The sequence below is a fragment of the Carettochelys insculpta genome, chromosome 30, assembly GCF_033958435.1.
Source record: "Carettochelys insculpta isolate YL-2023 chromosome 30, ASM3395843v1, whole genome shotgun sequence".
In the NCBI taxonomy this organism is placed as follows: Eukaryota; Metazoa; Chordata; order Testudines; family Carettochelyidae; genus Carettochelys; species Carettochelys insculpta.
Genome location: NC_134166.1, coordinates 14,305,344 through 14,371,701, shown reverse-complemented (window position 1 = coordinate 14,371,701; position 66,358 = coordinate 14,305,344). Strand labels below are relative to the sequence as shown.

The following is a 66,358-nucleotide window of genomic DNA, read 5'->3' as shown; positions in this document are numbered from 1 at the left end:
CTCCAGGCTCCTGTCTGCAGTGTGAAGTTTGCTCCGGAACAGGAAACAACTGCACAGGCAGGATGCGGCCCTGCGCCACCGGGCCCGACACCTGCGGCATCTTCCTTACCGAAGTCACACTGAGTAGGTGGGAGAGACCCTTGCCAGCAGGGTGGGGGGGAAACTGGATGTGTCCTCCCACCCTGCAGGGGGGCACCCCATGGAATAACACTGAGCCCCTGGATGGGACAGGCGGGGGGGAGGGAGGAGTGGGCCTCGCCCCTTACTCAGACTTTGGCCCCGCTCCCACGCAGTGTTGGCCCCGCCCCTCATTCCTGGTTTGGCCCCGCCCCTCACTCAGTTTGGCCCTGCCCCCACACCAAATTTGGCCCCACTCCTCACGCAGCGCTGAGTCAAAGTCCACTCGAGGCTCTGGCTAGCGTCCATAGCTGGAAACCTCTTGCTGGGAATCGGTTTCTGGGCCAGGTCAGCCATTCCTAGCAAAGGGCATCAGCTGCCCTCAGACCCCAGAGGCTGGGGAGCTCAGCTGGGCTATGGGGGACCCAAGTTCAAAGCCCCACAGTGTCCAACTCAGCCTGGAGGCTTTGGCCCAGTTCTCTCCCCTGCTACAGCTGCGCTAGGCAGAATCCCCAGTTGAAGTCGTTCAGTCTTGTATGAAACAGTTCTGCATTGCCTGGACGCCAATTCTCCTGCAGCAACAGGGAGCAACAGCAACACCCTTGGCTTGTGGGTATATGGGGGGCACCCCCACATCTCCTCTCGGGTTGGGGCCTCAGAGTGTCCCAGGGAACAGCCCCAACAGTTGATGTCAGTAAGGAAGGCCACATCTGGGAATCCAGCTGCAGTTAAAGGGTGAGCTGGGCACATGGCACGGAGATTTCAGCTGCTGTGCCCATACCACCTGGCGGAAGCTTTGGCAATGAAAGGACTTTATGGGCAGGGGATTCAGCCCCCGCCTCACCTGAGGGTCCGGCAGGAGCTGCAGGATCTAAATGCTGGGGATAGGGCCAGAAATCCCTTTCTGTAGCCCTGCAGGACATTGGGTTAGTCATGCCCCTGCTCTGTGCCTCAGTTTCCCCACGGGTAGCAGAAGGCGAGAGGCCCAGGGCTGTTGCCGTGAAGAGGGCATCAGAGGAGTGGGAGCAGAAGGGGAGGAGATCTCAGACATTTCCTCCTGTGCAGTGGGAATGAAGACACTGAGCGTTGTCAAGGGCTGCGTGACCTCCAGCCAGTGTGGCACCGGCCCCGTCTCCATGAATTTTGGGAACGAAATTTCATTGATGACAGTCATCGCCTGCTGCGTGGGGGACGCCTGCAGAACAGTCAATGCTACACGTAACTGTCCCCTTCCGCACCTCTCCGCCCCCTTCCTCCTGCACCTCCGGCTGCCTGGAACCTACCCGTGTTAACGTCCTGAGCCTGGGCCTCCTGCCCTGCAGGGGGCGCCCCACGGAATAACACTGAGCCCCTGGGAATTGTCCTCCTGCCCAGCGGGGGGCACCCCATGGAATAACACTGAGCCCCTGGGAATTGTCCTCCCACCCTGCAGGGGGCACCCCATGGAATAACACTGAGCCCCTGGGACTTGTCCTCTTGCCCTGCAGGGGGCACCCCATGGAATAACACTGAGCCCCTGGGAATTGTCCTCCTGCCCAGCGGGGGGCACCCCATGGAATAACACTGAGCCACTGGGAATTGTCCTCCCACCCTGCAGGGGGCACCCCATGGAATAACACTGAGCCCCTGGGAATTGTCCTCCCACCCTGCAGGGGGCACCCCATGGAATAACACTAAGCCCCGCCCCCAGGTTCCCTGCTGCACATCTGTCCCCTGCCCCTGCTGCCCCCGGTGGCCTTGGAGCTGCAGCGCCTCCTACAGGAGCACCCAGAGCTGAGCTGTGTGGCTCCCCAGCCCCGACACCTCCTGGGGCACCTCCCCCAGCTGACTGCGCTTGCTCTGCTTCTTCCCAGTGCCCGCGCCTGACACCAAACCCAATGGCCGGTGGTGTCTGGGCTGCTACGAGCTGACCACCGAGACATGCCGTGAAGAGCCCATTGAGTGCACTGGCACCGAGACCCAATGCATTGATGCTGCTGGGACCATCGCAACTAGTAACTGCAGTTCATTGATTCTGGGGTGGTTTATCCACTGCCTAAGGCAAAAGCCAGGTGATGGCGGGGGAGGAAGCGGTAGCAGGTTGTGAAGGGGTTCAGAGGTCCCCAAGCTCTGCACCCCGTCCGCTGGCAGGAGTGACTCTCGCTCAGCAGGAGAACAGCGGGTTTATTAGCCAACAGGACACAGCGTCGTACAGAGGAGTCAGTACAGCTGGCAGAGACAGCCAGGCCAATCTACGCTGGGGAGCGGAGGCCCCGAGGGGCCCCCAGAGCCGGGGCCTCGCCCCCTCCTTCCTCTCTCTCTCCCAGCCCAGACTCACTGCTTCCAACTCCCAGTTCCAACTCAAACCCCTCAGGCTCCACCTGCCCCTTTGTCTGCAGCCCAGAGGTGTCACCTGGTTACCTTCAGTAGGAGCCCCGCACCCTCTGTGAGACACACATTTCCCCCACTACATCACATAGGTAAAGGCATCAGCAACAGACCAGGACACCTGGGTTCCATTCCCAGTGCTGGCCTCTGGTGAGACCCTTGCCCAGCATCTTCCCCTCCCTGGGCTTCTGGTTCTCCTTCCCCCAGTGTCTGCCTACGGTTCAGTCTCCAACCTCTTCGGGGTGGGGACCGGTTTAATATTGTGGAGCCCCTGTAAAGTCGGGCACTGCACAGACCCCTAGTGAAGCTAAGGGACCCATGCTGTGCCGTGCACAAAAAAACCAAACAAACACACACAAAAATAGGGAGCTATAGCTACAGAAAGCCTGCAGTAGCTGTTGGCATAGTGGGGAGATGGAAAACCTGAGGCCCCAAGATGTGCAGTGACTTGCCCAAGGTCACATAGGAAGGCTGTGGTGGGGCTCGGAACTGATCCTAGTTTTGCAAAGTCCCATCATGGTGCTTTAACTTGTCATGAAGCTACCCTGCTTGGAGACCCCACTCTTGCCACCAAACACTGACTTACTGCTTTGTAGAGGAACAGTGGAGCTACCACAAGCCTGCTCCAACCCCAGTGTTGTCAGTGGATTCTAGACTGGGGTTGCAAGTGACGTGCTCAAGTGCACACAGTAAGTCTGCCGGGGCCGGGGGGCAGCCAGGGCCAGCCAGGCTTGGGTGTGGGGGCAGACTAAAGGGGAAGCTGGAGCCTTTCAGGGAGTTTGGAGGGGCCTGGAGGAGTGGGGGACTGTTGTGTCCTGCTTGAGGCATGCAGCTGCTCCCCTGACAATGCCCTGCTTCCCATCCCCCCTGCAGATGGCTCCCCACAAGAGATGATCATGAAGGGCTGCGTTTCCGCCTCCATATGCGCCAACTTAAAAGCAGGTCTGTCAACCTTCGCAGGGATTGTTTGGAATATGACGACAGACAAATGCACAGCGGCCTCTGGCATGGGCGATGTGCATCCGCGAGGAGCCGAATTCCTCCTCCCAGCCCTCACTGGCTTCCTCCTGCTCCTGAACCTTCTCCCTTGATCTCCCAACCCCCATGCAACAGCCCAGCCACGCACAGCTGCACCTTCTGCTGACTGCTCCCCAGGGGTGGGGTTCTCCTCCCCCGGCTGGAATCACAGCCCCTTAATATCGCTGCTCGGAATAAAACAAATGGGAGAACAAACTCCTTGGAGGCGTATTTATTTATTTGAGTGGGGGAAAGACTTAATTTAGGAGCAGGTTGGACGAATGTCGTCAGAGAGGGTCTGCTGGAGCCTGCCGTGAGCGAAGGAGGTTGGAGCTGGTGACCTCTCGCAGTCTATGATGTTTTGGTTCTCATGAGTTGGGCCATTCAGAAGCTGGTGAAAAATATCAGAGCGGTGACAGCCAGTTCAGTGCTTTCTCGCCAACTTCTGGGGCACGGCCCAGTACACAGCAATCGAGGACTGATGTTTTGGGATATCCCAGGGAAGGGGTAGCATCACCAGCCATCTAGCTAACAACCAATGAGGGCCCTGTCCTCCAGGAACGTTAACAAGTTCTTTTTTGAACCTCCTTACATATCTGCCCATCCCCGTCTTCTCTGGCAAGGAGTTCCATGCATTGGTGGGGGGAAAGTATTCAACCTTCTGTCTCCCCAGGAGCGAGCTCTGGCTTTGGTACTGCAGGATGGGTGAAATAACGCTTTCTCCCCGCCACTGCATGATTCCCTAGTCCTTTGTCACATCCCCTGACCCCTCTCTTCCGGAAGACCCCCCCCCCCCGCAGCCCCCCAGGAATCGCGCTTCTAAACGGCGTTGTGGAATCTGGAAGAAGGGTCTTCCGGAATCCAAATCATGTGACCGTATGCTAATGAGGCATGAGGAATTTGCATCTGTGCCTCATTAGCATATTTTGGGCTGTGTATTACCATGCCACTTTCAAAGAAAGCGGCCTGTGTAGAAACGGCCTGGAGGTTTTTATGTCCTGGTGTGACAAGGTCCTGGCTGGGATGACTTAGTTGGGGTTGACCTTGCTTTAGGCAGGGGGGCTGGACTCAATGACCACGTGGGGTCCCATCCAGGGCCGGCATTCAATGGTTCTATGGAACTGGCACTTTGACCATCCCACCCAGTGGAACTGAAATCCCGAAATCAATGTGCAATTCCCAGTCTCTGGTCTGTTTTATTGAGCATGACAATACAAAGGGGCAGTGAATCCATCTGGGAGGGAGGGTGGCTGCAGAGTGCGGCTGACACAGGCCGCAGGGGTCACTCTGAGTGTGGTGTGGCCGTTGCACTGGGGGATCAGGAGTGAAGCGTCAGCAGACGCCCAAGGAGGGCAGGAAAGAGGAGCCCAGCTGGTCGCAGCGTTATGCTGGCCCCAGCAGAGGCTGGTGTGCATTTGGCATTGGGCAGGTCTCCTATGATCTCCATGAATTTCCCCAATTCTCCTGTGATGTGGGCACAGGTCAACTCGGTAGCGCAGCCCTTCATGAAGGTCGGGGTGGAAGTTCCAGCTCCATGGGGAAGGGGGAAAAAGTGATCATTAGGAGGGGTGCAACAGCCAGCCTCCCTCCTCACAGCTCTGCCTCTGTGAGCCCTATGCACCCCCCGCCTACTCCAGCCTCCATCTCCCCTCCGGGTTTGCTCCGCCAGCCTGTCTAGCCTGGCCTGGCCGCCCCCTTACACGCATGTGCACAGTGGGTCCTTGAACAAGTCTCTGGCAGCTCTTCTCTAGAGGCCCCTGATGACAGCCAGATTAGGGCAGACCTGTATTACCCCCACCACTCATCTGGCAGAGCAACAGCTCAGTGTTGGTGCAAGCGGTGGGATCTCAAAGAAGGGTGGCTATGTCATCAGTTAAAGCACCGTGATGGGACTTCACTAAAGTAGGTTCAATTCCCAGCTCTGCCACAGACTGCCTGTGGGTCCTTGGGCTAATCATGGCACCACCCCATGCCCCAGTTTCCCTCCTTCTTAACTGGGGAGAATGAACCCCACTATGCCTACGGGGGCTGCAGGCTCTTTGGAGCTAGCAACAATATCACCTTATAAGTCTTCAGCACTTAGCTCAGCACAGCACAGGTTCCTTATCTTCACTGGAGGGCTGGGCAGAGCCCAGCATAGCAGGGGCACCCCATGCTGAGCCAGTCCCTACAGCCAGGAGGCACCAGGAAGGGCAGACACTGGCCCAAGGTCACACCAGAGGCCAGTGCTGGGGAGAGAACTCAGGAGTGCTGAGCTGCAGACGATTCCTTTCCCTGGCAGGCCCCACCCGCCATCTCGCATCTGCCTCACCAGGGAGAAAACAGCAAAGGAAATTAGCCCCGAATAAGTGAACAGAAGTTACTCATTTTTCTGGGCCCAGGGATATGGATACACTGCGTCTCGACACCGCTGCAATTGATGGTCTCTTCCCGGCATTGCTCAGGGGACTGGGAGTAGCAGGCTGGGCACCGCCAGCCATTGGGTTTGGTGTCAGGCGCAGGCACTGGGAAGGAGCAGAGCAAACGCAGTCAGCTGAGGGCGGGGGAGCCTCAGGAGGTGTCAGGGGCGGGGGAGTTCAGTCCCAGGTGCCCCTTGTAGGGGGCGCTGCAGCTCGGGGGATGAGGGAGGCAGCAGGGAGCCCTGGCTCCCTCCTCTGGGGGGGATCGGCTGGGTTCCGAGCTGGTGGAAGCCTAGACCCCCAGCTGCTAACCTCCCCCTGCCCAGGGGCTCAGCGTATGCCAGGGGGCACCCCCGTCAGGGTGGGAAAACCAGCCTCAGGAAGCTGATAGGGATGGTGGAGGAGATAGGGTGCTGCACCTTTCGCCACGTCTGGCTTGCAGTCATCCACCTGGCAGCAGGCAATGCTCATCCTTATTGTCTTTCCCTTCCCAAAATTCACAGAGATGGGCCCAGCTCTGCACTGGCTGGAGGTCACACAGTCTCTGACATCGGTCCGGGATTTCTGTCCCCCTGTGCAGGAGGAGAAGCCTGCGGTTTAATCCCCTTCCTCAACCCCAGGGGAGAAACTGAGGCAGAAGGCAGGGAAAATGAGTCACCGGAGGTCCCTGCAAAGCAATTTCTGCCCCTACCTCTAGCATTTCAATCCTCCAACTCCCCAACTCGGCTACCACTAAGTCCCAGGGTCCCCAAATCCCCTGCCCATAAAGTTCTTCAGTTCCCAAAGTTTCCACTGGCAGGAATATGCAGGACAACAGCTCAGCTGTGGGGGCAGTGGTGGGATCTCAAAGAAGGGTGGCTACATAATGAAATCCCCACGCCAGCAGCTCATCCCTTAACTGCAGCTGGATTCTCAGTAGGGGGTTCTCCTGTTGTTATCACCAGCAGGGCCTGACCATGGGGCACCCACCGGATCAGGCCCTGCAGAAAGCCCAGCCTGGGAGGAGATGCAGGTGTGGGGGTGACCCTTATGCCCAGGAGCCGAGTGGGCCAGACAATTCCCATTGGTGGGGGACAGTCAGTGCCCAGGAAATGGGTGGCTCCTGCAGGGGAGACAGGAGGATCCACTGGCTGGGAATTAGGGCAGAACCAACTCTGGATGAGGGGTGGGGCTTAGGCTACACCCTTCGCCTCGCCATTTCCTATTGTCTGGCTTAGACAGCTCCTGCTCCAGGTGCCGGGTTGGATGGATGCCATCCTCAGGTACATCCCGGTTTCCATGCACCGCACAGGAGCCTGGGCCAGGGCCAGAGCCTGGGTGGTTGCCCAGGTGTTTGGCCTCACAGTGCTGAGCAGAAGGCCCCCCTGGTGGAGCTAGCCCAGATCCCAAACCTGGCGTTCTCCCCCTTTAACCGCTGCTCAGAGCTGTCCATCCCACCACCTCCCTGGAGCAGGGACTGGGAGGGGACCCAGGTGTCCGAGTGGTTCCCAGCCCGGGCTGGTGCAGGATTGTCTCACCCACCCAACATGGATTCTATGGAGGCGAGAATGCATGAGTCTTTGCTGGCTGGGCAGGTCTGCGGGTCACTGTCACATTCGTCTCCGGAGCAAATCTTACACCTCAGACAGGCCCCTGCAGAGGGAGGGAGAAGAGGAGTTGTCTGGATTGGTCCCTCCCTGGGCTCTGCGGGGAGCACCAGGCACAGCACCCTGAGGTCCCTCCTGCAGCGCACAGCACCAGCTGGGTCCCTGGCCCCGGCGGGCTGCAGGTGTTTTGTTCTGCTCTGGGCTGGTAGCTCCCTGGGGCGGCTGCAGATCTTGTGCCCCCCCAGTGGTTTCTCCCACCATGTGAACCCCCAAAGAGCTCCCCTGGGGGTGTGAGCTGGTGTCACGCTCCAGTGTGGTGCCCCAAGGGGCCAAGTCACACTTGCTTCTGATTGCAATGCAGCTGCGCCCCCCAGACACCAGCTGGGCCCTGCCCCACTGACTGCAGTGCAGCTGTGACCCACAGACACCGGCTGGGCTCTGCCCCACTGACTGCAGTGCAGCTGTGACCCACAGACACCGGCTGGGCCCTGCCCCACTGACTGCAGTGCCACTGTGCCCCACAGACACCGGCTGGGCTCTGCCCCACTGACTGCAGCACAGCTGCGCCCCACAGACACCGGCTCGGAAGCACTTAGAACTGCTCTTCACATTGCCTGGAGCTCTGCTGCCCGTCACTCAGAGGACAAGCCCTGTAGAAATGGCCTCTGGGCAGTTGGATGCCCCCAGCTGCCCCTGTTATTCTGGGGCAACTTTTCAGTGAGGATCCGTTTCCCCCAGCCAGCAGCTCTGAGCTGTTGGTCTATGGGAGAAGTTAGGAAATCCACCCCTGTAAGAGCCCAGCCCCACTCACCCATAGCAAGGAGAGCAGCCAGGACGCAGACAGCGAGGGAGCTCTTCATGGCAATAGGTAAGCAATAGATCGGGGCTGGAGTATGTGGTGCAGGCAAATCTCTGGGCAGGGGCTTTATCACGGGCTGAAATGAGATCAGAAGAAAGCCTGCACGTGGATGAACCAGTCGCCAGGGTAGGATGGAACCACCAACCCTCTAACCCCAGTCCTGAAGCTCCTGCACTCCTGACCCCTTCACAGCTGGTTGTTTGTAGCACTCACCCGGAGACAAATCTGGAATAGTTCTGCTGGAAGTGCCTCAAAAAATGCCTTTGGGTCTGAGAATCCAGCAAAAGTACACGGGAGAAACAAAAATAAGAGAGAGAGAAAACAGGCTGCTCTGTGCGGCCGAGAGAGGCACCTCCCCTGATTTGACTCTACTCCAGGCTCTAGACAAAGATTGGGTCTTAGCGACTGGAGAAGTGGCAAGGCAGCAGAAAAGGACCTGGGGATTACAGAGGATGAGCAGCTGCATAAGAGTCAACAAGAAGGCACATTGGGGTACATTAGGAGGGGCATTGCCAGCAGATCTAGAGAAGTGGTTATTCCCCTCTATTGGGCAATGGTGAGGCCACATTTGGAATATTGCATCCAGTTCTGGGCGCTCCACTATAGAAAGGACGGGGACACGTTGGAGCGGGTCCAGCGGAGAGCAACAAAAATGATTAAGGGGCACATGACCTGTGAGGAGAGGCTGAGGGATTTGGGCTAATTTAGTTTGCAGAAGAGAAGCCTGAGGGTGATTTAATAGCAGCCTTCAGCTCCCTGAAGGGAAGCTCTAAAGCGGATGGAGAGAGGCTGTTCTCAGTGGTGACAGGCAGCAGAACGAGGAGCAATGGGCTGAAGTTAGCGGAGGAGAGAAGTAGGTTGGATATTAGGAAAAAATATTTCCCCAGGAGGGCGGTGAAGCACTGGAATGTGTTGCCTGGAGAGGTGGTGGAATCTCCATCCCTGGAGGCTTTTAAGTCCCAGCTTGACAAAGCCCTGGCTGGGATGATTTAGGTGAGGTTGATCCTGCTTTAGGCAGGGGGCTGGACTCGATGACCTCCTGGGGACCCTTCCAGCCTTAGGGTTCTATGATTCTAATTGGGGGTTGGAGACAGGACCCCTGGGTTCCCTCTCTGTCATTTTCAGGGGCGTGGGGTTTAGTGGGTTAGTGTGGGGGGCAGGATCCAGGCCTCCGGGGTTCTCTTCTTGCACTGGGAGGCGAGTGGGGACCAGAGACCAGGGGATGTCACTTACCCGGCCTCCTTAGGACTTCAGCCCGAGTCCCGTTTCCAGGCGTGGTGCGGATGGATAGTTCATCCAGGAAGTCAGGAGGTGCCACAGCCTTGTTCCTCCTTTTATAGAGGGGCCCTGGGAGGGGCACTGATGTAATTTGCTTTTATGTACTTCAGCCCACACGTCCCTCGGCCCTCCCCAGCTCCCCACCGCTGACACAATTTGGACACACGAGCGTGTTGACAAATGTGCCACCCTGCTTGCAGCGAGATGAAAACCACAGGGCTGAGCGGAACTGTCGCTCCTTTCGATCTTGGGGGTTGGAGCAATCTCAGGGAGTGGCCCCCTGATGGAGGGGCAGACGGACCCCTGGGTCCCATTCCTGGCTTGGTCAGGGCATGAGAGCAAGGATGGGAATCTTGGCTCTCCTTCCCTCCCTGGGGTGTGAGGGGTGGGGTGGCAGGACTCCTGGGTTCTTTGCATGGGGGAGCAGGCTGGAAGTGGGGCAGTCACAATTCCTGGATTCCCTGGAAAGCAAACAGAGTCCAGTAGTTGAAATGGGGCTCTAGGACTCCTGGGTTCTATCCCCAGCGCTGAGAGGGAAGAGGGGTGGGTTGGCGGGATGCTCTGCAAGCCATGGCTGTAGGGCTAGGGAATTGTCCCCCTCTCCCAGCATGATGCCCACAGAGCTGCCTCTGGGTATGAGCCCAGCTTGGCCCCGCTCAGGGTCTAAGCCAGCTCCTACAACCAGTGCCCCAGCAAATGGCTCTGGTTTGAAAGTGGAGTGGAGTGGAGTGGAGGGGGTGGGGAGCTGTGTCTACGCTTCAGAGGGGCACTCCAAGCTGCTGGGTCTCTCTCTGGCATGGGGAGAGGAGTGCAGGCCAAAGGTTGAGGCAGAGGACCCCCAAGGAGCTCTCCTTCCTGCTGCCCGGGCGGCTCACTCCAGGGCTTCAGCCATCGGCTAACAACCGGTGGCTCAAGGCAGGGGTGGGGCAAGGCTGGACACGCACCAGTTGCAGCACTGTGTGCTCGGGGCTGTGCGGGAGGCTCTTCCCTGTCCTGCTCCGGGATCGAGGCACACGGCAATTAATGTGGGACCGGCCTGGATCTGCAAAGCCCCTGCTCCCAGGCCGGAGACGGGAGTCTCGGTGGATGTTCTGCCGTGTGGGCAGACAAGATTCCCTGCCTGCAAAGACAGGGCGGTGCGGGGGCGGATGGAGCTGCAGCAGTGGTAGGACCCTGCTAGGAAGCAGAGAGAGAAGGAGCTTCTTGGGCCCAGAGTCCCCCGGAGGGGCAGGCCCTGGGGGGTCAGAGCAGGGGCGCAGGCTGCTGAGCTCCAGGAGGGCACATGGTCCTCAGGGCAGAAAGACCTGCCTTGCATAACTGAGCACTTCTCTTAAAGGAAGCAGGCTGGGAGGGGCCCCAAATGGTGGTTAAACTACACAGAGCCTCAGAGGTGGAAACTACAGCCCCGTAGCAAAACACATATGGGCCCAGAGCTAGGGACACAACCAGGAGTCCTGGCTCCCAGCCGCCACTCACACTCTAACCACTACACCCCACTCCGCTCCTGCATCGAGGCAGGGAACCCAGGAGTCCTGGATCCCAGCGCCACCGCCACCGCCCCCCCAGCCACTAGACTGCACTCCCCTCCTGCATCAAGGAGGGAACCCAGGTGTCCTGGCTCTAAGCCCCGCCCCTCCCCCAACTCCTATCCACTACACTCTGCTCCCCACCTAAACTACAGACACTTTCCTCCCAGCATCCAGAAATCACAGCTGGATCCGTCAGACCCAGAACCAGAATGTGCTCGAAGCAGATCTAGAGCTGCAGAATAGCATACACAGAAAAGGCCCAGAGACACATGGGATCCGCTCTGTGGCTTTATCTGTTTTGCTGCGCGGCTTTCCTGACTCTGCAGCCGGCCTGGTTGACCAATTTCTGGGGCCAGACTGGGTTGTTGTTGCTGCTGTTGGCAGGCTGGGAAATCGATGATGCAATTGTGCATTAGTCTTGTTGCAGCCTTCAAATCTGCCACCAACTTGCCCGGCTGTTGTTCCCCGGCCAGCTGCGCAAGCAGAGAGCAGCAGGCCACACCAGGCCTGGAAAGCCCCATGCCCTGGCTCTGCAACGAAGAACCAGATCCATGGTCTAAACTACTGCTGCTATTGTTTGCAGCTTCCTGCCTTTCCTGCACTTGACTCCCACGTGTGCAACAAGGAAGTAACCCCCAAGGTCACTAAACTTTGGGCAGTCGCTCTGCTGCCCATGGCTCTCTCTACTCCACAAAGGGCTTCATCACTCCATCCACTGCCCATCAAGGAGGGCACCAGGCCCTCACATTTTTGTGGAAATATGTTTTTGAATATGAATTTGCATGACCTGCATATGCTTTATGCCAAATGTGGCACGTGATGTGTCCTTGAAAAGCTTGTAATTGGCTGGATGTATCTATTTCATTTGTGGGCATATATTATTCTTGTATGAGAGGTTAGAAATATGACATAAAGCCAGTCATATATCCAGATGTGCTGGAGAAGGCCATTAGCTGAAGTCTAGGAACTTAATGGCCCAGTGCTCAAAGTAACGATCCATGACTAGCCTTGGTTACCCTGCCTATGTACATGAATGCATGCTGACAGGAGAATGGGGGCTGTGAAAACTGGCAGAGGAAATTGGAAGCCCCTGTGGACTGCTCTTGGACTTGATTTGAACTTTGGGCTGCTGGTCATGTGCAGAACACCTCCCACCACTGCTCAACCAATGCTCAGTCAAACCTTGGCCCATAAATTTCAGGTCTGGTTCATATCCTCTTTTGTCTTATCTTGAGATTCACTCTAGGTGGGCCAGGAGTTCATCCCCCATGATGCTCTGCCCCAGTCCCTGATAATGGGGGGGCAGAGGCTGATCTGGATCTCAGCTGAGCAAGGCCAAGAACATCAAATGGATCCAGTGTGATTCACATCTCCAGCATGTGAGCAGGGGGCTCCAGAGTTCCCTGCTGGTCCAACCTTAGCTGCGGCTGAACCGTGAGTAGCTCCATGGGTGAGAAAGGAGTAACTGTGCCCGATCTCGCATTGGCTGGAGGACACCCAGGTCACTTGGAGATGCCGCGGGCATGTGTCCAGCCCTGCTCACCCCCGCCTGGTGTCACCAATTGTTAGCAGGTGCCCAAGCTGCTGGATTGGGCAGAGGGGGAAGCAGAAGGCAGAGCTTCTCCTTGGGAAGAACGCACCATGTTGCTCTCTGGGGTCCTCTGCCCCAGCCATTGGCCCGCACTTGCCTCCCCGCACCAGGGCGAGACCCTGCAGCTCAGAGTCCCCGTTTGAAGTGTAGACACAGTGCCCACCTCCTCCCATCCACTCCACTTTCAAACTAGTCAACTGCAGTGACACCGGGCAACGAATGTGGAAGCCAGCTGATGCCCTGGGCTCAGTGTGCTCAGGCACAGCAGGATTGTGGTCACCATGCTGAGGTGGGGTGGGGTGAGATACCCACCAAACCCTGAGCCCTTTTTTGTGTGGAACCCAGGAATCCTGGCTTCCACTCCCATCCCACCAAGTCAACACACCCCAGCACCAGGGGTAAAAACCACCAATCCTGATTCTTTGCGAGTCCTGCTCTAACCACTGGGCCCCACTCCCCATCTAGATCACAAACCCTTTTCCTTCCAACCCCCAGCAATCTCAGCTGGAGCTGTCAGAAGCAGAATCCGCTTAGGCTCAGAGCAATTCTTGAGCCAGAGAATAGCCTGGGCAGGAAAGCCCAGGAGATGGGTGCAGCCTGTTCCATGGCCTTGTTTATTTCATTTTATGGCTCTCTCTGCTGTCAAAACAAAAAAGCAGTCCAGTAGCACTTTAAAGACTAACAAAAAGTGCTAGTGGGCTGCTTTTTTGTTTTGATAGTATATAGACGAACACAGCGATCTCTCTGTTACTATTCTCCCTGCTGCGTGGTAGGAGCAGTTGGCCAGTTTCTGGGGCCAGGCCGGGTTGTTGCTGGTATTAGATGACAGGAAAATTGATGATGCAATTAAGGATTACTCTTGGTGCAACCTTGTGAATCTGCCACCAACGGGCCCGGTTCTGTCCCCAGGACAGCTGCAGAAACAAAGAGCAGCAGGCTGCTCCCTGTTGTCGCAAGCCCCACGCCAGCCCCTCCGGTCAAAACAGAAAGAGTTCTGTTCCCCCAGTGTGTCTCTTGGGCTGCACTGTTCTCTTTGCCCCTCTGTGTGTAAGCTGCTTTGCCATGTGGGGGTCAGTCCATTGTCCAGTGTTCTCTCTACTCCACAAAGGCATTTTATTACTCCTTCCCCTGAGCCTTAAGGAATGAGGCTGGGCCAGCCCGTCGCCCTTACAGGTTGGGGATTAATTAAGAAAACAGGCAAGTGGTAACCGCTGTTCATTTATTCTGGGGTTTCCCTCTTGTAACAAGTTCAGAACCAGGAGCGATCAATCTTTCCAGGCTTAGTTCATAGCAAAGCTGCTTCTGAGTTGGTGAGCTGGAGGGAAGACGAAGAGAGAAGAACCCCAGGGCTCTCTTGCCCATGCGGAGGGAACGCCCGGGTGAACGCACGTCTACAAATGAGCCTGTCACATAGGCAGGTCCTCTGTTGGTGTCCTTTTTAGGAAGTTAACCCTTGCTTGTCTGCTGAATTGCACGTTTCCAGCCAGCTTCCACACATGGACTGGCACCTGATAAGGCCCTTTGTCTGTCAGGTTTGACTTCACCTGACTTGTATCGGAGGGGTAGCCGTGTTAGTCTGGATCTGTAACAGCAACGAAGGGTCCTGTGGCACCTTATAGACTAACAGAAAAGTTTTGAGCATGAGCTTTTGTCAGCAAAGACTCTCTTCATCAGATGCTGGACCCTTCACCTGACTTGGGACCCTTCACAACAGGTTGCCAAGCCTGTTAGAAACAAATGTCTCAAATACCAGTGCAGAGCCAATACTTATAACCAGGCTTCCTCCTGCTTTATTTCCACCCATGGGCGGAATAAATTTTATTATGTGCACCCAGGCATGTGGAGATGTACACCACCAGTAGTAACACATGCTGCCAGCTTAATCTCTCCTGGGCAGCTGCCCAAGTGCTTAGCTCACCGGGAACCCTGCTTATAACGTCACATAGAAAAATGATCCGTCCCTATGAGCAGTACAAACAGCATCAGCGAATTGTCAGCTTTCCATAGACACCTCCCGTGGCCCACTTGGCACGAGATTTGGTGCACACCTAGAACAGCGATTACAACAAGGATTTGCATGTTCCTCTCCAAACCCAGTAACATCATGGCAGGGGCAGAGCACGGGGGTTGTCCCAGGTCCCCCACCCCCATAGGGATGGTGCTGTGGATGCAGGGCGAGGGCAGGATGGCTGGCTGCCAGAGGTGACCCCACTTTACGTGCTGCTGCATTGCTAGATGACTGGTAGGGCTAAGAGAGGCCTGAAGGAGACCATCCAGGAGAAGGGGGAGACCATCCAGGGTGAGGGAGGCTGCGGGGAGGGGAGCAGGTAGGGAGCAGAGGCAGTGAACGCCCTGGGTGGGGCTCTAGGAGCGGAGGAGAGATGGGGAGGCCATCGTATCCCAAACCAGCCTCAGTGTGGAGTTATTCCCTGACACCCGTCACCCATGTTTCCATCCCACACAGGTGGCGCAGCCGTCTCCTCCTCCCTGAAGGGCTGCGCTAACGAGGTCGCCTGTGCGCAGGGAAAAGCAGTTTTGAGCCCCCGGGCAGGGGTGAGTGGAACGGTGACTCTGAAATGCAAAGCGCCGGGTACAGCTCCAGGACCTGCCGGGCTCCTTGGCCCAGCCCTGGCCGGGCTCCTCTTGCTGAAGTTCTCCTTCTGATTTCGCATCCCACCCAATGGCCAGGCCGCACTCAAGGACACCCTGGCCCTGGTACCTGCCCCTCTCGGCAGCCGCTGTCCCCTCCGGGGGCTCCTGGCTGCATTCATGTCCCCTTCATAGTGTTGCGCTAAAACGAACCAAACTCGTCAGAGAGGTTTACTTCATTTCGATGGGCAGAATTGTAACAGAAGCGGGTGGGACATTCCTACATCTTAGAGCGACCCCAACTGGTGGAATCTGGGTGACAGTTCTCAGTTATGAATCTTTTTCTATCTAGGCCTGGCCAAATTTCAGGTTTTTACATCAATGGAGAATAGTCACATTTCCTTTAAGATTTTTTCCTGATTTGATCCTTTTAAATTTTCACGCTTGTGGGAAATGACAGTGGACAATCATGACAGCTATTGATAGAGATATGCATGTTACTAATAAATGTGTTGTTGTTCCTTATTCCCCTGAGAAAGGTCCTGCGTAATTCTTTAAATATGACAATTTTAAAGATTGTTTTCTGTTTTGACCCGTTTAAATTTTCACAGCAGCAGGAAATAACAGAGGGCAATCATGATATAATGAGTCAATGCTGAGCTTCAACAATTAACGGCTTTTTAATCATTACCGCATAAATTGTTGACGTCACCTGTCAGAATATGCAATGCCAAGAGTAAAGCTCTAGAAAATTCTCAACAAGCATTTTTCTTACTGTGCCAACCAGAAAATGTTGTTATTTAAATATCTGTTTGTTGGTTTGGGTGTGTGTCTGGGTATACCAAAGCTGATCAATTGCAGCTGATGATTAATTGCTGATCAATTGCAGCTTTCTTTGCCCAGGAAAGCTTATGCTCCAAAATATCTGTTAGTCTATAAGGTGCCACAGGACGTCTTGTTCTCGAAGATACAGACTAACACGGCTCCCTCTCTGATAACTGACTGACGAACATCTTATCCCTCCAACCCTACATAGATCCATCACAACCTACATCTGCCTCTTCTGCTTCTGTCTGTGCTCCTGCGGTGAGGTGAACATAAATAACGTGCTGCTCTGGAATCTGTTGGCTAAGGTCAGCGAGGGAGGTTTAAGAACAGAGCTGCGAATAAAGCCTTGAGTTTGGGAGGTGCAGGTTAGAATTCCCAACCTGGGAAATAGTCTCAGACTGTCCGCCACCAGCTCCCATCAAAATGGCACCCCAGCTGGAAGTGGCTCCAAATTTCCAGTCAAAAACTTTTGCTGTTGAAAATGGGATGAAAATTTGACTTCCCTTTTATTTATTTATTTAAAATATTTTTACCCCGCCTCTCGGTTTCAATTGTTCGAGGTGGCGTACAAATTTTTTTAAAAATATAAACATATATAAAAAGTTTTAAAAGTACAGAACTCCCAAAGGATGTAAAACCCACTAAAACCTCTCAGAAGCAGGAGCCCACACACAAACTCAAACACACATAAACCCTTTACACTGAGCAACAGTATTTTTCAAAAGCCAAACAAAATAGAGGCTGGAGTGAGCGTTTGAGATAAGGAGGGGCACGGAAGCACATGACCTATGAGGAGGGGCTGAGAGATTTGGGCTTGTTTAGTTTGCAGAAGAGAAGACTGAGGGGTGATTTAATAGCAGCCTTCAACTTGCTGAAGGGGAGCTCTAAAGAGGAGGGTGAGAAACTGTTCTCAGTGGTGTCAGACGGCAGAACAAGGAGCGATGGTCTGAAGTTGCAGAGGGAGAGGGGTAGGTTAGATATTTGGAAAAACTATTTCCCCGGGAGGGTGGTGAAGCTCTGGAATGCGTTGCCCGGAGAGGTGGTGGAATCTCCATCCCCAACAGTTTTTAAGTCCCAGCTCAACAGGGTCCTGGCTGGGATGACTTAGTTGGGGATGATCCTGCTTGAGGCAGGGGGCTGGACTTGATGACCTCCTGAGGTCCCTTCCAGCGCTAGAATGCTATGGGGAGGGGGCAGAGGGTTTGGTGAAGGGGGGATTGATTCAGGGGTGGGAGCTCAGGGCAGGGAGGGAAGAGGGCGCTTGGGGCAGGGAGGGAAGTGGGGGCTCGGGGCGGGGAGGGGAGTGGGTGCTGGGGGTGGGGAGGGAAATAGGTGCTGGGGGCAGGGAGGGAAGTGGGCGCTGGGGTGGGGAGGGGAGTGGGCGCTGGGAGTGGGGAGGGAAGTGGGCGCTCGGGGCAGGGAGGGAAGTCAGGGCTCGGGGCGGGGAGGGAAGTTGGCGCTGGGGCGGGGAGGGAAGTGGGTGCTGGGGACAGGGAGGGAAGTCGGGGCTCGGGGTGGGGAGGGGAGTGGGCACTGGGGCGGGGAGGGAAGTGGGCGCTGGGGGTGGGGAGGGGAGTGGGCACTGGGGCGGGGAGGGAAGTGGGCGCTGGGGGCAGGGAGGGAAGTGGGCGCTGGGGGTGGGGAGGGGAGTGGGCACTGGGGCAGGGAGGGAAGTGGGCGCTGGGGCAGGGGATGGGGTGCAAGGTGAAGGCAGGTGAGTGGCCCAGGGCTCAGTGCAGGGGGCTCAGGCCAGGCCTCTGGTGCCCTGTGATGGTGAGGGTGGTGTGGCTCCGGCTGCGGCTCCTGCCATGGGTCAGGGCTCTGCTCCTCCGACTGTGGCATCTCCTGGGGCGGGGGGGGGGCGGGAATCCAGGGCTGCCTGCTTGCTGGGTGGGGCTCGGGCTCTGCAGGCTGGCCCCAGCCTCCAGCTGATGTGGGAGTGGGGAGGTCCTTGCCTGGGGCACCATCCTGCATCCTGGTGCGGGCGCTGTGCTCCACAGGGAGAGCCAGCCTCCAGGTGCCCCCTGCTCTCCAGCTGCAGGTCTTCAGGAGCTAGTGTTGTAGGGGGCTACTTCCAGCCTCCAGGGCCCCCCAACCCTGCAGCCTGTTTGGGGGGATGCTCTGGGGACTGACCAGGCTCTGGGGGCTGCCCCCAGCCTCCAGCACAGCACCCCCCCTGCGGCCTGCAGGCTGCTGAGGTGGGGGCGAGGCTCTGGATCCGGGGCGGGCAATGATTTTTGAGGGGGGCCAGTCCAAGACATCAGTCAAGGGGTGCACTATTCTGTGGGGGGGTTGGGTCTGGGATGAGTCTGGGTGGAGAAGGGAACTCGGGCTGGGGGCTGGGGTGCAGGAGAGGGTCTGAGAGGGAGTTTGGGGCTGTGAGCTGGGGCTGGGGGTGGGGGGCAGGCTCTGGGAGTGGGAGGCGGGGCAGGCAAGGATCCTGGCTGGGGGGGTGTAGGAGTGGGTGCAGGGTCAGGGGGTGACTGCGGAAGGGGAGGGGAGGCTGCATTTCTATGGGGCTGGGCTCTATGCAGGTCCATGCACCTTGTATGATCAGCTGAGCCGATTAAAAAATTCAAGCCCCACTTGGGCCAGGCCCCAGCTCCTGCTGAGGGCCCCACAAACCTGCCCCCAGGTCCTGCCCCAAACCCCACTGCAGCTGGATCTCGTTTCCCTGGGCGTCGGTGCCAGCCTGCTGCACTGCCAAGGGGGCACACCCCACAGCTGTCCAGGCAGCAGCACTCTGACCACAGCGAGTGCCCCTGAAGGGTTAACGCGAGTCTGCCTCCCCCACTGCCAGGGCTGCTTGCCCAACCGGGGGCGTGACCCAGGCCAGTTCTGGGAATAACGCCGGCAGGGCTGAGAACTGAACCTGGCACATCCGGAGCCAGATGCAGCACACCTAGGGCCAGAGGTGGGGGGAGAGCGACCCCCAAGCCCCCTTGCAGGAGCCAGCCTCCCAAGGGCCCAGCGCCCCCTTTGGCCTGTGCCTGGGATATGCGGGCACCGTGCAAACCAGCCTCCAAGGGGGTGGGCGGAGTGAGCGCCCCCCAGGGGCTGACAGAGGCTCACCCCACTGGGCCTTGTGGGGTCGATGTGAAATCCCCCCACACCCCCAGGGTTGCCCCCTTAAAACCAAATCGCCTTCCGCTGCCGTAGGATACAGAACGTTTCCCTCCTCACAACCTCCACCCAGCCAACAACCTTTCAAGGACTCCCTGGCACCCCCCCTCACCATTCCTCCCATGCCAGGGGACCCCATCCTGCCACTGCCAGGGCCTCTGTCTGCCCCCCCCAACCCCAGTGCAGGAGCTCTGTGGCCCTTCCATTCCCTCTGTGCACCCTTGTCCAGGGGCTCTGTGTTCCCCTTCCCTGCTACCCTGTGCTGGGGGCTCTAGGGCTGCCACCTCTGAGATACAGAAATCCAGGACACACAGCATGAATCTGGCTGCGTCTGCAGATCACCCTCACAGCATCCCGAGGGCACAGCACAGACAAGGAGCTGAATTTCTCGTTCATTTCTTGTGTGAGGTTATAACTGACACGCCCTGCTGTGGACACCCATTGGCTACGTCTCCACCAGCACACAACATCAAAGTAAGAACATCGCAATAGGCTCCTTCAATGCTTATCGTCTACACGTCCTCCAGGGCTGGTGCCATCGACGTTCAGCATCGAAGCAGCAACGGGAAACGTCGAAAGGAGCTGCCCAGAAGGAAATGCGGAGCATCCACACACACAAGCGCTCCCTGTCGAAATAAGGGGCCAGCAAAGCCTGTAGACAGGGTCACAGGCTGGACTAGCCCTTCTGGGACAAGAGCAAGCCGTTCCCTTAAAAGGCCCCTTAAAAGTTCCCTTAAAAGGCCCCTCCCAGACACACTCGGCCTGCACAGCATGAGGTCCACAGAGCCAACAGCCGGTTGCAGACCCCATGCACGCAGCATGGCCCCCCAGCTGCAGCAGCAGCAGCCAAAAGCCCTGGGCTAAAGGCTGCTGCACACGGCGACCATAGAGCCCTGCAGGGGCTGGACAGAGCGTCTCTCAACCCCTCAGCTGATGGCTGCCATGGAGGACTCCGCTATTTCGATGTAGCAAGACGTGGATCGTCTACACACACCCTACTTCGACGTTGAACATTGAACCAGGGCACTGTTCCCATCTCCAGACAGGAATAGCAATTTCGCTGTCTCACTGCCTAACGTCGATTTCAACGTCAAAATAGCGCATGGCGTGTGTAGATGCGATGCGTGCTATTTCGACGTTGTGCCGGCTACTTCAAAATAGCCAGCTAGTGCAGATGCACCCATTGTGTGGTAAGCAGAGGGTTGCAGTCAGCCTGCAGACGTATGAGATGGGTCAGGAGTTAGAAGAGATAGTTATGGATTGGGGCTCTAAGGAAGAACAGCTGAAATGGGACGCAGAGGCTGAGTGCTGCCAGATTGGAGGCTTACAGCCCATGGGAGGGTTTGCTCAGGGGTGTGAGCACTGGCCTTTTAAACCCAAGGTTGTAAATTCAACTCCTGAGGAGGCCATTTAGGGACCTGGGGCAAATTGATTTAAAAAAGAGGGCTGGTTCGTGGTCCTGCCAAGATGGCAGGGGACTGGACTCGATGATCTTCCAAGGTGTTTTCCAGCTCTCTGAGATGCATATCTCCCTATAACATTATGATGTTACTTTAGGACTTGGCACTAAGCAAAGCTAACAGAAGTGAGCAAAGATAGCCCTAAGATGACGGGGAAATCAGCACCAAGGAGTAAGCGCATGAAAAATTAGTCGGAAGATTAATTTTAAAGCATAAAAATGTTGCCAAAAGGCACCTGTCCCCAGCATGGGCCTGAGCAGCGAAAGCCGGCTGTTCCTCAGTGCTCACGAGAAGACCGCCCACCCAGCCTACAGAAATTGGGTCCCAGCGTCCCTGGTAAGCTGAGCACTGGGCAACCGTCCAGGAGAGATTCAGGTTCTGCCCAGCGGATTAGCAGAGCCCACGCAGCCAGCAGTGTGGGTTTGTATGGGTGGTGCACGTCCGCACATGCCTTGGTGCACCTAATAAAATTTACTCTGCATCTGGACGGCAAAAAAGAAAGGGACAGTTGGTGCCAGCCATTTCTTGGGGCCACCAGACCAGCCAGGAGGAAAGGGACTGACACTTGTATGGGGCGGCACAGCACGTAGGGGAAGACAGACTCACTTTAGAAAAATAGGGGTGTCTAGACTGGGGAAAGTGGAACCAACCCTCTCCTGATGATCAATCCACAAGAGACCCCCCCCGCCTCCTTCCCTGACCCTGCCTCTGTCACCAGTGTAACTCTCCTGGTCACTGGAGCCTTGGGCTGCACAGCGGCTGTGCTGCAGTAATCCCCAATTCGTACCGTAACTGTCTTAACACTCGTAACACCGGCTGGAGGTGGCCCTTGTGAGTCGCCGTGTGGGTCCTGCCCCCGGCCTTTAGGTGCCTCTACATCATCTAACTCCAAAGCAAGAGGCAGAGGCGACTTTTGCTCAGCATCACCCAAACCTGTAACCGCCAGAGCTGACCCAGCCGGGGTGTAACACCACCTTCTGAAATTCACCATCAATAATATGAACAGCTGCAGCAGCTCCCTCGGGGAAGGAGCTGGCCAGGGCAGACCTGGTGAGCCGGCACTCCTATGCTCTGTGTTCCTCCCTCCCACCTCCTGCAGTGTCCCCCCAGCCAACTCCACTGTAACTGCCTCCAGGGGAGGGCTGTCCTTCACCCTGCAGAGCAAATAACTGCGGCAAACCAGGGCCTGAGCCCCGCATTCCACCGCATGTACCAGGTGTCCAAGGCCCATCAAACCCAGGGCTCAGGGGGTGCTAGCATGTGGATAGTCCAGCCCCTCAACAAGCGACAAACACTGCATCTGGCCTGTGCATTCCTGGGGCCTCCATGTTGGTATTCTGAGGACTTTAGCTCCGAACCTTCCAGTTCCAGTTTGGGGCCAGATGATTCTAATTGCAACACTCCCTAAGCCTCTGTTGATAACTTCCAACCTCCAGCCAGAAAGTTTGCTGCGTCAGAGCCCTGTGGCCCAGATCCCAGTCCTGCTCCATCACCGGCGCCATGAAGACACTTCTCCTTTTCTGCCTCTTCTCGGCCCTGCTAGAAACAGGTGAGAATGCAGTCCTGGAGGTCTGTGAACCTCTGCCCAGTGCCAGCAGACAAAGACGCACCCAGTAGGAGTTGTGGTGGAGGAGAAGAGCTCTCCCTCCCAGGGTGAAATATGCCCCAGCTCTGACATCTCGTCTCTGGCCGCCCACCACCTGTCCCGCTTGTGGAGATTCCTCCCATGGCTCTTTCCTGGGGAGACAGGGCCCCCCAGATCCCACCAAGCTCTATGCGAGGGAAGCTGCCTCACTTGGTTTTGCAATAGAGGGAAGGACAACACCAGCCCAAAACCAAGGAATTCAGGGCCAGATCCCAGCTGGGGTCAATGGGCGTAGCTCCATTGAGTCAGTGGGGCCAGATCCCAGCTGAGGTCTATGGCAGGGTTCCCACCAAGGTTTTCCATCCATGAGTGGAATACATCTTGTGTTGTGCATCAAGGCCTGTGCAGCTGTGCACCCCCAAAAGAGACACAGGCTGCTGTCTGTGGGAAGCTGTGGGTGCTCTGCTTATCAGCTGGGTGGTATTTGGGTCTCTCCTAGATGACTGCCCAAGTGCTCAGCTTACAGGGAACATTGGCCAATGGGCCGCAGCTCCACTGGAGTCACTGGCGCAGGTCCCAGCTGGGGTCAATGGATCAGAGCTCCATTAGGGTCACTGGGGCAGGTCCCAGCTGGGCTCGATGACCTGTCGCTCCAGTGGGGCACAGGGGAATGGTGGGTCTGGCCTGAGGGCTGAGCACACCCAAATCACATTGCCTTTGCTTCTCTAGGGAGCTGCCTGTCATGTGAGGTTTGCTTTGGCGTCCACAGCATCTGTACGGGCGACCTCCATGTCTGCAGTGAGCAAATGGATTCCTGCGGGATCATTATATCAGAAACAGTTATAGGTAGGTGCAGGAAACCTTGAAGCAGCACAGACCACAGTCAGTATCAGGAGGGGGCAGGGTCTGGCGGGTTAGAGCTGGGGGGAGTTGGGAGCCAGGACTCCTGGGTTCTATCTGCAGCTCTGGAAGGGGGTCTTGTGGATTGCAGGGAAAGGATGGGAGCCAGGACTCCTGAGCTCTCTCCCAGGCATGGGAGGGGAGAGACATCCAGACAGTTAGGTTGCAGGGATGGAAGCAGCTGTGGGTGTCGGTTGAGCTGGTTCTATATTGACCTTGGGTGAATCATTCCTCCCATACATCATGCCTCAGTTTCCCCCATTAGCTTGATTATAATCCCACATGTGAGGACCTGTGATGGGGATCCGGAGACAGGAATACCAGCAACTAAAGCCTCATCTCCTTTTCTTCCCATGCAGGGGAGCTGAAGACCCCAAACATTATCAAAGCCTGTGTGTCCTCCCGCCAGTGTAACCTTGAGCCTCTTTTCATTACTTTGGGGAATGGGATATCTGTGAGCACGAATATCGCCTGCTGTGAGGGAAAGTCCTGTGAAAACCCATCCGTTAAAGGTAACTTGTTTATATCCCCACCTTTGCCTCACCCCTGCAGGGGTTTCTGTGGGAAGATGGATGGATCATGAAAGAAACTTTGTTCCCCCTGTCCTGCAGGGGGTGCCCCATTGGATAACGATGAGCCGCTGCATATAGTCCTCCTGTCCTGCAGGGTGTGCCCCATTGGATAACACTAAGCCCCTGCATATAGTCCTCCTGTCCTGCAGGGGGTGCCCCATTGGATAACACTGAGCCGCTGTGTATAGTCCTGCTGTCCTGCAGGGGGTGCCCCATTGGATAACGATGAGCCGCTGCATATAGTCCTCCTGTCCTGCAGGGTGTGCCCCATTGGATAACACTGAGCTGCTGTGTATAGTCCTGCTGTCCTGCAGGGGGTGCCCCATTGGATAACACTGAGCCTCTGTGTATAGTCCTCCTGTCCTGCAGGGGGTGCCCCATTGGATAACACTAAGCCCCTGCATATAGTCCTCCTGTCCTGCAGGGGGTGCCCCATTGGATAACACTGAGCCGCTGTGTATAGTCCTGCTGTCCTGCAGGGGGTGCCCCATTGGATAACACTGAGCCCCTGCATATAGTCCTCCTGTCCTGCAGGGGGTGCCCCATTGGATAACACTGAGCCCCTGCATATAGTCCTCCTGTCCTGCAGGGGGTGCCCCATTGGATAACACTGAGCCCCTGCATATAGTCCTCCTGTGCTGCAGGGGTGCCCCATTGAACAACACTGAGCCCCTGTATATAATCCTCCTGTGCTGCAGGGGGTGCCCCATTGGATAACACTGAGCCCCTGCATATAGTCCTCCTGTGCTGCAGGGGGTGCTCCATTGGATAACACTGGGCCCCTGTATATAGTCCTCCTGTGCTGCAGGGGGTGCCCCATTGGATAACACTGGGCCCCTGGGAATAGAAACATAGAAGTGGAAGACAAATGTTACAACTGTTGCAGATGATGCTGAGCTGGAAGGAGTTGCAACTACTTTGGAGAATAGAGTCATAAGTGAAAAGTGATCTGGACAAGCTAGAGAAATGGTACAGATATAGATATAGAGACCTCATAGAGCTGGAAGGGACCTTAGGAGGTCATTAAGCCCAGTCCCCTACCTTCTTGGTAGAACCAAGCACCATCCAAGACAGCTGTTTTTTGTTAAATTTATTTATCCCAGAACCATAAATGATCCTCTCAAGGATTAAACTTACAATCTTGTGTTTAGCAGTCCAAGGCTCAAACCACTGAGCTCCTTCTCCCCACTGAGTGGGCCAGGATGGTGTTCAATAAGGACAAATGATAAGTACCCTACTTACTGAGGAACAGTAACAGAGAGGGAGCTGTGCTAGTCTATATACTATCAAAACAAAAAGCAGTCAAGTAGCACTTTAAAGACTAGCAAAATAATTTATTAGGTGAGCTTTCGTGGGACAGACCCACTTCAAGTGGGTCTGTCCCACGAAAGCTCACCTAATAAATTATTTTGCTAGTCTTTAAAGTGCTACTTGACTGCTTTTTTTTATTGCTGTGGAACAGTTTCCCACATTCAGAATGCGAGGGGACTCCCTAGGAAGGAGCCCTGCAGAAAAGTATCTAGGGGGTCAGAGTGGACCACAAGCTAAATACAAGTCAACAGTGTGACTGTTGCAAAAAAAGCAAACCCCATTCTGGGACGCGTTACCAGGAATGTCATGAGCAAGACACACAAAGTCATTCTTCCTCTCTACTCTGCATTGATCAGGCCTCAGCTGGAGTAGTGTGTCTGCCTGTATTCCTAGAAAGATGTAGAGAGGGTCCAGAGAGGAGCAACAAGAAAGATGAAAGGTCAAGAGAACATGAGCTCTGAGGAACGACTGGCAGAACTGGGCATGTTTAGGCTGGAAAAGAGGAAACTGAGAGGCGACATGATCACTGCTTTCAAGTACCTCAAAGAGGGTTACAAGGAGGAGGGAGAAAAGTTGTTCTCCTTGGCCTCTGAGGACAGGACAAGGAGCAATGGGCTTAAACTGAAGCCAGGGAGGTTTAAGTTGGACATTAGGAAGACGTTCCCAACTGTCAGGATGGTTAAGCACTGGAATAAATTGCCTGGGGAGGTTGTGGAATCTCCATCACTGGAGATATTTAAGAGCAGGTTAGACAGACACCTCTCAGGGATGATCTAGGTGGTACCAGGCCCTGCCATGAGGGCAGAGGACCGGAGTTGATGGCCTCTCAAGGGCCCTTCCCGTTCCAATGTTCTATGATTCTCTGACAAGCCTGGAGAGGTCATCAGATCCAGTCCCCTGCACTCGTAGCAGGACTGAGCACCATCTGGATAGTCCTCCTGCCCTGCAGGGGGTGCCCCATTGACTAACCCTGAGCCCCTGCACGGGCGGAGGGTGGCAGGCAGGTCTCTTGGTTTCCACCGTGGGTGAACCCAGTTGATCCGACTCAGGGTAGGATCCAGGGCTCCCTGCTGCAAACCTCTCCCTTAGCCAAGCTACACCACCTCCTACAGGGGCACCCAGGGCCGAGTAGTGCAGCCCCCAGCAGTTCCCCGTGCCCCGACATTCTCTGGGGTGCATCCCCCAGCTGACTGCATTTTCTCCGCTTCTTCCCAGTGCCCCTGGCTAACACCACTCTGAACAGCTGGCGCTGCCCAGCCTGCTACTCCGTGTTCTCCCATCACTGCAAGGAAGAGGTCATTGACTGCATGGGCACCCAGAACCAGTGCCTCCACATCAGCGGCACCATGAAAAGCGGTAATTGCCACCCGGCTGGTTCTCCATTCTGATTGCCCCTCCAGGAAGGAGCTGCGCATGTCAGGGTGCCCCCGAGGTGGGGAAGAATTGGGCAGAGGCTCGGTACACCTGGGGTATGTCCCCAGGATTTCTGCTCAGTGTACCTCTGCTTCCCTTTGGGGTTTTGTTGTAGACATCCTGAGGACTTGGAGACAGGTCTGAAAAAGCCTATGGAAAGAAGGGAAAAAACTGGGGCTATGCAACCCTGGCTGGGATCTGCCCATTGACTCCAATGGAATTACAGCCCATTGACCCCATCTGGGATCTGGCTCAATGATTCCAATGGAGATATGACCCATTGACCCCAGCTGGCATCTGCCCCATTGACTCCAAGGGAGTTACGGCCCACTGACCTCATCTGGGATCTGGCCCATTGACTTAATGGGAGTTATGGTCCATTGACCCCAGATGGGATCTGGCCCAATGACTTCAATGGAGATATGACCCACTGACCCCAGTGGGATCTTCCCCCATTGACTTCAGTGGAGTTATGGCCCATTGACCCCAGCTGGGATCTGGCCCCATTCACCGAGGTGACATGATAGAACATATGAAATAATGGCTGGTCCTGTGGCACCTTATAGACTAATAGAAAAGTTTTGAGCATGAGCTTTCGTGAGCACAGACTCACTTCATCAGATGCTCATCAGAAGAGAGTCTTTGCTCACGAAAGCTCATGCTCAAAACTTTTCTGTTAGTCTGTAAGGTGCCACAGGACCCTTCATTGTTGTTACAGATCCAGACTAACACGGTTACCACTCTGATACTTGAAATAATGACTGTGATACAGACGCTTAGAGCAACAAATAAAGGGACATTCGATAGATAAATAGATAGATAGATAGATAGATTCGGTGTATGGGGATAGACAGAATCATAGAATCATAGAACACTAGGACTGGAAGGGACCTCGAGAGGCCATCGAGTCCAGCCCCCTGCCCCAATGGCAGGACCAAGTACTATCTAAACCATCCCTGATAGACATCTATCTAACCTGTTCTTAAATATCTCCAGCGATGGAGATTCCACAACCTCCCTTGGCAATTTATTCCACTGTTTGACCACCCTGACAGTTAGGAACTTTTTCCAAATGCCCAACCTAAACCTCCCTTGCTGCAGTTTAAGCCCATTGCCTCTTGTTCTATCCTCAGAAGCCAAGAAGATCAAGTTTTCTCCTTCCTCCTTATGACTGCCTTTTAGATACCTGAAAACCGATATCACGTCACCCCTCAATCTTCTCTTTTCCAAACTAAACAAGCCCAATTCTTTCAACCTTTTTTCATAGGTCACATTCTCTAGACCTTTAATCGTTCTTGTTGCTCTTTTCTGGACCCTCTCTAGTTTCTCCACATCTTTTTTGAACTGCGGTGCCCAGAACTGGACACAATACTCCAGCTGAGGCCTAACCAGCGCAGAGTAGAGCGGGAGAATGACTTCTCATGTCTTGTTCACAACACACCTGTTAATGCATCCTAGAATCATGTTTGCTTTTTTTGCAACAGCATCACACTGTTGACTCATATTTAGCTTGTGGTCCACTATAATCCCTAGATCCCTTTCTGCTGTAGTCGTTCCTAGACAGTATCTCCCCATTCTGTATGTGTGAAACTGATTGTTCCTTCCCAAGTGGAGCAATTTGCATTTGTCCTTATTAAACTTCTTCCTGTTACCTCAGATCATTTCTCTAATTTATCCAGATCATTTTGAATTAGGACCTTGTCCTTCAAAGCGGTGCAACCCCTCCCAGCTTGGTATCATCTGCAAACTTAATAAGCGTACTTTCTATGCCAATATCTAAATCATTGATGAAGACATTGAACAGAACCGGTCCTAACACAGACCCCTGTGGAACCCCACTTGTTATACTTTTCCAGCAGGACTGAGAACCATTAAGAACTACTCTCTGGGTACAGTTATCCAGCCAGTTATGCACCCACCTTATAGTAGCCTCATCTAAATTGTATTTGCCTACTTTTGACAAGAATATCATGCGAGACCATATCAAATGCTTTACTAAAGTCTAGGTATACCACATCTACTACTTCTCCCCTATCCACAAGGCTCATTATCCTATCAAAGAAAGCTATCAGATTAGTTTGACAAGCTTTATTCTTTACAAACCCATGCTGGCTGTTTCCTATTACCTTACCACTTTCCAAGTGGTTGCAGATGATTTCTTTAATTACCTGCTCCATTATCTTTCCTGGCACAGAAGTTAAGCTGACTGGCCTGTAGTTTCCTGGGTTATTCTTATTCCCCTTTTTATAGATGGGCACTATATTTGCCCTTTACCAGTCTTCTGGAATCTCTCCTGTCTCCCATGATTTTCCAAAGATGATAGATAAAGGCTCAGATACCTCCCCTATCAGCTCCTTGAGTATTCTAGGGTGCATTTCATCAGGCCCTGGTGACTTGCAGACATCTAATTTTCCTAAGTGATTTTTAACTTGTTCTTTTTTTATTTCAACTTGACCGTGTCTACACTAGCCTCAAACTTTGAAATGGCCATGCAAATGGCCATTTCAAAGTTTACTAATGAAGCGCTGAAATGCATATTCAGCTCTTCATTAGCATGCGGGCGGCCACGGCACTTCGAAATTGACGTGGCTCGCTGCCACGCGGCTCGTCCCGACGGGGCTCCTTGTCGAAAGGACCCTGCCTACTTTGAAGTCCCCTTACTCCCATGAGCAGATGGGAATAAGGGGACTTCGAAGTAGGTGGGGTCCTTTCAAAAAGGAGCCCCGTTGGGACGAGCCGCGCGGTGGCGAGCCACGTCAATTTCGAAGAGCCGCGGCCGCCCACATGCTAATGAAGCGCTGAATATGCATTTCAGCGCTTCATTAGTATACTTCGAAATGGCCATTTGCATGGCCATTTCAAAGTTTGAGGCTAGTGTAGACGTAGCCCTTCTAACCCTACCCCTTTCCCATTAGCATTCACTATGTTGGGCATTCCTTCATCAGACTTCTCAGTGAAGACCGAAACAAAGAAGTCATTAAGCATCTCTGCCATTTCCAAGTTCCCTGTTACTGTTTCTCCCTCCTCACTGAGCAATGGCCCTACCCTGTCCCTGGTCTTCCCCTAGTTTCTAATATATTTATAAAAAGCCTTCTTGTTTCCCTTTATGCCTGTAGCTAGTTTGAGCTCATTTTGTGCCTTAGCCTTTCTAATCTTTCTCCTGCATTCTTGTGTTGTTTGCCTTTTTTCATCCTTTGTAATTTTTCGTTGTTTCCATTTTTTATATAATTCCTTTTTTATTTTGAGATCATGCAAGATCTCCTGGTTAAGCCAAGGCGGTCTTTTTCCATATTTTCTATCTTTCATATTTTCTTAGATAGATAGATACGATGTATGGGGATACATAGATAGATAGATAGATGTGACTGTTCAATGAGACTGAAAATGGACACAGTCATTACGATGAAAAGAAACACTTTTTCCAGCCCATAACCCATTCGTCTGTGGGACTCCCCACTGTGGGATATCACTGTGGTTCAGATCTCTGCAAGATTCCGAAGGGGTTGTAGGCTTAGCAAGAACAACTGGAGTGATCTTAATGAATGATCATAAAAATCTTGGCAGGGACATTGAACCTCTGCTGATCTGCAGCTATTAGCAATCAGGATGAAACCTCGAGTAGGAGAATATCCAACGTACTGAGCAGTGTGGACACCTTCTTCTGCAGGATCATGTGCTGGCCACTGATGGAGGCAGGATTCTGTTCTATGCACAGTGCCCTGCACAACAGGGCCCCAAAATGCCCTGGTGTCTCTCAATTTGTAGAATCACAGGCTCTAAAGTAATACAGAAAAAGTTACAATACCCAGGACATCCTGCCTGGGCTCCTGACAAAATCCCCCAGGTGGTTGGACCTGCCCACCTGCCCTTTCCTAAATTCGGAGTCCTGACATAACAGGATCTCTTCAGAGCCTCTAAGGAGAGCTTGGTAAGGATCCCACTTCTCACACCATCAGTCAGATCCACCATTGCTGGATGAATGGGAACTAACACTGGACTGTTCCAAAGTTTGTTAGAGATTACGGCCTGGCATGACTTAACCAGGGCTCACAGCATAACAGTGCACCAGAACAGAGGAAGGGAAACTCTTGGGTAGGCAGGTCTAGGTGAGCAGCAAGGGGTCATGCAGTGTTGTACAGGACCAGAGTCATACAGGGTCATCAGTCCCCATCACTAACCCCCCTGCTTTGCTTCCCACAGGCGAGTCAACTGTGCACACCACCATGAAAGGCTGTGCCACTGAGTCTGCCTGCGCCCATATACAACAATTCCAAGGGGCCTTTGGGGGGCTCAGTGCAGATTTCACCACAGCCGAATGCAGACCAGCCTTCTCCCGTCTGGCCAGCATGACTCCAGAGCCAGCAGCTCTTGTCCTCCCGGCCCTCCTTCCTCTCCTGCTGGGGAATGTCCTCTCCTGAGTCCCGTCCCGCGGTACAGCTGTGCTGCTTTGGGCAGCCACGCCTGAGGCTCCCACGCCCCTGTGCCGATTCCCTTCCCCTTTCCTGGGATTAACTGAATAAAACAGACTGGAGATAACTGGTGTGTGTGTGTGTGTGTGTGTGTGTGTGTGTGTGATCACGAATCTCCGATACTGTCTGTCTCTCTGTGTACAATAACAAGTGTTGTACTCCGGGTGTGTGTCGTAACGAGTCTTGTTGCATCTGTGCGTGATCATGCGTCTTGGACTGGGTGTGCTCATTTATGGGTGTGATTACAAGTCCTGGCTCATGTGTGTAATCACGTCTTGGATTGTGGAGGGCTGTGGAGGTCTTTGGCATTGGGTGGGTGTGCAGGTATAACCCCGAGTCCCGGGTTGTGTGTGCAATCGTTAGCCTTGGCTCAGGGGTCTGTGTGTGAGGTGGTGAGTCTGTGCATGTGTGTTTGTGATGCTCTGATAGATTCCCCTGTGTTTAATTCCACAGCCAGTTGTGGGGTTGGCAGAAGCCCAGTTCTGTAGCTGTTTGGTTCTAGGACAACGCCTAGCAGTGGAGTCAGGAAAGCGTGTGCAGGCACGCACACGCACAAAGTACAGCCTGAACTGAACCTCTCCCCCGGCTCCCTCTTCTAATTGTAAATAAGACTTTTGTGGCAAGGTCACTACCCCGGGCTGCAGACCTGAAAGAGTTAGAGTGGCTGACCCCCCCAACCCCCCATCCCCACCCCCATGCCTGCAAACGCCAGGACAGTGTTCCTTCCTGCACAGAGCAGCTGTTGGAAAGAAGCCACGGGCGGGGGCTGAACCCTGGACTCAGGCGGGGGCTGAACCCTGGACTCAGGCGGGGGGAGCGGGGTGTGGAGAGGCGGGAGGGAAAGTGTTTCACATTGGAATTAAAGGAGTCAAGTCTATAAACATGTAGCACTGCAGCTCCCTAACCTGCTTTGCAGGATCCAGCCAGCAGAGAGGGGGCCAATAACACACACGGGTATGGGTCCAGGTTACACTGATGCTACCAGGATCAGAGAGGGAGCCCTGTCAGTCTGTAGCTTCGAGAGCAACAAGAAGTCTTGTGGCACCTTATAGACTAACAGATGTTTTGGAGCCTAAGCTTTCGTGGGCAAAGACCTGCTGCATCAGATGCATGAGTGGGGCGGGGGTGGTTTCAGAGGGGTATTTAAAAGGAGGGGTCCCAGTAAGAGGGAGGGCCAGAGCTCACAAGGTCTATTCAGCAAGGTGGAAATGGCCCAGTATCAACAGTAGGTATCAAAGGAGATAAAAACAAGTCAGATCAGACAAGGGGTATATGCGCCTTTTGTCAGAGTCTAATGGGGAGATATTAGCACCCAGAGCAGAGAAACTCTCTCTGTCAGATGCAAGCCGCTCCCAGTCTCTGTTCAATCCTTGGTTAATGGCACCCCCAGCTTTCTTTGAGATACTAGTGACTTCCTCAGGAAACTACAATCCATTGGTGACCTTCCTGAAAACACCATTCTGGCCACCATGAACGTAGAGGCCCTTTACACCAATATCCCACATGAAGATGGACTCCAAGCTGTTAGGAACATTATCCCTGGTGAGACCAAGGCACAGATGGTGGCGGAGCTTTGTCACTTTGTCCTCCCCCACAACTATTTCAGATTTGAGGACAAATTATACCTTAAAATCAGTGGCACTGCTGTGGGCACCAGCATGGCCCCATGGTCTGCCAACATTATTGTGGCTGACCTGGAACAGCGCTTTCTTAGTTCTCGTCCCCTAGCGCCCCGCCTCTACCTGCGCTCCAGTGATGACATCTTCATCATCTGGACCCATGAAAAGGAGGCTCTGGAAGAGTTCCGTGATTTCAACAGTTTCCACCACACCATCAACCTTAGCCTGGACCGGTCCACACAAGAGATTCACTTCCTGGACACTACTGTGCAGATAAGTGATGGTCACGTAAACACCACCCTGTACCAAGAACCCACGGACCGCTATGCTTATCTACACACCTCCAGCTTCCATCCAGAGCACACTACACGACCCATTGTTTACAGCCAGGCACTAAGGTACAACCGTATTTGCTCTGATCCATCAGACAGAGACAAACATCTACAAGACCTTTACCAAGCTCTCCTCAAACTGCAACACCCACCTAAGGAACTGAGGAAACAGAATGATACAGCCAGACGGGTACCCAGGAACCACCTGCTACAAGACAGGCCTCACAAGGAAGACAAGAGAACACCACTGACCATCCCATACAGCCCCCACCGAAGGCCTCTCCAACGCATCATCAGCGATCTGCAACCCATCCTGAACAATGATCTGTCACTCTCACAGCCCTTGGGAGGCAGGCCTGTCCTCGCCTACAGACAGCCACCAACCTTAAACAAATCCTCACCAGCCACTACAAATCACAAACCAGTGACTCTAGGCCTGGAACCAGCCCCTGCAACAGTCCTCGCTGCCAACGCTGCTCACATATCTACACCCGTGACATCATCACAGGACCTAACATCAACCATACCATCAGGGGCTCCTTTACCTGCACGTCTACTAATATAATAGACGCCATGATGTGCCAGCAATGCCCCACTGCAATTTACATTGGCCAAACTGGACAGTCTCTACGTAAAAGAATAAATGGACATAAATCAGACATCAGGAACGGTAATGTACAGAAGCCTGTGGGGGAGCACTTCAATCTCCCTGGACAGTCAGTAGCAGATTTCAAAAATCAAATGAAGAGAGAAATCTCTGAGCTGCAATTTATTTGCAAATTTGACTCCATTAACCAAGGATTACACAGAGACTGGGAGTGGCTTGCAGCTTACAAAAGCAGCTTCTCTGCCCGGGTGTTAATATCTCCCCATTAAACTCTGACAATGGTTCATATCCCCCTGTCTGATCTGACTTGTTTTTTCCTCTTTTGATACATACTATTGATAATGGGCCATTTCCACCTTGCTGAATAGACTTTGTCAGCTCTGGCCCTCCCTCTTACTGGGACCCCATTCTTTAAATACCCCTCTGAAACCACGCCCCCCACTCATGCATCTGATGAAGCGGGTCTTTGCCCATGAAAGCTTATGCTCCAAAATATCTGTTAGTCTATTGAGGCTACAGTAAAACACCCCTCCAAGGGCCTGGGGGAAAAGCCAAAGAGCCCCCTAGGATCAGCAGAGAACCACCCACCTATAAGAATGTGGACAACCCCAAACTCTGTGGAGCTGCTCCTTTAAAAATGTAGATTTAAAGAGTGTAAATTACACTTTTTGGGGATTAAGATGGCGTTAACCTATGGAACTCCCTGCCACTGGAAACCCTCAGAGCCATGACACAAATTTGGACAGACAATGAGCTGAGCTAAAGCCTTATTAGAGGGTATAAAAGGGACACACAACTGCCTGTTTCTGAGCCCATTGATCTTTGAGGAGGTAAGAAAGAGTTCTCCGCCATGATCCAAATTGTTCAACCAGTGATCCCCTAGAGCAACTGGGCCTGGCCTCCCAACAGAGCTGAGACTGGCTAGCGTCTTCCACACACTTGCTCTGCTCTGAGGTTACCCAGCAGAGGGCCATATACAGAAAAAAATAGCCCGATCCCAGCTGGGGTCAAAGGGCTGTAGCCAGTGCTTTTTTGTACCAGTCAGAGTACCGGTACCTTGGCAACCCCAGCCACAGGCTTGTCTGAGAGGGGGTGGGGTGGGGAGCTGGCTGAATACTGACACCTCTTTTTCTTATTCTTCTTTGTCTTTTTTTTTTACAACAAAGGCAGTGGCTGTAGCTCCACTGGAGTCAATGACCTGCATGGGTGTGTCGCGGTGGAGAGGGGACATGGTTAATTGTGAATACGTTACCGAGAGAGGTGGTGGAATCTCCATCCCTAGAGGTTTTTACGTCCCGGCTTGCCAAGGTCAACTATTTCCCCGGGAGGGTGGTGAAGCACTGGAATGTGTTGCCGAGAGAGGTGGTAGAATCTCCATCCCCAACAGTTTTTAAATCCTGGCTTGTCAGGGTCCTGGCTCGGATGACTTAGTGGGGATTGATTCTGCTTGAAGCAGGGGGCTGGACTAGATGACCTCCTGAGGTCCCTTCCAGCCCTGTGATTCTAGGATTCTGCGTGGGGTGCGCATGTAATGGAGAGGAAGAGAGGTCTGTCCGCAAACCAGACAGATGGAGGGGCTGTGTATGGATAGACAGATAGTCACTGGGTCTAATCCCTTCTGCTGGAGTAAACCAGCTGTAACAATACTGAAGTCGTATGAAAATAAGAACAACCAAACAGGGTCAGACCAAAGGTCCATCTAGCCCAGTGTCCTGTCTGCTGACAGTGGCTGGGGCCAGGTGCCCCAGAGAATGGACCAAACAAAGTCAGTTTTGAGTGATCCGGACCTGTCATTCTGCCCCATTTGCTGGTGGCCAGACTCAGAGGTACAGCCACACCGTGGTGGTGCATTCCTGAGCATCCTGGCGCAGGAGAGATTTAGATGCTTTCCAGCTGATTAGCAGAGTGCCCGCAGCCAGCAGCCTGGGTTTCTACTGGTGGTGCACATCCACACATACCTGGGTGCACATAACAAAATTTATTCTGCCCATGAATGCTAAAAATCAAAGGGAACCCTGGACCGATCCTTCCAGAACTTACCCTTCTCCTTTCTTGGAGCCAGGTATATTTCTGGTCTTTATGACATCCATCAGCAGTGAGTTCCACAGGTTGCCTGTGTGTTGTGGGAAGAATTTCCTTTTGATCGCTTTGACACTGCTCCCGATCAGCTTCATCAGGCGATGGCTGGATTTTGTGTTATGTGAGGGGGTACGTAACTCTTTCTTCTTCACTTTTTCTGTGTTCTCCAGGGTTTTATAGACCTGAATCATAACCCCCTCGGTCATCTCTTCTCTAAACTGAACAGTCCTGAACTTTTTAATCTCTGCTCACGTTGCAGCTGTTCCATGCCATGAAACATTATTTTTTGCCCTTCTCTGCACTTTTTCAGTTCCAGTACATCTTTTTAGAGATAAGGCAACCAGATTACTGAGGGGACCATGCACAGTTTTCAAGCTGTGGGCATCCCATGGATTTATGTAGACAGAATCTGATATCTTCTGTCTTGCTATCCATCCTTGTCCTAAAGGTTCCCTAATGGTTCCCAACATTCTGTTGGTTTTTTAACTGCTGCTGCACATTGAGTAGCAGTTTTCATGAGAAGTATCCACAATGATGCTAAACTCGCTTTCTTGAGTGGCAGCCGCCTATTTAGACCCCTTTATTTGGGCTGTGTTGTTGGGGTATTTTCCAATAGGCATTACTTTGCATTTACCAACACCAGACTGCATCTGCTATTTTCTTGTCCAGTGACCCAATTTTGTGAAATCCCTTTGTAACTCTGCACAGTTGAGTTGCCACTAACGCACCCCGCCCCCCGCACTCCTAGTTCCAGCCTCACTGCAGTCAGCTTTTGACCTAACTTCTTGAATAGTTTTGCATCTGCCAGGGCTGAGTGCCACTCTGACTCTTCCAGTGCAGAAGGTGGGGCCCACAAGAGAGCTTAAAAACACTTTCCTTCTGCTTAAAAGCTTCCCAAGGTCACAGATTCCCTAACCTGGGGAGGCAGCTGCCACCACCCAAGTGAGAAAACCCCCCTTTTAAAACACACTTGGGCTGTCACTTGTGGGGTAAAACAAGCTCTTAACCCTCCCTTAGGTGAGAGCTGGAAAACAAAAAAAGAAATTAAGCTGCAATCTGATACTGACCTCTCAGTCTTAGGCATTCATATACATCGACACTTCTGGAGGACACAAGAATCCAATTGTAATACCAGGGGGTTTCTGAGCATAGACAGAGAAATCAATCCAGGGAATCTTTGCTTAAAACTAGGCCACTTAGAACCCCAGGATGGAATTTCGTTCTCTCTAAGGCAAATCCAATCAGCCACAAAAGTACCTCTGCCAGCCCCACTGGCCGGTGATGTTTATATGTTGATTCTTGAAAGTCTTTGCAAGCTTCCTTTGGAGGGCCGGACCCTCGGTCGAGACAGGCTTAAATCATGAGGACTGATGGACTAAGATGGTCCATGCCAGGGCCCATCTTATAGTTTTTTTTATGCAGAAGAAAAATTCCGATCTCTTCCTATCAGTCTTGGCTTACCACCTGACGAGGGGGGTTACTGTGCTGTGTTGCCATTTGTTGCAGCCCTGGAGGGAAGCCCCACATTCCCAACATGAATACTGGCCGTCTGGGCCTTTGCTTATTCCGTTGTCCTGACTGGGGTGGAGATCCACCTTCCATTGCAAATCTTAGCACTGACACATTTCTAATACAGCTACAGTGCAAAAACCTATAACTTTATATACAAACATGGCACAGACATATAAGTAGCAGACATAGATTCGGGGCATCCTGTTTTCGTTAGACACCTCACACAGCCCCACAGCACAATATTTGGTACCAATCGATACAAAGGACACATAAAATGTATCTCATATCCCTATAAAAATCCAGTCACGTCACACAAATCATTACCTTAAAAATGTAATTTATTAACAAAAAGTGCGGTGATGCAGCGTACTTGGTTGCTAGGGCTTAAAAAGCAACTAAAAAAGTCCTCGTGTTAGAGCACAGAGGATCACATCCCCAGGACTCAGTGTAGAAGTTACAGAGTACAGGGGAAATACATCTGCCAGCCTGAGAAGTGCCACACTAAACCCAAAATGAAAAAGACCTGATCGCATCTACCTCACCACTTTCTTTCTGCTTACATATCTGCACACCCAGATCATGGTGTGGCCAGGATATTTACTGGAGTCACTGAGTTTGCCCAGCATTAAAACCTCTTGTTAACTCTGCTCTGGTCAGAGAACAAAAGACCCCTTCAGCCAGCAACTACTCCAGTTCAAATGACCTCTCTCTCCCATTGGCTCCCCTGGCTGCTTGCCAACAGAGAACCCACTCTCCCTGGCTGTTTCTACCCAGGCCACTTCCTTTGGAAGTGGCATGCTAATACCTGGAGCGAAATATGCTAATGAGGTGCAGATGCAAATTCCCCCGCCTCATTAGCATAATGTCACTTCCTGTAGAAACAGCCTCAGGGTTTAACTCTTTACAGTCCCTTGGGGGACTCTGCTGTTACCTCTCTGAAACTGATCATTTCTTCCTCCCCTTTAGCTTGTCTGCATTTGAAATGCTCCAGAAGCACAACTCACCTCACACCAGTGTGGCAGGTTCTCCTGTGGGTGTGATTACTCCCCCTCTCTGCAGCGGGGGGTAGCTAAGGCCATGGAAGAATTCAATGCAGCAAAAGACAGGAGACAAAGGAGTGAGGGTATGTGGGAGGAGGGCATAGGCGTGGGAACTAGGCAGCATTCCCGGCTGAGCATCCAGTCTCCGGACTGCCCCCCTGAGCCTGCCTCTCCCTGGCCTTGCTCCACTCCAGCCCTACTGCTGGGGAGTGGGGGGGGGCGAGGACACCCAGATGCAAAAGTGCCCCAGCCACCTGCTACTGAGCCATTGCCTCTGTTCTCATGTCTATTGTGCAGCTATGAACTCAGCCATTGGGAACAGAAATGCTGTGGATAGACGATCAGTGGACAGGCTATGGAGCAGGATGAACACGTGTGAAATTTTAGCCTTTACTCAGTTCCCTAGTGCTGTTGGAAAACTGGGCTAATGTCTAGCTGAGCTGATGCACCCCCGGAAGAGCTCAGTGTATCCCCAGGGGCATGCACAGCCCTGGCTGAGAATCACTGGTCTGTGAGGTCACACACCAGCCCACTGGGCAGGGAATAACTCCTCCTATTTCACCCCCAGGCCCACTGATGGGGTAGGGGAAGGAGGGCACCTGCTCTGCGGCAGGGGGTGTCCAGAGCTCCAGGCCCCTTTGAAATGCTGCTGGAGCACCATCCTGAGGGCCCAGTACCACTCTCTGGGCGGTGTTATGGGCTGATTGCTGGAGACCCTGCCCCTTCTGTCCAATACCCCACCCCTTCTGCCCAAGACCCCGCCCCTTCTGTGCAATGTCCCACCCCTTCTGCCCGAGACCCCACCCCTTCTTGCCCAAGACCCTGCACCTTCTGTCCAATGCCCTGCCCCTTCTTGCCCAAGACCCCACCCCTTCTGCCCGAGACCCCCCCCTTCTGTCCAATACCCCACCGCTTCTGCCCGAGACCCCGCCCCTTCTATCCAATGCCCTGCCCCTTCTGCCCGAGGCCCTGCCCCTTCTGTCCAATGCCCTGCCCCTTCTGCCCGAGACTCCGCCCCTTCTGCCCAATGCCCTGCCCCTTCTTCCCAAGACCCCACCCCTTCTGTCCAATGCCCTGCCCCTTCCAGCAGCATGAAGATGGCCCTCCATGCGCCTTACCCCAGGACCTGTGTGGTTGTCAGCCCCACTGTTCACACCTGCTGAGCTTCTTTCCTGAGTGGGCTCACAGTTTCAGAGAAAACATTTCTGCAGAGCCCTCGGCTATTGCATTCTATAGAGCAGGAGATGCACCTTCAAGGTGAGATTCGTGGAGACAAGGATTTTTTTTTTCATTCTTTGTAGTCAAATTGATGTCTAGGTGATGTCATTTTGAGTTTTTCTCTCTTCTCCCTCCAAAGCCTTGGCCAGGACTCTTTGGGTGTCTTCAGCAAGGTTGCTGATGAAATTATCCAGCATAAACTTTGTTGTGCGCAAAGAGACCCGTGAAGAAAACAGAGATCCAACCACTGGTATAATTGACACAAAGTAAGTCAAATACGTCACTCCCTCACCTGCAGAATTTGTCAGCAGCTTCAGTACAAGGTCCGCTGTTATTTCTGTGCCCAAGGGAGACCTTATCATGGCCTTCAGATCCTCCTCCTGCTTCCCAACCTGCTCAGCGAGAGCAGAGAGGGAGTCAGAGTTCAGGCCAAAGTCGTTGCAGTAACCTCTCATGCAGTCCACCAGGACAGCCACGTCAGCAACGAGAGAAAGACCCGGAAGAGGAGCAGCAGCAGGACCACACGACAAGCTGGACGGTTTGTGTGTGGCCTTCTGCATGGCTGTTTTCTTCTCGTGCAGGGTCTGATCTGAAGTGGTGAGCAGCTTTTGCAACATAGCGTGGCAGAGTTCTGTCTCCAGCGTTTCCTTCAGCAGGGGGAAATCGTACTTGTCAGACTCCCAGTTGGAGAGGAGAAAAACCTGTGGGTCGTGCACCCCGGCACTTTGCAGATGGGCTTTGCAGTCCTCTCTGATCTGCTGCAGGGTTCTCGCCTTGTTGTAGTTCATTTTCCTCCTTTCAGCCCCCAGGTCCTGGTCCACTTTCGAGCGCACGAAATAAAACTTCTTCGCGTTCTCCTGGAACTTCCGGGCGAGGTCGGCGTGGAGCTCTCTGAAGCGCGTGGCAGAGACGATAAGGAAAAAATCATACCCTGGGCACGTAACGATCAGCTCCAGCTCGTTGGACGGCGCGCGTGGCATCCCGATTCCTGGAAGGTCCCACAAGAAAACGTTGGGGTACGTAGGGTGGGAATACAGGGTCGGCCACGCCGTTGTTTCCACCAGCCCAACCTCAGCAGCTCCTGCGTCGTCATCACCCACGCCCCGGAAAGCATTGAGAAAGGATGATTTTCCAGACCCTGGCTCCCCAATGACAGCGATTTCAAATAGTCCAGGGGACTTCAGCATCTGCTGTGCTATCGCCGCTGCTTTCTTCAGTTCTCCTTCCCGGACAGCAGCTTTGAACTTGTCTTCGCTCATTGTGCGAGGTTTGTCCCCCACCACTTGATCAACTGAGGGACGTTCACTGCAACCTTTGGGAGCCTCTCAGTCGACCGCCACTGCCTGTCTTTGAAAAGGAGAACAAAGTAATTCGATTGCTAAAAATCAATGGAATCTGTCTCCCGATATGACCCTGCCATTAGACCTACCGTAACTTCTCCATGTCCAGCTCCTGGAACTATGGCTGAGTTATCCCAGCTGGAAACTGAGAAACCATTGACCCGAGCTGGGATTTGCTCCTTCATTATTTTGTTATTGCTATTATAGTTTCTCCAAGCAGAATGCGGAAATACCCTTGTACTCTGGGGGGAGCATATGTCATCTACGTGTCTTCTCCATGTCACTCTCTCTTGGGACAAAACTTCTAGCTTATGCCAGGAGTACCCCAGTCATCTGCACCGCAGTAAAACCCTTGTGGCTGGTCGGTGTCAGCTGACTTGAGCGCATGGGCCTAGGGCGGTGGAAAAATGAAACCACAGCACAGACCTCCAGGTCTGGGCTGGACCCCAGGCTCTGGGACCTGTGAGAAACAGAGGCCAGCTGCAACTGGTTTATTGCAGTGTAGACACAACCTGTGAGCCCTTGACAACTCGTTGGTGGGCCTAGTAATGTTGTAAGGACAGATCAACATGACAAACTTGCTCTAATGCATCTGTGCTGCTGTCACACTTCTAGTGAAGACACTCTCAGCTTCTGTGAGAGGCGGCAGCTATGTCATCAGGAGAAACTTGTGCACTGACAGAGTGCTGTCTACACTAGGAGAGGTCCTGTTTACCTTATAAGCTCTTGTGGGCAAAGACCCACTTCGTCAGATACAGCTGACGAAGCGGGTCTTTGCCCACAAAGGCTTATGCGCCAATAAATCTGTTTGTCTATAAGCTGCCACGGGACTTCTCATTTTTACAGATACAGACTAACACAGCTACCCCACTGATACTTGTCTACACTAGGGCATAAGTTGGTGAAACTATGTCACTTAGGATTTTTTCACAACCTTGAGTCATATAGTTACACCCCAGACCTTTAAATCACCACCTGAGTGCTGCATGCTCCACATGGCATGGAAGGCTAAATGGGGAGCCCAGGGCCTCACTCCAGGTGGTGCTGAGGGCTCCCTGCTGTTAGCTCCACCCCTTCCACCCAAGGCTCCTCCTCTTCTGGGATGCAGAGCTGGGGGCCTCTTACATCTTGTCTGGGAGCTGGCAGAAGCTGCCAGCCTCTCGGGGCCCAGATTTAGTGATCTGGTTAATTTTTATCTCTGGTTTGGTAACTTACAGCAGAAGTGTGCCGCACCCTGGGGAGACCCCATTATGCTTCTGCATGCAAAGCTAAATCATTAAAAAAGCCAATGTTTATTGACAATCAAAGCACAGCCCGAGGTGGGGGTGTGGCAGCAGGACTTCCTAGTTTCTTGGCAACTTTGAAAAGTTGAGAAAATAGAAATCGTTCGGGGATGAACCAAAACCAGAGTTTGGAAAAATAAAACTTCAGCTCATCAACAAGTTCTGTGTTTGCTTTGTTCTGGGACAAAGGAAACATTTCCACTTTTTCTCAGAATTTGAAATGAAAGAAATCAGGGGACAATTTGAAACAAAAGTCACTTCTACCCAGGAAAATGGTGCAACTTTTCACGTAGAGAACCTCTACGTGACCTTTGTCTGGGTTTTCCTGTACTTAGAGTCCCTCCCTCAAAGGACTAAAAGTCACAAAACATTTGGGAACAACAAGATGTCCTGTGGCACCTTATAGACCTACAGATATTTTGGAGCATGAGCTTTTGTGGGCAAAGACCCGCTTCGGTCTATAAGGTGCCACAGGACTTCTCCTTGTTCTCGAAGATACAGACTAACACGGCTCCCTCTCTGATACAAAACATTTGACTCACCAAACCTGCATTTTTGCCTCCCCCATGTAGCCAGACAGCCAGCCCCCTCTCAGACCAGCATTGCTGGGAAAACAAGGGAGCCAAAACAACAGGGCACTTAACATAAATTCCAGCACAGCCTTTGAAGCTGTGAGAAGCACAGGTGTGCTGCTACAATGTGCCTCTGGGAACATATACAACGATTAGGCTCACAGCAGACAGAGAAGCTGTGACAGACATGGCTCTTAGCCCCTACTAAATAACGTGATGCGCACACACCAACATCCTAGGTGGGAAAATATTTACCCTAATAAAAGGAATGTCCAGCAGTCGAAACTTATTGTTTCTCTCCCTTGCAAGTGTAAACTACTCTTGCGAGAGCTGGCATTGCCCAGACAGACCAGCCCCAATTTGGCATAAGAAAGGAGAAAGAGAATAAAGGAGTGCAGAGGTATAAGTATGGGACCTACAGCACCATGATTTTTGAGTGCTTTTCACTATCTATCTGCTGGTCAGATAAGTGACAGCCTTCCAAGGCTTCTGCAGCTAAAAGGGTCCCTAAGCCTTGTCCCTTATTCGTCTTTCCACGGAATTGAGTGACCGATCCTGGCTTGGCACCGCTGGAATCGAGAGATGCAAGGAGGGTAAGAAGCACCCACACCTGATCTCCTATCTTTAGCGTACACATATTTTGAAATCGAGCTCTATACTTTGTTTTTCTTTTCTTTGGGATTGTGGCTTCAGCTTTGTAACTTGTTTGTGTGTGTAACATCTGTACATTTAAATAAGTGGGCACTAGCAATTTTGTAACCACATGATTAGAATCTAGTTTAATAAATTTTGGTGACCGTTTGTGCATAAGCCTGACTTGTTTCTCTGGTTTACTGTAAAGCAGCCAACACAATTAAAGAACCTCAGCTGTTTTGGCTATAAAGCCTGGCCATTAGGTGAGAGTACTAAGAGCCTAGCGTTGAGTTGTGCCGCCTCCACGGGGCAAACTCTTGGGGCGCCTGTCAGTCAATCCTGACTGCCCACTGCGAAGGAGCTCTGAGCTCTAGCAGTTAAAGTCACGGGTGTGGAAAGGCTCTTAGTGCTGCCATTGGGGCACCTGTCAGTCAGTGTTGACTGCCCACTGCGAAGGGGCTCTGAGCTCTAGCAGTTAAAGTCACGGGTGTTTAGGACCTTGGGGCATCCGTCAGCCTAGCCCGGGCTGCCCGCCGCGAAGGGACAGTGCGTCCTAGCTGTTAAAGTCACGGATGGTATAAAACGGGCATAGCTGGCACCTCACCAAACATCCTTGGCCATCGGCTAACACCCCAATAAAATTGTTTTGGCCTCAAAGTTTTGCCCAGCCCTAACCGAAAGCCCCTGGAGCTGCTTTGGCTGGGTTACGAGGGTAGAATTCAGAAGTTCGGAGCAGTAAACATGGCCTATCTAGAAGCTATTCTCTGTGAGCCTTTCAGAGCAGCCCTTTGAAGTCATTTGTGCCTTCAACTTCCAGACACACAAAAGCTGCTAAACAGACACCAAGAATCAATTTCACCTGCCACGCTGGAGCAGAAATCTCTTACCTCCCAACATGGAGCACTTCCATTTCTGAGACCTTTTCGGAGAAGGTAAACAAATAGGGGCGTTTCTCTCCTTCTCTTCCTGCTTCTGAGTGAACCAATAAGCGAGTCAGTCAGTCAGTGGCAACAACAGAAAATAAACTTCCTGCCTAAGTGCTGTGAGCTCCATGCAGTCTCTTTTAAAGGGATTTAAGTGATTTAGATCAGTGTGTGCCTCCCACGCTCATGGGTGACTGCTGGTAGCACGTGGGGGGGGTGCACTGACCCCTACCAAAATTTTAATTACCAAATGGGGGACCACTCATGCCCCCTTCCTGCCTCTCTAGGTGGCTTTCCCTGCACCCCTTCAGTGCAGGCATCAGTCACCCCCGAATTGTCCTCATTGCTTCTACAAGCAGAGGGGACCGGAATTCCTTTGATCCCACGAAGGTGGCACAGGTATTTTTAGTGTCTGACACACTTTATTTCACACCCTTTCCCCTCAATCCCCTCTTCGTTATGCTGCCTATCGTCAATCTGTGCAGAGGTCTGGCTCTCGCCTGGGGGTAAATATGTTTCCTGGAAAACAAAAGCAATGAAACAGTTTTATCTTTTTCTTTTTTCTTTCTGCAAACAAAGATCATAGAATCATAGAACAAAAGAGCTGGAAGAGACCTAAAAAAGCCATTGAGTCCAGCCCCCTGCTCTAAGCAGGGCCAAACCCATCAGATCAGCCCTGCCAGGGCTTTGTCGAGCCCAGACTTAAACACCCCCAGGGATGGAGACTCCACTACTCCCCTGGGGAGACCATTCCAATGCTTCACCACCCTCCTAGTGAAGGAGTTTTTCCTAATGTTCAACCTGGACTTTTCCACCCACAGCTTGAGACCATTGTTCTGTGTTCTGCCATCTGGGACCACTGTGAACAGCCTCTCTCCAGCCTCTTTGCAGCCTCCCTTCAGTAAGTTGAAGGCTGTTATCAAGTCCCCCTTAGTCTTCTCTTCTGCAGACTAAACAGTCCCAGTTCCCTCAACCTTTCTTCATAAGTCATATGCTCCAGCCCCCTAATTATTTTGGTCGCCCTCCACTGGACTCTCTCCAGTGTATCCACATCCTTCCTATAATTGGGGGCTGGAGTGAGAGTTTGCTCATTGTCCTCAACTGGGCTGGTGTTGGGGCACAAATTGTGTTGATACCCATTGTAACCTTTGCAGTGATTGTGGGAACACAGAAGCAACAGTCTGTGTTAAACCCATTTCTGAAGGAGAGAGACTCTGTCACTTTAAACAGCCTGGGATGGACACGGGTCCCTGTGACAATGCAGCCGGAGGGAAGGGCTCTGAGCCAGGGAGCTGCCTGCCTGCCTGCCAGGCGGGAGCTGTATGACTGGTTCTACCTGCTTCTCCCACTGTTCAGTGATGGAGCTAACACAGGCCCCAGGAAGAGTCTCTTTCAGTATTTTAAATTTGCTCCACTGAATTGTGCAGATGTCTTGTGGCTGGACTGTGCTCTGGGCCCCGAGCGGAAATCACTGAGCTTTACCCAGACTCAAATCCACCACAAGCTGCTGGAAGTAGTGAGCAGTTGCCCGGGGGGAGCGGCTACCTGGCTGTCAGGACAGTGTAATGAGCAGTCAGCAGGGCGGCAGTGGAGAGCAGGGAGCAAATGGTGAGTGACCAGTAGAGAGAGTCCCTGCAGAGACCCCCTGGAAATCTGGGTGTGCCCTGAGCAAGGGCAGTGATTGTGAGAAGGGGGCAGAGAAGGGTTGGGCATGTGAAGAGGACATTTGGTTTGTTGGGCTTCAGAACCTGAGAGGAAGAGGACACAGCCCAGCCTACTTAGGGTGGAACTTTTACTGACGGGTTTGTTTATGACCCTGTTTGTGGTGTTTCTCCCAGTTAATGCCCAGTTACTTCCCGCCTTTTATTACAAGTTTCTTTTCCTCACTCTGCTGGTGAGGCGGGGAGCATTGCCTCTCAGATGCACCCAGGGGTGGGGTGTGAATTTCCCAGGTTACTGAGTGGGGGCACGAGCTGGTCCTGTGTTGGATGGGTGGAGAGGAACCCCTGGATATTGAACCTGGCCCTGGCTGCTGCTGGTTCCCCCTGGCAGAAGAGCAGAACTAGCGCACTTGTAACAGGGGACAGCTTGTGTAGGTGGGATCAGAGCAAGCCCTGCAGCAGCTGCACCCCTTACAGCAAAACGAGGGCCAGGCCATAAGTAAATGCTGCACCGACACAGCTGTCCCGCTTCTGCGACGCCGCTGTTACACCAGCGGGAGAGGTTTTGCCATTGGTGCAATTAACACACCTCCCAAAGAGGCAGCGGCTACGTCAGTGTAAGGACATTGCTCACGGGTGAGGATTCACTGTTCTGTGGGTGTCAGGCTGTAGCAGAGACCTGGCCGGAGCAGGTGAGGCTGACAGACCTGTGTAATTCCTGAGCTGTCAAGGGTTGGCTGTGCCAGGTCTGAGATGTAGTTACAATGACAACGTGATTCCAGAAAGCACAGTGGGAAGTGGGTATCACGAGCAGCTTTAAGCAGAGGACACACCACAGTAAAGGGGCCACATAGACAAGCCCTGTTTAAAACTGCCACCACTCTTTGGAGCTGGACCAGTGAAGGTTTCTGAGTTGCCAGCCACTCTAAGCTGTGGTTTTGCTTATTGCTAGTGATATTGCTCCACTCCCAAGCAGTCCAGACTAGGGACTGGGGAAATACAGAGACACTGTGACAAAATGGGAAATTTTCATTTTCGTATGAATATAGTGTATGCCTCAGTTTCCCCTACCATGGTCTGCAAGGTTAGCTAGGTTGCCGGGGGAGGGTGGCTGATGAGTCTGGGGCCTGGTCCCCATGCCCAGAGTGAACTTGAGAAGACAATGCCCACTCCAACTGCCCGGGCTTTGGTACCTAGCAACTAACCACCCTAGTCCCACTCCTGCTCTGCGGGAAGCCACGTGAGTGAGACCAGCTGGAGAACAAAGGTCTGAGGGAGTTGGCCTGGTGACTGTTTCTCAGAAACAAGAACAAGGAAGGAGAAGGGGCTTGGAGGGAGGGGCCAGGGCTGTTAAAAGCAGGAGATGTTTCTGAACTGGGACTTGAAAGCTGGTGAGCTCTGGGCCCAACCCAGATGGACTTTGCTCTAACTTTTGTTACCTGTTAAATAGGAACAGAGGTGTGGCTGCGTTAGTCTGTACAAAACATGGGTAGGTTCAGTGACGGTGTCGCCAGAATAAATATCTGGACAAAGTTGGCAGCTGGGTTTGTTGCAAGGACAAGTTCCAGGATTCGTATTACTGTGGTGTAGGACCTAACCATGTTAGTTGTAAGATCAAGGGCAGGTTCTCATGCACTTCCAGCAATATTCTACATGCTATTTTGTACCAACAATGCCTTGACACTATGTACATTGGACACAGAGCAGACATCAAGGAACTCAATACACATAAGCCGGTCAGTGAACACTTCAGTGGAGTGGGCCATTCTGCTAAAGATCTGAGAATTTGTGTCCTGCGACACAGAGAATTTAACAACAGATTAGAGTGTGAGATTTCTGAGTTAGAGTATCATATTCAAATTCGACACATTAACATGTGATATGAACAGAGACATCAACTACCTCACACGCTACAAGGACTGCTCCCCGTCCTTTGATGCTGGTAATTATCTCAGACAGGACAATTAACATCCCCACACCTCTGACCCCCATCCTTCTATCCTATTTGATTTGCCAGTTTTTAATTGCATTTTTTTTTCCTTTTTGGTCCTCTGTACTTATAAATGTCCATCTGTATTGGAAATGACTGGAAATGGCTCTGATGAAGTGGGTCTGTCCCGCGAAAGTTCATCACTGAATAAATCATTTTGTTTGTCTTTGATGTGGTACATTTCTGCTGCTTTGTTTTGTTCTCTGGGTTAACTAAGGACTCCCTGTGCTGGGTTGCAGACAGTAAACCCCCAGGCTGAGTCACTGCAGACAGAGGGAGCTGGAAAGTGTTCCTTCCCACCCCCATGGGCGTGCAAGTCCCCTCCGGGTGCCCAGGGGGGAGAACTCAATGAGGGGCTTGCTGCATGCAGCAGGTGTGGGGAAGTCTCTGAGGGCCAGTCCCAGGAGGGGATGAAGCCAAGGGGCTTACGCCAGAGACGGTGTGACCCTGCAGGGGCTGACACACCATTGGGACCCTCCCAAGCTTATTCCGGAGCTGCCTGAGAGCACCGGATCCATGGATCCACGACAGAGACACATGCTGGATCTATAGATACATTTATTCACCGTATTTACATTTGGAGCACAGATTTTGAGAGCAAATCCTGCAATTCCAAGATTATGGGGGCACACAGGTGAGATAGGAGCAATGTGCCCATCTAAAGCCCAGTTTCCAAACCTTTCCCCAGCAAACCCAGATAAATAATTAGATCAGCTTGAAAATGAGTATTTTAATTCAAGGACTAGTGTAGAATCTGTGTGATGAAACTGAGCTCATTTGTTCAAGGGGTTCTTGAGACACAGCCAGGCTCAGACTGAGTCCCAGGCACTAAACCCTGCGCCAATATCTCTGAGAAGGGGAACTCTCCCAGAGGCACTGCCTGAATCTCCAGACAGCCTGAGCCCATCATGCTGAGAAACCAGAGAAACTATCCCATGCAATCTGAAAAATAATGTAGAGAAAATTGGGTTGGCCCAGATCCCAGTTACGCCCCCCTGCCTCACACACTCGGGGCAGGGGAACACACCCAAGCCTCTGGGTCCCCGGGTGTTCCAAGCAAAGAGCCAGCCCAGTATCCAGGCCCAGACTGGAGGGTTGTCGAGTGCTGGAAACGGATGGATGAGGTATGTGGTGCCTCCACTCACCCCAAAGGGCCAACACTGAGACAAACCCCACCCCAGAATTTAACACGGCCCCGCCCAGAACTCCGCCTGGGGGTGGAGCCGGCTGGTTGCCTGCTTAACTGTCTCCCCCAGCTGGTGGTAATACCAGAGCAATTAACACGCTGAGGGTCTGTCTGCAGAGCAAAGCCCGCCCCGCCCCACCCCAGCAGGGTTAGGGGATTTGGGCTCATGCTATGAACCCCAGGGAGTGAGGATAATCTCAGCCCTTGGGCTCAAGGCACAGTGGGTAGGCCCATGTGGCTGTTTTTCACCCCAAACTGCAGGCCCATGTCAATTAACCCAGGTGCTAAGCACGTACCGGCCGCATCTCCTCTCAGCAAGGTGCATCGTGCACAGCCAGCTTTCTGTGACTGGGTAATACTAAATTACATCACCCAGAACTCAGGTGACCTGCAGCCAGCTCCCAAGGCCACTGCTCCAACCAGCACACGCAACAAGAGAGCAGAGAAAGTATTGTCACTCCCAGGCTAGTGGGACCTGAAACAATTGTAGGCACCAGATTTTGAGGCAAGGACATGGCCCAAATTCTCTGGTCGTGTGCACTGGAGCGAAGCAAGGAGGGAGTTTGGTCCCATGTCTGCTCCTACGTCACTTTTATCTTCTGCAAAATGGGTAGGGAGCTCCCTGACAGGCCGTGCTGCTAAGCACACACCTGGTGCCTGCGAAATGCCTCTGCTAACGTTTGCTGCAGGCGAGGGAAATCAAACTTGGTCGGGTCCCAGCTGGATATAAGGAAAATGCCAGTTTTTTCTCCCAGTTGTAACATACAGTCGTGTCTGATCCGTCCTAGGGCGGTTTCTTCAGTGCAGTTTTTTCTCTGCGCAGACTTCATGTCTGCATCCACTTTGGAACGGACAAAGTAAAACGGCTTCCCCAGTGTTCGCAGCCTCTGCACAAGGCTGGCGTCGGTGCCTGTGAAGCGATCGGCAGAGACGACCACAAACAAGTTGTACTGTGTACAGTGAAGCTGCTTAAGGAAGGTTTCTGTGGGACAATTCACGGACCCGAGACCGGGCAGGTCCCACAGCGTTACGTTGGGGTATCTGGGATGAGGATAATCTTTGGGCTCCACCCTCCCTTCTAGCACTCCACTTTCAGCAGCACCCGTGTCTTGTTCTTCCAGGCCCCGGAGGGCGTTGACAAAAGACGATTTTCCGGATCCTGTCTCGCCAATTACAGCCACGTGGAATCGCTGACCCTTGACTGGCTCACTGACCCTTTGCAGTGCAGATGCTAGCTCTGGGGGGTCTCTTCTTGCTGCAGCATCTTTCAGCTCTGCAATTTTTCCGTCAGGGAGCAGAGCCGGTGCTTCCCGATCCACATCTATAGCAGCACTTCCCTGTTGCTCATGTTCCTTTGGCTGCCCGCCTGCAGGGAGGGGAACGACAGGGCTCAGTGATCATAGAATCACAGAATCACAGGGCTGGGAGGGACCTGAGGAGGTCATCTAGTCTAGCCCTCTGCTTCAAGCAGGACCAACCTCAACTAAGTCATCCCAGCCAGGACCTTGTCAAGCCAGGACTTAAAAACCTCTAGGGATGGAGAATCCACCACCGCTCTAGGTAACACATTCCAGTGCTTCACCTCCCTCCTGGATTTCCTAATATCCAACCTCCTCCTCTCCTTCTGCAACTTCAGACCATTGCTCCTTGTTCTGCCATCCATCGCCACTGAGAACAATTTCTCTCCATCCTCTTTAGAGCTTCCTTCAGGAAGTTGAAGGCTGCTATTAAATCACCCCTTAGTCTTCACTTCTGTAAACTAAACAACCCCAAATCCCTCAGCCCCTCCTCACAGGTCTTGTGTTCCAGCCCCTTCATCATTTTTGTTGCCCTCTGTGGAACCTGCTCCAGCACATCCACATCCAGAGTCCAGCAGCTGTAAAACATGAAAACCAGCAGCTACGCCCCTCGGGGTGTGATGTCAATAGAGGACACGATTTTGAAGACATTTAAGAAGACTGCTTCCGTCACATGGGAGAGCTGTTGCTGGTACGACCTCCAATCAGCAAAGTTCTCCAGTCATTACTCAGTTTGCTACAAGCTCTGAGTGTGGGAGGCCTGACGGTCCTTTCACCAGCCCAGGAACATGGGCCACCCTTCCTGCCCCCCAAAGAACAGCAATTTCCAGGAGCCCCCAACCCATGGCCAGAAGGACCCGTCTGTGGTCAAAGTTACCCAGTGTTAAGCAGTGGAACTGCAGCACTCGGAAGAGGCTTCAGCCTTCTTACAATTCATGGCACAATACCAACACTGGGGCCAATTTCACTTCTCCTAAATGCTCAGGTTCCAGTTTTCCAGCTGCTGGCCTCCCGGATGGCTGTTTTTAAATTACACTCTCCAGAGGGTCTCAGAATACTCAGGTGTCCCCCTCCCAATAACCGGATGCGAGAACTAGCCCTGCCTGTCAATTCTGTCCTTTCTGCTTTGCCTGAGAGTCAAGGGGAGTTGACTTGGAAATGGGGCTCAGGCTCCTAAGCTCCCCCAAAACACCTTTTCTAATCTGCCCCTGTGCCTGCTGAGGTTTGTGCTGCCTACTGCAGCTCAGCCTTACAACTATCCCCCCATCGACAGGACGTGTGTCTTATGGCTGACACTGCTCTGCAATATCTAAAAAAATCAATCCCCAAACCAGCCAGGAAATGTGGTCACAGTATAAGGCAAAAAATGTATTATGAGTGAGCTGAGAACACCGCTGTCACCCAGCAACCCAGCCCCATATCAAACCCAACACCTGCAAGCAGGAAGGAAATGAGTATGCCCTGCAGGAACATGCTTGGGTCTGCAGACTCACTGGCTAACAGGCTTGACTCAAGCTGGTCTCTGCTCGCCTGCTTTGTCTGTCGGAAGCCAAACTGACGAGTTCTGAAGTTCTGCAGCAGGGAAGGACGGTGCTTGCAAATTATAATTGCAATAATTAATGTAATTAATACTAGAGGGAAGATGCCACTGAACACAATCAGGGGTGAAGAGCCACTCCCAGAGTCTGTAAAAGACAAAACAGAAAACAAAATAAACGCTCCGTTCGATAGTCTCAGCATTGCCTGTCCATCCCTTGCACGGCTGAACATCTGCTTCTGGTTTTTCACTGAAGCTACACATTTAAGCAGCAGCTTTCGCTGGGCTATTTGCAAGGCCTTTTCCTCATGTAGCTGTGGTGAAATCTGCCAGCCAGCAATGTGCACCGAAGGTGCGTTTCCTATTGCTTGTGGAAATGTGCTTATGAATATGCACAACTGGAAATGCTTTAGGCAAAATGCTTCCCGTCAGGTGTCTTTTGAAAAGCTGTAATCTACCGAATGTGATTTCCCCAGTTATGTGCAGGCAGAATTCCAGGATTTGAAGTTAGAAATGTGAAGCATAAACCTGTGTTACCAACATAGACATATTAAGAGCACCAGAAGGGCCAGGCTGGGTCAGCCCAAAGGCCCGTCTAGCCCCGTGTCCTGTCTGCCAACAGTGACTGAAGCCTGACACCCCAGAGGGAATGAACCGAAAGGCTGTCATCGAGTGATCCCTCCCTGTCATTCACTTCCAGCTCCTGACAAACAGGCAAGGGCCCCATCCCCGTCCAGCCCAGCTAAGGGATTTTAGAACTGTTGCAGCTCATGGATGAAGTCAATGATCTGTGGATGGGGTTGTTTCTCCTGTGGGCCTGTCCATAGCAGAGGCTGCGAGTCCCTCCCAGGACATGCGTTTAGGTCCCCTGATAAGTGTGTCCGTCATCAGTGCAGTATTTTCCACCTGGTGGAGGGCCTTCTGCACAAGCTATTTAAAAGGCCAACCGCCCATCCTGAGAGCACCCCTGTTTACCAGCAAAGATGTCTGCTGGTAACAACTGGACCTGACCAATAAGAAGGATTGGGCCCAGACTACCAGTCAAGATCACCGAACTATTATTGGGTTATTAGGGAATTACCTGGAACAAGTTTCTTAACGTGTTACACTAAGCTGGTGCGTTTTCTTTCCTTTTGTTTGGTAACTTACTTTGCTCTCTGTGCTCTGACTTGCATCTAACGTTTTATGCTTAATAAAATCACCTTTGTTGATTGATAAATCCAGTGTTAATCATTGTCCCAGGGGAGCAGCTGGAAACATCTCTCTTTACATAAGAAAGAGGCTGAACATGAGCTTGCCCTGGGTAGAACTTTATACAGTCAGACAGATTTATCTGGGTTCTGGTCCCACTGGGGCTGTGCACCTGGGTGCTATGGCAAGTCCCTTTAACGGAGCCTCCTCGGAGCAGAGCTGAGATCAGGGTCTGTATACATGGGGCTGTGATCCCATCTCTGCATCAGGGCTGGAGAAGCTCAGCGAGGTGGAGTAAACAGGGTGCCTGGGAAGTATTTCAACATCCAGTGACAGTCACAAGGGGATCTCTGTGACTGAACCTGTCACAGTGTGTACAGCTCACACTGACCCTATTGGGGAGGAGGAACAGATCCATCAGGGGAGGGAAAAATTTAGTTGCATCGTAGGCAGCTAACCTCTAGCACTTTTCTCAGGGCTTGTGCGGAGCACTGGCTCCTACCTTCAACTATCACTTGCACCCGCACGGAAAACCGGCCCAGTTCTGGCTTGACGTGGCAGAGGTAGACCCCCGCATCCTGGGTGCCAACTCTCCTCAGCGTCAGGGAAGCGTTTCCCCGCGGGAACCCCTCCGGGTGGAGCTGGGTTCTGTCCTTGTAAGAGGCGTCCTGTCTCTGGAGCTTGTCCACCCCGTTGTCATAGCTGTGAACCAGGAGTTCCTGCCCCTCGGCTGCTTCCTTCTTCCAGGTGATAGTCAGCAACTGGAGCTTCAATCCACACTCAAAGTGGCAGCTCAGGGTGACGTCCTGCCCAGGGTGAGTGACGATGGGGTGCTCCGTTTCACTCTCCCCTGAATGAGAAAGGAGGCTCATACTCACTAACCCCAGCGCCAGAGGCAGCTGTTTTGCTCTTTCTCCCTTTTGCATTATAGGAACCCAACTGCACTAGTATCACATGCGAATGTGCCCCACTCGTAACACACACACAACAAAACAACTACCCCGCACCTACCCTCACCCTGCCTTCCCAACACCCCCACCCAGCACACATACACGACGCTTGTGCACTACACACAATGCCCTTACAGCAGTGAAGGAGTGAGTCTGTGCTCACGAAAGCTCATGCTCAAAACTTTTCTGTTAGTCTATAAGGTGCCACAGGACCCTTTCGTTGCTGTTACAGATCCAGACTAACACATCTACCCCTCTGATACTTAATGCCTTACAGTGCATGCACAACACACGCAGACCTACCACCTTACCAAGAAGACACACAGTGTGATACTGTGGAGTAAGATGTTTATGGCCACATACCACTTCCTTCCAAATTCAGACACATCACTTGGGCTGTGAGCAGAATCCCTGACCTGTAGAACTGACAGCAAATGCCTCTATTTCATGAGCTAAAGGAACATCTGGGGCAGCTGACGCCACTAGTAGACTATTACCCCTTTATGTGAAGTCCACACTAGCAGGGAACAAAGACAAACACTGTGCTTGCATGGGTTAAATCTAGGTGGGAAAACGTGCAGTCAAGGCTAATCGCTGCTAGTTAGTGTTTTTTCTAGACCTGCTTCTGTGGGATAATCATTGCAAATGGGCCTGCAGTTGCTGCATCTCAGAAGAATATGGAGATAGACCTATCTCACAGAGCTGGAAGGGACCTTCAGAGGCCATCAAGTCCACACCCCTGTCCTCTCAGCAGCACTTACCATCATCCTGCCAGATTTTTTTTGTAATCTATTTGCCCAAATCCCCAAATGACCCCTCAAGGGTGGGGATCCAAACCTTGGGTTTAGCACACCAATGATCAAACCACTGCGCTATCTCCCTGCCTGGGCTGACCAGGGCACAGGCAGAGGACACCTACGTAGCACGGCCAGTGAAATCTCCTGGGATGAGCATCCCAGCTCAGAGGTGACGTAGCAGACGTAGGAGCCCTCATCCTGGAAGCGCACGGCCCTGAGTCTCAGAGACGCGTTTCCATTGTGGAGTCCCTCTGGGTACAGTTGCGTCCGGCCCTGGTAAGGTTTGTCCTGTCCCCCCCACAGGTTGCTGTGCCCATAGTAGGTGTGGACCAGGAGAGCTGCTCCCTCAGCTCTTTGCATCTTCCAGGTGATGTTCAGTCGCTGAAGTTTTACCCCCTCTATGAAGCGGAAGGTGCAGCCCAGCAGGACGTTCTCGCCATACCGAGCAGTGATGGACGGCTGTGCTCCAGCGACTCCTGCAAGGGAAAACAAGGTCAGTGGGGAACGCTTGGCTTTCCACTCCCACTGTCACTCCCTTCACCATATCCACACCACCGGGATGAAAAATACAGCACTGTCAGACGCACATGGACCCAACAGGACCATTCCAGTGCCGGAGTCACCCGGCCAGAGCAGAGTTACTCGTCAACAGCTGAAAGCGTCACAGCGTTGCCATGTAAATTCCCTTGTGAAACCAGCTGTGCGGGAAGAAGTCCCTGGTGGACGTAGCAACACCTGGAGCAGAGCTGGGCTTCTCCACGCAATGGGCCCGCTCCTGGCAGCTGTTGCTCCCTCTGCTACTGCAACTACACTGCTCTCTGCACTTGCTACAGCTAGCCCTGAACTACCGCGAGCCGGGGAACTGTGTTGCTAGTTTACAGCATAGACTGAGCCTGGGTGCTGGGAGAGGTCTCTAGTCAGCAACCCAGCACACACCAATGAGACAATTCCACGGCAAAGCCACTTCTTTCAGCCCAATCGATTGCAGATAAACATCACATTTACTTACATTTACTCTGATTACTGATGGGCTAAGCGGCGGTACAGAGGAAAGGGACCTCAGGGTTATGGTGGATGAAAGGCTAGAGACGAGTAAACAGTGCGCCCTTGTAGCCAAGAAGGCTAATGGCATACTAGGGTGCATTGGGAGGAGCATTTCGAGCAGATCTAGAGAAGTGGTTATTCCCCTCTATTCGGCACTGGTGAGGCCACATCTGGAATATTGTGTCCAGTTTTGGGCCCCCCAGTATAGAAAGGATGTGGATGTGCTGGAGCAGGTTCAGTGGAGGGTAACAAAAACGATCCAGGGGCTGGAGCACAAGACCTATGAGGAGAGGCTGAGGGATTTGGGCCTATTTGGTTTACAGAAGAGAAGACTGGGGGGTGATTTAATAGCAGCCTTCAACTTCCTGAGGGAGCTCTAAAGAGGATGGAGAGAAATTGTTCTTGGTGGTGACAGGGGGCAGAACAAGGAGCAATGGTCTGAAGTTACAGAGGGAGAGGTCTAAGTTGGATATTAGAAAAAACTACTTCACTACAGGGTGGTGAAGCACGGGAATGTGTTGACTAGAGAGGTGGTGGAATCTCTAACCCTAGAGGTTTTTAAGTCCCGGCTTGACAAGGTCCTGGCTGGGATGACTTAGTTGAGTTTGATCCTGCTTGAAGCAGGGGGCTGGACCAGATGACCTCCTGAGGTCCCTCCCAGCCCTAGGATTCTATGATTACAGTCTCAGTAGAATCAGAGAGGTCGCCGTGTTAGTCTGTATCTTCAAAAATAACAAAAAGTCCTGTGGCACCATATAGACTAACAGATATTTTGGAGCATCAGCTTTCGTGTGCAAAGACCCGCTTCATCAGATCTGATGCTTATGCTCCAAAATAATGTTAGTCTATAAGGTGCCACAGGACTTCTTGTTATTTTAGTCTTGCTACAGAGCTTTGCAACCCCGTAGTGCATACAACAAGCTGATCAAGGATCAGGTGCATAAATGTTTCCAATCCACCCCAGAACACCCCTTCTTCAACAGCGAGCAGAGACACAGTTCCAAAATCTGCTCAACTCAACCATGTCAGACTCTTCATGGCCCTGAATTTATTCCACATGCAACATTCGGTTCAGGAGTCTGAATTTCGCCTTTTCACATTATGAATTTCACATCTGTAACAACATTTTAAAGGCGTAAGTTTTATTAAATAATCGAACTGATAAATAATTGAAATTGAGTGGATCTGCTCTAGGGATTTGCTAGGGATGTTGAGCAATCAAGTTACGGCTGGAAATTTCAGCAGTGACTTGATTACTCATGAGGGAGGAAGGCAGAAGGCAGCTCCAGAGAGCAGGCTTCCCTCCCTGCCAGCCTGCTGCAGCTGGGATGCAGCATTTAAACTTCGTCCGCGCTCCAACAGGCTTCCACTCGCCCTCCATCTCCGCTTGCCGCAGCAGGGGGGCAGGGCGGGCTCCCCCACAGCCCCAAAGCAGCATTTCAGCTGCCTCCCAGTGCGAACAGGCACCTGCGGGTTGGCATTTCCCCTCACGGCGGCGCTGCAATGATCTGCGGCAAGGGGAAATTGACGAAATTTCCTGGCACACCAGAGTGCCGCAGCACACCGGTGAAAACCACTGCTCTAGTGTAGACAAGGCGGCAGCTGCAGTACTACAAAGGGCTTTAGATCAGCGTAGCTGACCTGTGTCTGAAGGGAAACACACTAGACCAGTCAAGTATCAGAGAGGTCGCCGTGTTCGTCTGTATCTTCGAGAACAGCTAGAAGTCCTGTGGCACCTTCTAGACTAACAGATATTTTGGAGCAGATTTGGTGGGCAAAGACCCACTTCAGCAGCTGCGTTTGCCCACAAAAGCTCATGCCCCAAAATATCTGTTAGTTTATAAGGTGCCACAGGACTTCTTGTTGTTCACTTCCCCAGTCAGTGCATCCACACAGCACTTGTACCGGTATAACTGTATCAATGGAAAAGTTCACACATACCAGACACACAGTGCTGGAGGGCGGGGGGTTGTGCGGTTACTTGCCACCCCTAAAATTGTCTTAGCCTCTCTGTAACTGCTCCCTCTGAGCTGGGCATCCTGCCAGCCGCCACCAGCTGCTCTCCGGCTGCCCTGCCCTCACCAGTGCAGCAGTTTCCCCTCCTGCAGGCAGCTGAGCCGTGGCTAGCCTGGGGTGGCAGGATCTCATCTCAGTCTAGCAGCTGCTGTGCCCCAGTGGGTCCCTTCTGAGCTGGGGAGCGGGGCAAGGAGCCCATCTGTGTTGCTACCCTCTGCAGCAGCTGCTGTAGTGTCCAGGGTCCTGAGCACAGGGCTTAAGCAGCCAGCACACCCACACCATGAGAGCACACCCTGTCTCGCTCACACACTAGCTCCCAATGCACACACCTGTCTGTCTCTCTCTCACACACACCCCTGTATTACTGCTGGCACTCCCTGTAGAACGCACAGTGCGCCTCCCCTCTGTCCTTGTACTCACTCCAAGCCAGTGGCTTGTCCTGCTGCTGTTTCTGGGCTGTGACTGGTCCCTGCCTTTCATAACCTACTGCGCTCTTATGCTGGAATTTAATTCTTTGAGCCCTAAAACGCTGAACCTGTCCTGGCTGCAGGAATTATCATTCCTACTTTTATTGCCACGCTGCACTTTGTCATTCGCTGCGTAAAGTGGCACAGTCCAACCCCCATACCCGGAGGCAGGGCGTGTGTAGCGGCTGGTCGGCAGACTCAAACCTGGCACCTCTAGAACTTAGGGCAGGAGCCGCTACAGGTCAAGCGAAAAGCCTGCTGCAAAGGAGACTCCCTCATTCTCAAATAGTCCAGGTGCTACTCTAGGGGCCAGTGAACCACGCCTGGGTCTGGGGGTTACATGTGCACCCCCGTTCAGGGAAGCAAGGCCCCTTCCCCACCCAACACCCCGTCCCCAATGCCCTGCCCCCGCTCCATCACTTCTAGCCCTCCACCCTCAGATAGGAGCCCCAAGCCCCATGCCTGGGCAGCTGTGACCCCTCCTTCAGCCTGGCCCCAAGGCTGCAGCACTGAGCGTTAGCAAAGGTTCGATGAGGCGCACCCACCCTCTGCCTCCATTACCCTCTCCCCTGATCGTCTCCTTCCGCCATGTACATTTAGCTTGTACTCCTCCAGGCAGAGCCCATTAAAACATACTAACTAGACACTGGGCCGATGACGTTGCTTATTTTCAATTGTGTTTAAAATTATGTCTGTAAAATGACTTAAAATTCATATGAAAACAAAAGCTGTGTTATCGCCTGATTGTGCCAAACTTACAAATAAACTTAAATCAGGGCTTTCGTTGGTACTGGGGTACGTCAGGCAGTTCTCCTGTCGACTAATTCTTGGGTCCTTATCTGAAAAAAATGACCCAGAGTTTCCAGGTGCCTAAGCAGCCCCTTGGAATCACAATTAAAGTTGCCGCCTACCCTCAAAAATCTGCGACTGCCCACGGGAACAGACTGGGACTAGCTAATGGAAAGGGAAACGGACTCAGTGACTCCAGATCAGACAGAAGAAGCAGGAGAGAGAAGCAGGACGAGGCAGGACGTACTGTAGAGGATGCTCAGAGCTGCCATATGCAGAGTCCAGCCAGGGTCCATTCCCATGCTGCCACCTACGAGAGGAGACAGAATGCTCCGATGAGTTGTGTTCCGGACACCAGCCCCTGGGGACACCGACACTCAGCAGGGTGCAGACAGGGAGTAACTCTGCTGAAGGCCACTTAACGGGGCCTGATTCTCACCCAATTAACACATTAATGTTTAATTAGCTCCATCAGCCTGCAAGCGGGTCCTCTGGAACGGTGGCAGGAGCACGACGGAGCATATGAACATCGAGCGTATCTGGTATGTAAACACCTAGGGCCGTGTCTACACTAGCCCCAAACTTCGAAATGGCCATGCAAATGGCCATTTCGAACTTTACTAATGAAGCGCTGAAACACATATTCAGCGCCTCATTAGCATGCGGGCAGCCGCGGCACTTCGAAATTGACGCGGCTGGCTGCCACGCGGCTCATCGCAACCGGGCTCCTTTTCAAAAGGGCCCCGCCTACTTCGAAGTCCCCTTATTCCTATGAGTAGATGGGAATAAGGGGACTTTGCAGTAGGCAGGGTCCTTTTGAAAAGGAGCCCTGTTGGGACGAGCCACGCAGCGGCGAGCCGTGTCAATTTCGAAGTGCTGCATGGCCATTTCGAAGTTTGGGGCTAGTGTAGACATGGCCCTAGTAGCACCACTTACAAAAGTGCCGGGAGACCATCTGTTCTCAATCTCAGGTGACAGTGTAAATAAGAAGTGGGCAGTAATGCCCCCTGTAAACACAAACAAACCTGTTTGGCTGAGCAATTGGCTGAACCAGAAGTGGGACTTGGAGGAGAACTGTATGCATCCTGTTCTGTTTTAGCCAAATTCTGTCATATAGTTCATATTATTGGCCTCTTGGATGACAGCCCAGAAAGTCTTGTTCATTTTAAGAAGAAGATTTCACAGAAGATTTGACGAAATGCAAAGGCAGTACCAATGTGAGATTTCTAAAAACTCGACCTAAGGTTTAAGAATCCAAAGTGCTTTCCCAAATCTGAGGGGGACAGGGTATGACGCAGGCTTTCAGAAGCCTTAGAAGAGCAACACTCCAGTGCAGAAACTACAGAACCCGAACCACCACCAAAGAAAATCAACCTTCCTCTGGTGGCATCAGACTCAAATGATGGAAATGAGCACGCGTTGCTCTACCCTGCTTTGGACTGTTAAAAATGGTGATTGATGCATGAAAGGACATATGAAACTTTAGCTCATCTAGCAGGTAAATATCTTGTGATACCAGTTACAATAGTGGCACTTGAATGCCTGTTCTCACTTTCAGGTGTCGCTGTAAGCAAGAAGTGGGAAGCATTATCTCCTGCAAATTGTAACCCAATTTGTTTGTCTGAAGGATTGGCTGAACAAAAAGTAGCCCTGAGTGGACTTCAGGTTCCAAAGATTGACGTTATCTTAGTTTTGAATGCAGTTATTTTGTTCATAGGATAAATCTACACTAGGGAACAAAGTTGAGCCCAGATACGCAATTGTAGCTATGCCATTAACGTAGCTAGAATCAACATATCAGAATCAACTTTCTGCCCTACTGTGGATCGGGGCTTTTTGGGCTCATGCTGAAGTCCCTTACTCCACACTATAGTGTGGAGTTCTAGGGTTGATGGCCGAGCCCAGAGAGATCGATTTTGCCTTGTTTTCACACATGTGGCAAAACTGAACTCCGGAAGATCAATCACGGCGCGGTCGGTCATCAGAGAAGTGTAGATAAAGCCACAATTCTACATTTGTAAGTTCAACTTTCCTGATAAGGAGATTGCACTACAGGATTTCTGCTAGATGAATTGGAATGTATTATTGCTTCTGTTTTTCACGATATAAATCTTTGAAATTAAAAAATAAAGTCAGCACTGTAGACCTTATGCAACAGCCCACAGGTGGGCTTCAAACTGGGACTCCTGAAGCTTAGGGCAGGAGCCTCTACTGTTTGTGCTGAAAACCAGCTGATGCTCAGCTAAGGTTGTAGAGGATACATATTCCTTCTCTGTGTAAGTGATCCAGAGGCTGCTACCTGGGACAGTGAACCACACCCAGAAGGTGTGTGAGTTACACTTATATTCAATGCAACTGCATTATTAATCACAATTTTTTTTACCACTTGACAGTCCTAAAAATGATTCAGGGTGCTTGAAAGACGGGTCTTTTATGAGGACAGAACAAGAAGTAAGGGATAAAACTGCAGCAAGGGAGTTTTAGGCTGGACATTACGGAAAGCTTCCTAACTGTGCGGGTAGTTAAACACTGGAATAAATTGTCTGGGGAGGTTGTGGAATCTCCATTACTGGTGATTTTTAGGAGCAGGTTGCACAAGCACCTGTCAGGTATGATCTAGGCTGTAAATTCCCAAACTGGAGGGCATGAAGAAATTCTGGGGGGGGGGGCACGAGGTGACCCAACCTCCCCCCTCCTTTGAATCCCCATCACCACACCAAGAACAAGCCTGCAATGGCGCTACCTCCTGCAAAAATGGAGGTAGTTCCGGCTTCCTGTGACATGATGGGGAAAGTCCCACAGCTGCGCTCCAGAGCCGGCATCTCAGGAAGTGCATGTGCTGCTTCCCCTCCCAAAACAGCCAGTGAGTTTCCTGAAAAGCCAGATCTGTTGCCTGCTGGCGACTTCCTTCTGCCTGCTGCATTCCTGCCCTGGGGGGTCAGGTGGAGGAGAGGAAGTCTTGGGTCCACGCCAGCTCCACCTGCTCAGGCAGTGCATGGCTGCCGCGGGGAGCAGGATGCATGCTGCCTGAGCAGTTGGAGCCGGCGTGGACCCGGCACTCCCACTTCCCCCTCTGCCCCCTGTGCAGGAAGGTAGCAGGCGGAAGGAAGTTGCTAGTAGGCAACAGACATGTCTTTTCAGGACACGCACTGACTGTTTGGGGAAGGGAAGTAGTATATGTGCTTCCTGAGATGCCGGCTCTGGTGCAAGCTGCAGGATCCCCAGGTACCTCCTGAGCTGCCCCTCGCCCAGACCCCCATGAGTACTGTTTCCCTGCCCCTCCCCTAAAGATAATGCTGAAAGATTTGTGTTGGACGTGTTTTATTTAAAAACGAAGCCTGGCCAACAATCCCCCAAATGAGACCAAGCTCCCATCTGGCCCCAGCAACATAACATGCCTGCATCCCCCCACATACCTCAATCCTGAGTCTATCATACATGGGAATCCCCTGTCCGGAGTTTCTCACATCCCCACTCACACTAGTGCCCAATCCACACACTGCAAATCTGTGTCCTGAGCTCATCATACTCCCAACTCCCCCACTCGGAGCCCCTCGTACACCCCAGCCTGAGCTCCTGCACCCTCACATCCACAAGCCTGCGGTTAGCTCAGCACCCCAACGCTCCACCTGACCTCAAGAGTCTCCAGCCTGGAGCCCCCTCCCTGAACCAGCAGCGCCTTCGCCACCTTGTCCTGCCCTGATGTTTAACGAGTGAGCTTGGGTGCGAAAAGATTGGACACCACTGCTGTAAAAAAATTAATTTTCAAAGTTCATACCATAAAACGTTGAACCAAAGGCGCCCGGATAGCGCCTGCTGTCACCTGCCCAGATGGCGTTGCCTCATTCCTCCTCTTCCGTTGAACCAAACGGCCAATTTTCAGAAGGAAATTAGGAAACGTGGGGAATCCCAGAGGGCATTGGGTGTCGGGGGTCAGCGTCACTCAGCAGAAGTGAAGGAGAGCGAGTGGCTGGCTAGCTAGCGGTAGGCTCTCTTCCCCTGCTGAAAATCAAGTGAACAGGCACCTGATGAAAAAACACCTCCAATCCCACAGTGGATTAAAGCCGGATCGCATGCAGCAAGGCAGGGAGGGAATGCCAGAGGTTTTGGTGTGTAGTGAAGTAACTGCCTGTGTGCAAGAGAGAAGGAAGAGAGAGAGAGAGAGAGAGAGAGCGAGCGCGCAAGCCAGGGAGTTGTCAGTCCCAGATACTAGAGTCTGTAATCCAGGGCCGCATCTAACCTCACTTCCCGCCTCCCAGAAGGGGCATGGGAATGAGGGGATTGGACAATGCAAATGAGGCATGGATTAAATCATCTTGTGCCTCATTAGCCTATTCCCGTGAGCTCTCGCTTCTGGAAGATCCCCTTCTGGAAGCAGAGCGGCTGTGTAGACAGGGCTCCTTTGGAAGGACCTGGGGCTCTCCCGAAGGAAATCCCCCTTCCGGAAGACCCTTCTTCTGCAAATGAAAAGTGGGGGGCCGAGTGTAGATGCGGCCCAGGTGTCTGGGCCATGCTAACAGGAACCTCGGTGGTCCCCTGAGGAAAAGACACATTTCACGGGGCAGGGGAGGGAGCTGTTTTCCCCCTGTGAAAACGCAGCAAACAGGACACAGCAGAGACTGTGCGGCTCCCCCGAGCCACACGCCTTGGGAAGCAGTGGAGGGGGAGGGCAGCCCACAATATGGCTCTTTGAAGGGTCAGCCCCCCCACACCCCAAACCTCCGGAGCCAGGGGCTTTTCAGAGGCTCCTGTTCGCATGGTGCAGGCACCAGGATGTAGGTAAGGCCCCGCAGAGGGAACAGCCAGGGGCTTCTGTTGATGGACAAGGCAACAGCCCCTGCCAAAATCTTTGCCACAGGGGGAGACGTCTCCCCAGCAACAGCCAGTGCCTGAAAATCTTTCCCACCTTGGGAGCCTTCACCACGCACAAACCAGGACATGCAGCTGTCCGGAAGCAAATGTGTGTGTGTTGGGTCGGGGGTAGCCACATGGCATAGGTGGGTGGGGAAAGTCCCCCGACTGCCTGGCGCCCGTGGGTGGGTGGGTGGACTGCCATCCCACAAATGTGCACTGCAGAAAAGAAGTGTTTTGGCCTCTCCTACAGGCACGACCCCACAGCCTAGCCGACAGGGTGTGGAGAGGTGAGGGCTGACCTGCCAGCCGCAAGGCTCTGGGGGGCGAGGGGGAGCCACATGGTGAGGTGGGGGCTGGACCCCTAAATGCAAGGTGCCTGGAGGGGAGTGGGACCTCCATGTGCAAATGTGAAGCACCGAAAAAAATGTCTTGGCCCCTCCTGCTATATCCTGTGCAGGGAAGAAGCCTTCGCCTTGGGCAGGACACGATACCCCACTGTCTCATGCGCCGCTGGCTGTCCCCCACATGCTCTGCTGGGGCGGGTACTAGCCCACAAGGCAAACTGAGACCCTGCTCTCCTGACAGCCCCATGCTGGAGCTCCGTAAAGCAGCTAGATGGGATCGCCGCACTGATCATAGAGAAACGAATTCAAAACTAGCTCTAATGCATCTGTGCTGCTGTCACACTCCTAGTGAAGACGCTCTCAGCTTCTGTGAGAGGCGGCAGATATGTCGTCAGGAGAAACTTGTGCACTGACGGAGTGCTGTCTACACTAGGAGAAGTCCTCTTCACCTTATAAGCTCTTGTGGATGCAGCTGACTTCAGCTCGTCAACAAGTTCCATGTTTCTTTTGTTCTGGGACAAAGGAAACATTTCCACTTTTTCTCAGAGTTTGAAATGAAAGAAATCAGGGGAAATTGTGAAACAAAAGTCACTTCCAGCCCATGAAAATCGTGCAACTTTTCACTTAGAGAACCTCTACGTGACCCCTGTCTGGGTTTTCCTGTACTTAGAGTCCCTCCCCCAAAGGAATAAAATTCACAAAACATTTGGGAACAACAAGAAGTCCTGTGGGAAGTGGGTCTTTGCCCACGAAAGCTCATGCTCCAAAATATCTGTTAGTCTATAAGGTGCCACAGGACTTCTTGTTCTCGAAGATACAGACTAACACGGCTCCCTCTCTGATACAAAACATTTGGGTCACCAAACCTGTATTTTTGACCCCCTCCCCAAATTGTTTTGGCCTCAAAGTTTTGCCCAGTCCTAACTGAAGGCCCCTGGAGCTGCTTTGGCTGGGTTACGAAGGTAGAATTCAGAAGTTCGGAGCAGTAAACATGGCCTATCTAGAAGCTATTCTCTGTGAGCCTTTCAGAGCAGCCCTTTGAAGTCATTTGTGCCTTCAGCTTCCAGACACACAAAAGCTGCTAAACAGACACCAAGAATCAATTTCACCTGCCACGCTGGAGCAGAAATCTCTTACCTCCCAACATGGAGCACTTCCATTTCTGAGACCTTTTCGGAGAAGGTAAATAAATAGGGGCGTTTCTCTCCTTCTCTTCCTGCTTCTGAGTGAACCAATAAGTGAGTCAGTCAGTCAGTGGCAACAACAGAAAATAAACTTCCTGCCTAAGTGCTGTGAGCTCCATGCAGTCTCTTTTAAAGGGATTTAAGTGATTTAGATCAGTGTGTGCCTCCCACATTCATGGGTGACTGCTGGTAGCATGTGGGGTGGGGGGTGCACTGACCCCTACCAAAATTTTAATTACCAAATGGGGGACCACTCATGCCCCCTTTCTGCCTCTCTAGGTGGCTTTCCCTGCACCCCTTCAGTGCAGGCATCAGTCACCCCCGAATTGTCCTCATTGCTTCTACAAGCAGAGGGGGACCAGAATTCCTTTGATCCCACAAAGGTGGCTCGGGTATTTTTAGTGTCTGACACACTTTATTTCACACCCTTTCCCCTCAATCCCCTCTTCGTTGTGCTGCCTATCGTCAATCTGTGCAGAGGTCTGGCTCTCGCCTGGGGGTAAATATGTTTCCTGGAAAACAAAAGCAATGAAACAGTTTTATCTTTTTCTTTTTTCTTTCTGCAAACAAAGATGGTGAACTATATATGCCTTGAATAGTCACTGAGCGGTCGCTGTGTTAGTCTGTATTCTAACAAAACAACAAAGCAGTCGGGTAGCACTTTAAAGACTCACAAAAAAAGCTAACCACCTAATAAATTATTCTGTGAGTCTTTAAGGTGCTACATGGATTCACCAAGGGCAAGTCCTGCCTGGCCAATCTGATTAGCTTCTCTGATGAGGTAACTGGCTCTGTGGACATGGGGAAGTCAGTGGATGTGATATACCTTGAATTCAGCAAAGCTTTTGATACAGTCTCCGACAATATTCTTGCCCATATATTAAGGAAATATGGCTTGG

At 52.5% G+C, this 66,358-nt stretch overlaps 5 protein-coding genes across 8 annotated transcripts in view; 2 read left to right on the top strand and 3 right to left on the bottom strand.

Moving 5' to 3' along the window:
* Window positions 1–3,575, top strand: part of LOC142004071 (phospholipase A2 inhibitor gamma subunit B-like) — a 6,032-nt gene extending 2,457 nt beyond the window's left edge. The window contains exons 2-5 of the mRNA XM_074981491.1: window positions 7–123; window positions 1,183–1,335; window positions 1,971–2,111; window positions 3,358–3,575. Coding sequence (XP_074837592.1) covers window positions 7–123; window positions 1,183–1,335; window positions 1,971–2,111; window positions 3,358–3,575 — 629 coding nt within the window. The remainder of the gene's footprint in view (window positions 1–6; window positions 124–1,182; window positions 1,336–1,970; window positions 2,112–3,357) is intronic.
* Window positions 3,576–4,617: 1,042 nt separating this feature from the next.
* Window positions 4,618–9,639, bottom strand: LOC142003795 (phospholipase A2 inhibitor gamma subunit B-like). Of its 2 annotated transcripts, XM_074981074.1 has the most exons (6): window positions 9,579–9,639; window positions 8,298–8,421; window positions 7,422–7,532; window positions 6,320–6,472; window positions 5,865–6,005; window positions 4,618–5,031 (listed from the first exon to the last, which is right to left on the bottom strand). In XM_074981074.1, exons 2-6 carry the CDS (start codon window positions 8,344–8,346, stop codon window positions 4,820–4,822), a joined length of 666 nt encoding a protein of 221 aa, XP_074837175.1. In that variant the 5' UTR covers window positions 8,347–8,421; window positions 9,579–9,639; the 3' UTR covers window positions 4,618–4,819. The 2 variants fall into 2 exon arrangements, with proteins under 2 accessions (XP_074837175.1, XP_074837174.1); XM_074981073.1 differs by lacking the exon at window positions 9,579–9,639 and having other exon boundaries at window positions 8,298–8,595.
* A 7,347-nt stretch (window positions 9,640–16,986) lies between these two features.
* LOC142003662 (phospholipase A2 inhibitor gamma subunit B-like) lies at window positions 16,987–31,060 on the top strand. Of its 2 annotated transcripts, none has more exons than XM_074980804.1 (6): window positions 16,987–17,056; window positions 22,180–22,292; window positions 23,058–23,174; window positions 23,588–23,740; window positions 26,327–26,467; window positions 30,725–31,060. In XM_074980804.1, the coding sequence occupies exons 2-6, from the start codon at window positions 22,244–22,246 to the stop codon at window positions 30,940–30,942; spliced, it is 678 nt and encodes a 225-aa protein (XP_074836905.1). In that variant the 5' UTR covers window positions 16,987–17,056; window positions 22,180–22,243; the 3' UTR covers window positions 30,943–31,060. The 2 variants fall into 2 exon arrangements, with proteins under 2 accessions (XP_074836905.1, XP_074836904.1); XM_074980803.1 differs by having other exon boundaries at window positions 17,004–17,128.
* A 3,656-nt stretch (window positions 31,061–34,716) lies between these two features.
* On the bottom strand, window positions 34,717–44,183 carry LOC142003591 (interferon-inducible GTPase 5-like). The gene is made up of 2 exons (XM_074980669.1): window positions 44,116–44,183; window positions 34,717–40,747 (listed from the first exon to the last, which is right to left on the bottom strand). The coding sequence occupies exon 2, from the start codon at window positions 40,657–40,659 to the stop codon at window positions 39,496–39,498; it is 1,164 nt and encodes a 387-aa protein (XP_074836770.1). The 5' UTR covers window positions 40,660–40,747; window positions 44,116–44,183; the 3' UTR covers window positions 34,717–39,495.
* A 4,159-nt stretch (window positions 44,184–48,342) lies between these two features.
* Window positions 48,343–65,478, bottom strand: LOC142003589 (uncharacterized). 2 transcript variants are annotated; one of them, XM_074980667.1, is made up of 7 exons: window positions 65,413–65,478; window positions 62,856–63,079; window positions 59,325–59,387; window positions 54,884–55,237; window positions 53,517–53,864; window positions 51,780–51,971; window positions 48,343–50,354 (listed from the first exon to the last, which is right to left on the bottom strand). In XM_074980667.1, the coding sequence occupies exons 3-7, from the start codon at window positions 59,377–59,379 to the stop codon at window positions 49,627–49,629; spliced, it is 1,677 nt and encodes a 558-aa protein (XP_074836768.1). In that variant the 5' UTR covers window positions 59,380–59,387; window positions 62,856–63,079; window positions 65,413–65,478; the 3' UTR covers window positions 48,343–49,626. The 2 variants fall into 2 exon arrangements, with proteins under 2 accessions (XP_074836768.1, XP_074836769.1); XM_074980668.1 differs by lacking the exon at window positions 59,325–59,387.
* Between the last annotated feature and the right edge of the window lie 880 nt (window positions 65,479–66,358).

Coding starts and splice junctions, on each gene's coding strand:
- LOC142003662 (XM_074980804.1), top strand. CDS start 22,244: ATGAAGACACTTCTCCTTTTCTGCCTCTTCTCGGCCCTGCTAGAAACA. Junction 22,293..23,057: donor CTCGGCCCTGCTAGAAACAG/GTGAGAATGCAG, acceptor TTGCTTCTCTAG/GGAGCTGCCTGTCATGTGAG. Junction 23,741..26,326: donor TGAAAACCCATCCGTTAAAG/GTAACTTGTTTA, acceptor GCTTCTTCCCAG/TGCCCCTGGCTAACACCACT.
- LOC142003795 (XM_074981074.1), bottom strand. CDS start 8,346: ATGAAGAGCTCCCTCGCTGTCTGCGTCCTGGCTGCTCTCCTTGCTATG. Junction 7,533..8,297: donor GGCTGCTCTCCTTGCTATGG/GTGAGTGGGGCT, acceptor CTCCCTCTGCAG/GGGCCTGTCTGAGGTGTAAG. Junction 6,006..6,319: donor CAAGCCAGACGTGGCGAAAG/GTGCAGCACCCT, acceptor GCTCCTTCCCAG/TGCCTGCGCCTGACACCAAA.
- LOC142003591 (XM_074980669.1), bottom strand. CDS start 40,659: ATGAGCGAAGACAAGTTCAAAGCTGCTGTCCGGGAAGGAGAACTGAAG.
- LOC142003589 (XM_074980667.1), bottom strand. CDS start 59,379: ATGGGAATGGACCCTGGCTGGACTCTGCATATGGCAGCTCTGAGCATC. Junction 53,865..54,883: donor GATTTCACTGGCCGTGCTAC/GTAGGTGTCCTC, acceptor TTTCTCATTCAG/GGGAGAGTGAAACGGAGCAC. Junction 50,355..51,779: donor TGAGTCAAGCCTGTTAGCCA/GTGAGTCTGCAG, acceptor CCCTCCCTGCAG/GCGGGCAGCCAAAGGAACAT.